General features: G+C 37.8%; 4 protein-coding genes across 6 annotated transcripts; all 4 read left to right on the plus strand.

Moving 5' to 3' along the window:
- The first annotated feature begins 7831 nt into the window (after positions 1–7831).
- Positions 7832–37168, plus strand: LOC118798187. 3 transcript variants are annotated; one of them, XM_036557554.1, is made up of 21 exons: positions 7832–8125; positions 10632–10732; positions 12912–12981; positions 15779–15909; positions 18093–18181; positions 19358–19457; positions 19707–19750; positions 20926–21003; positions 21100–21296; positions 21620–21684; positions 23139–23245; positions 25450–25552; positions 26141–26240; positions 26799–26838; positions 26956–27007; positions 28428–28542; positions 29242–29316; positions 30963–31046; positions 32829–32952; positions 35421–35511; positions 36508–37168. In XM_036557554.1, the coding sequence occupies exons 1-21, from the start codon at positions 7918–7920 to the stop codon at positions 36580–36582; spliced, it is 2049 nt and encodes a 682-aa protein (XP_036413447.1). In that variant the 5' UTR covers positions 7832–7917; the 3' UTR covers positions 36583–37168. The 3 variants fall into 3 exon arrangements, with proteins under 3 accessions (XP_036413447.1, XP_036413448.1, XP_036413449.1); XM_036557556.1 differs by lacking the exon at positions 7832–8125 and adding an exon at positions 15194–15275 and having other exon boundaries at positions 10697–10732; XM_036557555.1 differs by lacking the exon at positions 29242–29316.
- A 163-nt stretch (positions 37169–37331) lies between these two features.
- Positions 37332–43471, plus strand: LOC118798188 (lecithin retinol acyltransferase-like). Its single transcript, XM_036557557.1, has 2 exons — positions 37332–41104; positions 42990–43471. The coding sequence occupies exons 1-2, from the start codon at positions 40547–40549 to the stop codon at positions 43140–43142; spliced, it is 711 nt and encodes a 236-aa protein (XP_036413450.1). The 5' UTR covers positions 37332–40546; the 3' UTR covers positions 43143–43471.
- A 542-nt stretch (positions 43472–44013) lies between these two features.
- Positions 44014–46509, plus strand: lratb.2 (lecithin retinol acyltransferase b, tandem duplicate 2). Its single transcript, XM_036557622.1, has 2 exons — positions 44014–44538; positions 46142–46509. The coding sequence occupies exons 1-2, from the start codon at positions 44029–44031 to the stop codon at positions 46295–46297; spliced, it is 666 nt and encodes a 221-aa protein (XP_036413515.1). The 5' UTR covers positions 44014–44028; the 3' UTR covers positions 46298–46509.
- A 4664-nt stretch (positions 46510–51173) lies between these two features.
- rbm46 (RNA binding motif protein 46) lies at positions 51174–54440 on the plus strand. The gene is made up of 5 exons (XM_036557654.1): positions 51174–51276; positions 51650–51987; positions 52660–52789; positions 53032–53838; positions 54253–54440. The coding sequence occupies exons 1-5, from the start codon at positions 51174–51176 to the stop codon at positions 54438–54440; spliced, it is 1566 nt and encodes a 521-aa protein (XP_036413547.1).
- The last annotated feature ends 17649 nt before the right edge of the window (positions 54441–72089 follow it).

Consider the following 72089-nt stretch of genomic DNA (forward strand, 5'->3'; position numbering starts at 1 on the left):
TCAGTGACTGGATGGGAGACCATGCTGCCTTGCCAGTAGTTCAATGCTTTTCAGCCAAACCTTTATTTTGAAACTAAACTATGCATACAGTGAAAAGAAGTTCATACTGTGGGCCTAAGCAGAACACCTAAGACAGCCAGTAGGAAATCTGCATGTACTTGATTATATATTCTACCAAATTACTTCAGAAGTCATGTATAGGCTTCCAGCTTCAGCCAGTGTATACAAATCTATGAGAACCCTTGGTCTGGTCTCATGTCAGAAACTTAGCAGTGTGGGGCTTGGTCAGGGCTTGTATTAAAAACTAACTGACATTAGAAGTTACAATCAGGTTATGAACCTAACCTTTACTTTGAAATGAAAATAACTTTCAATTTAAATGAAGAATTTAAAAAAAAGTCAGCCTCTATTCAGTACTAATAGAGTGGTGGGATACTTTAAATGGCCAATACTGGAAGTTAGCCTCAACCTGTGGCTCTATGGGGCTGGGAACCCTTGGGCTTGACTGAGCTTTTAAGCTAAGCAGGGCTGGTCCAGGTCAGTGACTGGATGGGAGACCATGCTCCCTTGCCAGTAGTTCAATGCTTTTCAGCCAAACCTTTATTTTGAAACTAAACTATGGATACAGTGAAAAGAAGTTCATACTGTGGGCCTAAGTAGAAGGCCTAAGACAGCCAATAGGAAGTCTGCATGTACTTGATTATATATTCTACCAAATTACTTCAGAATGATGTATAGGCTTCCAGCTTCAGCCAGTGTGTACAAATCTATGAGAACCCTTGGTCTGGGATCCTGTCAGAAACTTAGCAGTGTGGGGCTTGGTCAGGGCTTGTATTAAAAACTAACTGACATTAGAAGTTACAATCAGGTTATGAACCTAACCTTTACTTTGAAATGAAAATAACTTTCAATTTAAATGAAGAATAAAAAAAAATGTCAGCCTCTATTCAGTCCTAATAGAGTGGTGGGATACTTTAAGTGGCCAATACTGGAAGCCAGCCTCAACGTGTAGCTCTATGGGGCTGGGAACCTTCGGGCTTGACTCATCTGTAAAGCTAACCAAGGCTGGTCCTGGTCAGTGACTGGATGGGAGACCATGCTGCCTTGCCAGTAGTTCAATGCTTTTCAGCCAAACCTTTATTTTGAAACTAAACTATGCATACAGTGAAAAGAAGTTCATACTGTGGGCCTAAGCAGAACACCTAAGACAGCCAATAGGAAGTCTGCATGTACTTGATTATATATTCTACCAAATTACTTCAGAAGTCATGTATAGGCTTCCAGCTTCAGCCAGTGTGGACAAATCTATGAGAACCCTTGGTCTGGTCTCATGTCAGAAACTTAGCAGTGTGGGGCTTGGTCAGGGCTTGTATTAAAAACTAACTGACATTAGAAGTTACAATCAGGTTATGAACCTAACCTTTACTTTGAAATGAAAATAACTTTCAATTTAAATGAAGAATTTAAAAAAAAGTCAGCCTCTATTCAGTACTAATAGAGTGGTGGGATACTTTAAATGGCCAATACTGGAAGTTAGCCTCAACCTGTGGCTCTATGGGGCTGGGAACCCTTGGGCTTAACTGAGCTTTTAAGCTAAGCAGGGCTGGTCCAGGTCAGTGACTGGATGGGAGACCATGCTCCCTTGCCAGTAGTTCAATGCTTTTCAGCCAAACCTTTATTTTGAAACTAAACTATGGATACAGTGAAAAGAAGTTCATACTGTGGGCCTAAGCAGAAGGCCTAAGACAGCCAATAGGAAGTCTGCATGTACTTGATTATATATTCTACCAAATTACTTCAGAATGATGTATAGGCTTCCAGCTTCAGCCAGTGTGTACAAATCTATGAGAACCCTTGGTCTGGGATCCTGTCAGAAACTTAGCAGTGTGGGGCTTGGTCAGGGCTTGTATTAAAAACTAACTGACATTAGAAGTTACAATCAGGTTATGAACCTAACCTTTACTTTGAAATGAAAATAACTTTCAATTTAAATGAAGAATAAAAAAAAATGTCAGCCTCTATTCAGTCCTAATAGAGTGGTGGGATACTTTAAGTGGCCAATACTGGAAGCCAGCTTCAACGTGTAGCTCTATGGGGCTGGGAACCCTCGGGCTTGACTCATCTGTAAAGCTAACCAAGGCTGGTCCTGGTCAGTGACTGGATGGGAGACCATGCTGCCTTGCCAGTAGTTCAATGCTTTTCAGCCAAACCTTTATTTTGAAACTAAACTATGCATACAGTGAAAAGAAGTTCATACTGTGGGCCTAAGCAGAACACCTAAGACAGCCAATAGGAAGTCTGCATGTACTTGATTATATATTCTACCAAATTACTTCAGAAGTCATGTATAGGCTTCCAGCTTCAGCCAGTGTGGACAAATCTATGAGAACCCTTGGTCTGGTCTCATGTCAGAAACTTAGCAGTGTGGGGCTTGGTCAGGGCTTGTATTAAAAACTAACTGACATTAGAAGTTACAATCAGGTTATGAACCTAACCTTTACTTTGAAATGAAAATAACTTTCAATTTAAATGAAGAATTTAAAAAAAAGTCAGCCTCTATTCAGTCCTAATAGAGTGGTGGGATACTTTAAATGGCCAATACTGGAAGCCATCCTCTGCCTGTGGCTCTATGGGGCTGGGAACCCTTGGGCTTGCCTGAGCTGTTAAGCTAAGCAGGGCTGGTCCCGGTCAGTGACTGGATGGGAGACCATGCTCCCTTGCCAGTAGTTCAATGCTTTTCAGCCAAACCTTTATTTTGAAACTAAACTATGGATACAGTGAAAAGAAGTTCATACTGTGGGCCTAAGCAGAACACCTAAGACAGCCAATAGGAAGTCTGCATGTACTTGATTATATATTCTACCAAATTACTTCAGAAGTCATGTATAGGCTTCCAGCTTCAGCCAGTGTATACAAATCTATGAGAACCCTTGGTGGGGAGTCATGCCAGAAACTTAGCAGTGTGGGGCTTGGTCAGGGCTTGTATTAAAAACTAACTGACATTAGAAGTTACAATCAGGTTATGAACCTAACCTTTACTTTGAAATGAAAATAACTTTCAATTTAAATGAAGAATTTTAAAATAAGCCAGGCTCTATTAAATCCTAGTAGAGTGGTGGGATACTTTAAATGGCCAATACTGGAAGCCAGCCTCAACCTGTGGCTCTATGGGGCAGGGAACCTTAGGGCTTGATTGATCTATTAAGCTAAGCAGGGCTGGTCCAGGTCAGTGACTAGATGGGAGACCATGCTCCCTTGCCAGTAGTTCAATGCTTTTCAGCCAAACCTTTATTTTGAAACTAAACTATGCATACAGTGAAAAGAAGTTCATACTGTGGGCCTAAGCAGAACACCTAAGACAGCCAATAGGAAGTCTGCATGTACTTGATTATATTTTCTACCAAATTACTTCAGAATCATGTATAGGCTTCCAGCTTCAGCCAGTGTATACAAATCTATGAGAACCCTTGGTCTGGGATCCTGTCAGAAACTAAGCAATGTGGGGCTTGGTCAGGGCTTGTATTGAAAACTAACTGACATGAGAAGATGCAATCAGGTTATGAACCTAACCTTTACTTTGAAATGAAAATAACTTTCAATTTAAATGAAGAATTAAAAAAAAAGTCAGCCTCTATTCAGTCCTAATAGAGTGGTGGGATACTTTAAATGGCCAATACTGAAACACAGCCTCAACCTGTGGCTCTATGGGGCTGGGAACCCCTGAGCTTGCTTGAGCTGTAAAGCTAACCAAGGCTGGTCCAGGTCAGTGACTGGATGGGAGACCATGTTGCCTTGCCAGTAGTTCAATGCTTTTCAGCCAAACCTTTATTTTGAAACTAAACTATGGATACAGTTAAAAGAAGTTCATACTATGGGCCTAAGCAGAAGGCCTAAAACAGGCAATAAGAAGTCTGCATGTACTTGATTATATATTCTACCAAATTACTTCAGAAGACCTGTATAGGCTTCCACTTCAGCCAGTGTGGACAAATCTATGAGAACCCTTGGTCTGGTCTCATGTCAGAAACTTAGCAGTGTGGGGCTTGGTCAGGGCTTGTATTGAAAACTAACTGACATTAGAAGTTACAATCAGGTTATGAACCTAACCTTTACTTTGAAATGAAAATAACTTTCAATTTAAATGAAGAATTTTAAAAAAACGTCAGCCTCTATTCAGTCCGAATAGAGTGGTGGGATACTTTAAATGGCCAATACTGGAAGCTAACCTTGACCTGTAGCTCTATCGGCCTGGGGCCCTTGGGCTTGACTGCATTGTTAAGCTAAGCAAGGCTGGTCCAGGTCAGTGACTGGATGGGAGACCATGCTCCCTTGCCAGTAGTTCAATGCTTTTCAGCCAAACCTTTATTTTGAAACTAAACTATGGATACAGTGAAAAGAAGTTCATACTGTGGGCCTAAGCAGAAGGCCTAAAACAGCCAATAGGAAGTCTGCATGTACTTGATTATATATTCTACCAAATTACTTCAGAAGTCATGTATAGGCTTCCAGCTTCAGCCAGTGTGGACAAATCTATGAGAACCCTTGGTCTGGTCTCATGTCAGAAACTAAGCAATGTGGGGCTTGGTCAGGGCTTGTATTGAAAACTAACTGACATGAGAAGATGCAATCAGGTTATGAACCTAACCTTTACTTTGAAATGAAAATAACTTTCAATTTAAATGAAGAATTAAAAAAAACGTCAGCCTCTATTCAGTCCTAATAGAGTGGTGGGATACTTTAAATGGCCAATACTGGAAACCAGCCTCAACCTGAGGCTCTATGGGGCAGGGAACCCTTGGGCTTGATTGATCTATTAAGCTAAGCAGGGCTGGTCCAGGTCAGTGACTGGATGGGAGACCATGCTCCCTTGCCAGTAGTTCAATGCTTTTCAGCCAAACCTTTATTTTGAAACTAAACTATGGATACAGTGAAAAGAAGTTCATACTACAGAAGGCCTAGGACAGCCAATAGGAAGTCTGCATGTACTTGATTATATATTCTATGGGGCGGGGACCATTTGGGATTGACTGATCTGTGAAGCTGAGAAAGGCTGGTCTAGGTCAGTGACTGGATGGGAGACCATGCTGCCTTTTTTAAATGGCCACCACTGGAAGCCACCCACAACCAATGGCTTTGTGGGTCTCGGAATCCTTAGACTTGACTGATCTATTAAGCTAACGGAGGTTGGTCCTGTTCACTGACCAGATGGTAGACCATTCTGCGTTGAAAGCTGTTTAAATAAAACTTTTATTTTGAAACTAAACTTTGGATACAGTGAAAAAGAGATTTATATAGTTGGACTGAGCAGAAGACTTAAGACAGAACATAGGAAGTCTGCATGCATTATGCATTATATATTCTACTGAATTTCTTTAGAAGGCCTGTATTGGCTACCAGCTTCACCCAGTGTAGCCAAACCTATGATAACCCTTGGTCTAGTATCCCAGCTCTCTATTATGGCTCACTAAATAAAGTTTTACTTAATCACTATTTGACCGTTTAATTTACATGTTATTAATTTTTCCCAGTATTGGAGATTTTAGAGGATGCATCTCTTTAATTCATCCACTTACACTTCCTGAAATAACCAAATCAATGCTGCAGATACTGAATGTCTAATCCAGTGCCTCTAAAACTGTAAACCCATTAGAAGTGCAGGAGAGGACTGGAGCTGAATGGATTTAGAACAAGATTTGGATATGATGTAGTATTGATAATAATGACTGTATTAATTCCATTAAGTGTATTATTTAAATAATGTAATATCCTCTCTACAGTTGATTCTGACCAGTGCTCAATGTCAATGCCCTGGAAACCCACTGCACCATTTTCTCAAAATTTCTTTGAGATTTTAACAAAGTCATCCAGAGTGGTTTGGTGTGAAATGCTCTGAACTAGACATATGAAGGATTTATTGCCTGTAAGAGCTCTAACCCAAAATGATATTACAAGAAACAGTTATTTATATGCTGCTGATGTCTGAGATATTGTTTTAGAATAGTTTTCCAGCAATCTTTTGGCTTAAAACATTTTTTAAAATACACTTATGGTGGAGAGACACATGCAGGGCGTTGTAAGGCAAAATAGTCCCCAATTAAACTTATGTTTTTTTCAGATTTACCTCCATTTTACCTTCTTTATTGTTACATTTAAATACTCAGAAGACTCTTGTAGGTTCACTGGTGGTTTTCGATAATAAATTAAATCATTATGCTTGCATTGTGGGCAGCACGGTGGCGCAGTGGTTAGCGCTGTCGCCTCACAGCAAGAATGGCCTGGGTTCGATTCCCGGCTGGGTGGCCAGGGTCGTTTCTGTGTGGAGTTTGCATGTTCTCCCCGTGTCTGCGTGGGTTTCCTCCCACAGTCCAAAAACATGCAGTCAGGTCAATTGGACGTGCTAAATTGCCCCTAGGTGTGAGTGTGTGTGTGGATGTATATGTCTGTTTGTCTGCCCTGCGATGGACTGGCGACCTGTCCAGGGTGTATCCTGCCTTTCGCCCGATGACAGCTGGGATAGGCTCCAGCACCCCACCGTGACCCAGAAGGATAAGCGGTTTAGATGATGGATGTTTGCATTGTAGACACTGCAATAGTGGTGGTGATAGGAACCAGGGGTTGTGATGTCTACAACTCAAATATAGCTGTTTCATTTACTATCCAAAACCACCAGTGTATGGCAGCGTATTCCAGTCTTGCAAACATAATTGCAAAATTGCATTTTCATTTTGGCAGAGTAAATGCAATAGCAAATGGATGATTGTTTTTCCTTTTTTATTATGTCAGTGTTAGACCATTAAGACAATGAAAATGAAAAGTCAAAAGCACTTTGCTTTTCCATATTAACTTTAACAGCCATTATGCACAGACATGACAAATGCAAATACACATTTTGCATTGTATTTGAATAAAGTCTGGAATATGCTGCCAGTGAACCTAAACAAGTCCTTTGAGTTTTTATATGTAATATTTATGGTGTTAAAATAGTGGTCAATCCAAAAAAAAAAAAACAGTTTTCTTTGGGGGCTAGTTTGCTTTACAACACCCTTCTTTTATCACTCCATCATGAATTGAATACAATAAATTGATTAAAATATATTTTAGACCCCAAACTTCATCACAAAACGTCTGTGAAACAACGTCTCAGACTTCAGGCAATGTATCCATAACCATTTCATGTAACAACTCTCCATAAGGGAGCTTTTAGAGACATTGAACTCTTTAGCCGTCTGGTTCCTATCATCACCACCGTGAAAAATTCTGACTCTGTAAGTTTCTTTAGAACGAAGCATTTCACACCAAAGCACTCTGAATGACTCTGTTGACACATTAACTATTTATTTACGCAGAAATTTTGAAAAATCGGTGGAATTCTCATTTAAGTGGTTTCCCTATTTCAACCTACTGATCTAACGCGCCAGCTTTTTTTGAGTATACATTGGTCTACTACGCCATCTAGTGTTGATTAATATTATCAAACGATATATTTGAAAATAGCCTACTGTAGTTAGAATAGGAACAACCAACAAACAGTGGAATACAATGGGTTATTGATAACTGCCGGAAAATCTATTCAACCACTGAGATGTAAACATATTCTTAGCCATTTCATGCAAACGCTTTTCAAGAAGTTTCTCAAGAACTGAATATTTTAAATCAAACCATTCTGAATGGGTGTATTTACATACATGTTTGCATGTTAATTGTGCGTATTTTTTTTTGCTGGAATTTTTATTTAACAAACGGTTCATGTCTTCTTTTTCTGCTTTCATACAGGACGGTTAGGAACTCTAGTACTGTGGCTCGTTCTACTCGGGCTGCATTGTGTGCAACACAAATGACGTTCCTTTAACCCGAGTGTTCAGCTGACTTACATTTACGAAACCGTTACTAAATAAAGAATAATAACTTTTCAAAAATATGTATTTATTCAGCGTGAAAAATTTAACCCGCAGTGCCAAAGCGTGTGCTTTGCAGCGGTGGACAAAGTGGGCTTACTCGAATATCAGACTTGTTTATAAGCACAGCTTTAGCCATTCAGTGAAGTTCAGACATTGCTACTCCACTCAGCACAAACCTGTCCGTATCGGCTGCGCTTCAGGGTTTTGGGGTGACACTGCAACAGCAGGTAAACACAAGCAGCCTGACATCACACTTTCCCCACCTGCTTTCTGTTCATCCTTTGTCTTTCCCTTTCTTTCTTCTCTCCGTTTTCTTGATGTTATTCATTCATTCATGTACACAGAAGACCAAAAGTATCCAAACACCCTCTCAAGGGAATTTTTACATTTCTTCATAATAAGTTCAAAGTTATTCAGTGGTTTGGTGAGCATTGTAGAGAAACTTAAAGACTCAGATTTCTTTATAATGGTAAAAGTTATGGAGAGGAATTTGTGCCAAATTGAAAAGCAGTGGACAAACGCGAAATGCAATGTACACATGACATTACTCTTCCGTAGTGACATGCAGAGTACATGCTAAAATGAAAAGTAAAGCTTCTGTTATGTTGTTTTTTACGTCACTTGACCCCTTCACTAAAAAATGATACACAAGGATTTGCATTTTTAAAAAATGAAATGCAGATTCTGTGTCCGAATTGAATGCACACCACTTTGTAATGTAATGGAGACTTTCCACTGTGCAGGACTTTGCCTCATTGACCTCAACGAACTGCAGTCATAACAGTGAAATACAATGTACACATGACGTTACTTTTCCATACTATTATAAAAAGAAAAACTTGTACTTGTTTTCATGCTCTCTTTTTTGTTTTTCAAATGTCTCATTCAATTGCAACCAAAATAGAAAAATGCAATACACATGAGAGATTGCTTTAAAACAGCTACATGCACAAAATGTAAAAAAAATCTGCTACATTAATTTCACATTGTTTGAAGTACTGCACAGTGGAAAGCAATAGCTGTGCCTTTAGTACATTTCAAGGCGGGCTGTATTCAATACGGACACAAATTAGCATTTCTTGTTTTAAATGCAAATCTGCATGTATTGTATCATTTTCCCTTGCAACAGCCTTCATGCCCTTCATCTCCGCCATGGATGTATATTAAAAATTTGTTTAGGCCAAAACCGTATCTCAGAAGTATCGTATAACAATGTCTCGGTCACTAGTGTATTCATAACCATTTCATGCGGTAACATTCTGTGAGGTAGCTTTTAGAGGCCATAAACATTTGGACATCAGCAATAGTTAATTGGAAGTTTGCATGACAAAAATGCATATTTTAAATTCTCTCTCTGGTCTCTTTTACAGTAAGACAGATTCTGATGGACACACCCATTTACAGTCATATGCAAAAGTATGAACATGAATTACATATAACATGTTGATTTTCTAAATGAAAATAAGGTAACATGTCCTGTACAGGAAACACAATAAAATATGTACGCATATTTTAGAGTGCAATTTTTATTTATTTGCCTAGTGTAACATATTTGAAAAAAATTAAAACATGAACTTTAAAAGGTGACATAACTTTGGCACAGGGCATTTTTTATGTTTTATTTTTTCAATATGTTAGATTCAGCAAATAAACATTAATTGTGCATTAAAGTTTGCAGAATTGTTTTCTATGTGGAGGATGAGTACTTAATTTTACTCAGAAAGTCAATGAAACATTTGCAAACTTTCACATACCACTGTATTTCTTTTTTAATGTGATCTGGTTAAAGCCTCCTAGTCAATTTCTTCTATTAAATACTTTGGAATTGTTGAAAGTCTATGCATGGTTTGGTACTGTTAAGTCCCTTTTTGCTTTTTGGCCTTTTTAGGAACAGCCCTATTTTTTTGTTTACCTAAGCTAATCAAAATGCCCATAGTATACTGTACACTAACAAAATAAACTCACTTTTAATTGACGGTAATGTCATTAGGAGACGTAGATTTTTTAAAAGGCAGGTCTACTCTGAGTTTGAGGCCAGTGAAAGAAAACACCACCAGGGGGTGGCAAAAGATATTTATTTTTTACTTGCTTGCCCTCAGACTTTCACAGAACTATATTGTGGCTGGTAGACTCTACATTTCAAGGAGGCCTATTGTGAGTGCTGGCTTAGTGGTGCTACTTCTGTTAAGCTTGGCCAAGTGGTAGACTAGCTGATAGAGAAATATGATAATGCACAGACATGATTGCTGATGCAGGCTGTATGAAATGTGCAAGGTTTATTTAGTACAGATGTTTGCAGTTTGCTGGCTAAAAATGGCATCTCTAAAATGGCACTAGTGAAATCAGTGGCATGTTATAAGACTGAAAAAAAAACTTTCCCCATTAAGGTCTATTAAAAAAATAGTGATATATTCTGGATAGATTTGAGTTTTTAAAGAAATCGCTCTCTACTTTTTATTTATGTATATTAGAGAATTTTTAACCTGATTGTTTGAAATAACTTATTTCTTGGTCCAATATTTAACATGTGACAGTGGAAGATGCCACATTGCCTCACTACCTCCAGTCATTATTGCCAAGGTGTCAGTATCTAGTGTTTCTCTGATAAATAGAATAATCCATAGCACATTTTAACCATATTGATATTAAGGAAGCAATAGACTCACTTGTTATTGCTCATCTCTTTCTTTCTTTTTGTTGTCTAATATTGTTTTCTGTAATTCTCTTCTACAGTCCCCCAGCTCCTACAAGGTGGTAAACTGGACTTCCTTGTATTTGACTATCTGTCGGAAATCACCATGTCCCTACTCACAGCAGCCAAAACTAAGATGCCTGTAAGTGTTCTCAATTAAATGCTTTTGAGTTATATGATTTGATAAATGTCATTCTGTTTGTATATGTTATTTGTTGGTGGCCGTCACTGAAATATGTTATTATTGTCTGCTTAAAGCGGCATACACCTGTAGGTATTTCTAACAGTGGGTGTTCCTCTGCACTTTGTTTCCTCATGTTGGGAAATGGTGGCCACCAATGCTTTCTTGCTGGGTTTGGTGTTACCTCCGTAGCTAGCTTATGTTGGATATGAGAATGACCCATCAGACTTTCTGTGTTTTCATTCCATGACTCAGAAACACAGTGTGTCCTTGCTATTTATTATTCTTTTAAATTGCCAGGGGTGTTATTTTTTTATCTCATGGCTTAGCACCTGTTGAAGTGGGCATTAGCCAAACTGGTTTAAGGATGATGTATTTTCCCCAGTGTTCACTACCAACTTGGGGAACAAGGTTTCCTTTGAGGGTCACTGCTGTCTAGACTAGGTAATGCTGAGCCAGTACATCAGTAGAATTGCTAGCAAGTTCAGCTCTTTAAGAGGCCTGCCAAACTGAGCTTTGCCCTTCTGAACTTTTTATTCATAGCAGCTGCCTGTAGTTGTCTAGGAGAGTGGTCCTGCTTTCTCAAGTGAAAAACAATGTGTGGACATGGACCCTTCATAAACTATTCTGAGTTACTTCTACATGTGCTCAGGGTTCCAACATATTGAAAAAAAATTGACAGAATGACGCTTTGTGTTGCCTTGTCCTTTCTGCAGGTGCTGGTTAGAGCTTTAAGTAGGCCTGCAATTTTTATTCAAACCTGAATATAGCCTTGGAATATTCTGCCTGACCCGAGTCTGACCGACCCAGAATACTCTGATAAAACCTGACCGCTACTAATCAAAGATCAAATAAATTAGGGTACTTGTTAAGTTCATATGATCATTAATGAATCTAATTTTTAAAATTTTTAATTTTTTTTCTAATTATGAAAAGTAGCTTTAAAATCCACCTGAATTCATTTATTCATTAGTCAGTGCCTTTGACCAACAGAGTCATTTGAATAAACATTACGTAATGAATCTTGCTACCAACAACACAAATGACTTCAATTTGAGAGAAAAACTAAAGCAGAGGTAAATGCAGGCCAAATTCTTGTATAGAAACAATCATATAATTATGAACAGTCAGGTCCTGTCAGGTTCCAGCTGATATTTCAAGTTCTATCACTGCTTAATGATGGCACATCTGCATGCTTAAAGACATCAAAGACTTCCTGTTGGAAATTATAAATGGGTAAGCAGCTTCTCTTAAAGTAAAAATCTTCTACAAACACCTACCATGCATGCCCAGCAACTCTGATTTAGACTTGATGCTGTTGTTGCATTAATTTTTAGCTTCTTTAGAGTTCTGTCTGCTAGCCTATTGTGATTGTACTGGAAGTCAGGAATGGAGCAAAACTTTAGTCAGTCTGTTACTGGGTGATTTTCTAGAATAGGTGAGCTGAGGGGCACTCCGAAGCTGTCTTAAGGTTTTTGCTTGCTATAAGAGATCAGTCAGTGTTATAGCCCCTTTTCAAATGAAGGCTCTATCATTGAATTGCCTACTTGTTATCAGATTTTCTTATGGGCCTGTCAAAACCACTCAAGATCATTCAGTTTCAAAATGCTGGACCTCCAACTAGTGTTGTACAATGCATAGAAGGTTCAGTGCTTCTTTTTATACTACAACAATTGAATAATCTAACTTTGAATACTTTGCGTTCTTTGTGTAAATAGTGTAACACTATGAAACATTCATTAGACTAATTTGATGAGCATCATGATGCTACACTTGGTATCAAAGTCAAACTTCTAGTATCATGACTGCCTAGTACCAGCCCTGTTAAAGCGTAGAATAAGAAGATACAGCACAAAGTTATGTCAAGTATTTCAGTGCATTTACAGTACCCAAGGATCTTGACAGCAGTTTCTTAGCTTTTTCTAAATAATGTTGTGGTGTTTTAAGTGCCGCAATTGGCACATCCTCTTAAATTGATGTTTGTCATAGGATTTGATTTGTGGAAGCACTTAGGCTAGTCCTTGAAAAAATGTGACACAACCACAACAACATTTTAAATGTTAATTAACATGCATGTTGAAAGAACACATTTATTCAGTTGCTGTACATCTGTCTTTGTTCTTGATTTAATCTCTTCCAGAATATGGGCTATGCTCCTGACTTTGTTCTTGCTGCCATTTCTCCATTTATCAAGGACATAAGCCAAAAAGGTAAGACGGACAAGAGGAATGAGATTTGAAGTTGTTAAAAAGTTGAAAAAAAAATAGCATAGGTGAACATCAGTAAACATGTTCATAATTAGATACTGTGCATCTTCTCCTTAGCCTGAGATTTTGGGAAACTACCACATGTAGATGAATAATGTCAGAAAGAGACAACACAGTTCTGCATGACAGTTTCATATGTTCAAATTCTACATGACTCTATATATTCAGATGTGATATTGTGACCTGGAAATTAATATACTGACCATACTTGGCTTTGATTTCACATAAGGAAGAATGAGATTCTTTCATGATTAGCAGTTTAAGGGCAATTCAGTGATTTTTGAAAAAGTCTCTATAATTCAGTCATTAAAGTATGAACAAAATCATTTAGAGAGTTTTTAGTGTCTAATGTCACACTGTACGGAAGCTTACAAACTCAGCTTTCTTTACAGAGGTGGTGATAGGAACCAGGGGTCACAATGTCTGCAACACAAATGTAGCCATATTTGTGAAGGATTTTTTGTGAGGTGGCTTTTAGAGGTGTTAAACTCATTAGATAGTTTGGTTCCTATCACCACCACTGTGAAAAATTCTCTGTAAGTTCCTCTATAGCAGAGCATTTCAGACCACTCTGAATGACTTTGTTTACATTTTAAACACTTAATCATGCAGACATTGTAAATAAAATTGGTGTATTCTTTAATAGATGTCTTCTGACTTTGCTTCTCTAATTAAGAAAGTTTTCAGTCCATTATCACATGTTAGTATTGTTCAAGGCTGGAAGAAGTTAGAGCAAAGTAATGTTTTAATTTTATGTTTTAACTTTAAATTATATGTCAAGCTTTTTTTATTATATTTTCACTTTGAGCTCAAGCTAATGCACAAAAAGACATCTATAACAAAAGTGCCAATAATTCAAGTAGCACTGTAGTTGAAAAAGTTTACAGCGTCTCTGACAGCCTGTTCTTAAACTGTTACACTGTTGTTGTTTATTGGCCAGCTTTCTATATTCATAACCCAAATAGAGGAAAAAGTGCTAGGTTTTATCAAAAAAATTATGTAAATGTCAGAATCTATTTTTTTTTTCTAAACTGCTTATCCTTCTGAGTCGCGGGGGGGCTGGAGCCTAGCCCAGCAGTCATTGGGCGGAAGGCAGGAAAAGAATCTAAAATGATTTCTTCAAATTAAAAAAGAAGTTATTGTGACTGCAACCTCAAAAAATATTTGAAGTCTAAATAAGTGCTTGGAATTAACTACCCCACAGCTCTTCTTCTTCTACTTATTTACTTTACAGGTTTAGTTTGAGTGCATGGAACTGACAGTAAATGCTTTGGAACTTCAGCTTGTTTCAGTGCAACCCGTTACAGCAAAACAACCAACCTTAAGTGAGTTTTAGCCTAGAGCAGCTAGCTCTAGCACTGGAAGTTTTAGAAGTAGAGAAAGTGCCTCTGATCCCCATCTACGGCTGAGAAACAGGATCTAAAAATGTATTAAATAATGTGTACGTCATGTTTTATTTACTTTTACTGTTAAAACATTGGCTTATTATAGGGCCTTTAAAAGCTGTTAGGCTACAGTACAACAAATTGCCCACCGTCTCTGCCGTGGTTTCCCCGAGTGTCATTTACTGTCTAAGAAAAAATTGCGGTATTTTCCACTCAGCTTAAGTGTCCTAGAGTTAAAATATGAAAATTGTAAAAAAAAAAAAATATATATAAAACTGCATAGTTTTCCAGCGGCACCTATAGCTGAATTCCAGAGTGACTCTGCTATAACGACAGAAAATACCTTCTTTTTTATAGTGTGAATAGCACCTGGGCATGGCTTTGAAAATCACTTGCAGTCTGAAGTTCTCCAGCAGGGAGCACCCAAGTCACCATAAACCTACATCAGAAGGAGATCATGAACACATGTCACAGTAACAATGATTAAAATGACAGATGATGTTCATAAGAACAAAAAATAGAGTAAAAAAGTAGGTCAAATGTTTGACAATATAGAATCATATGCTAACAAAGAATATTGTGCTAATTATTTTTAGACATTGCCCAGGCCTAGTTGGAATGTATCAAGTTTGTGTCTTATGGATTTACTTTTTTAGGCTATCCAATTTTTTTTACCTAAATGGCAACTTTCACTTTACAAGCATCATTGCTCAATTCTGATTTTTTGCTCAGATTCAGCTGTTTTAACATGATGGTTCACATTTGTGTAGGTATGTGCCTCAAATTTGCCATTAATGGGAAGGAACCTGTGTCCTGAAACAACCCGCTTGTGCACATCCGAATCAATGTCAGGTAAATGAATGGTTCTAAATTGGGTACATATCCGATTCGTGGCCATGTGACTTTATTGAGAATGGTCAGATCAGAATTCCTGTGGGTTTTCAGTGTTAATGTGGCAGCTGCACTGAACATGAAGTAAGTCCTAGTAAATGCTTAAGAAGCAATGCATCTTTTCCTGCCTTCGTCTTGCTGTAATAATGAATAACTGAGAGCTGTTCAGAGCAAATTATCTTTGCAAGGAAGACTTGTTTTTGCTTCTTTGTAAGTTTGTTGTTTATGACGCACACGGTTCATTCATGTGACGTTATTGAGTTGGATGTGTGCATGTGGGTAATCTGGTCACATTAATGGTGTGCGAGACAAATGTGAGCCATCAAGGCAGAAAGAGTAAAAAAATTGGAATTGAGCAAGGAGGTTTGTAATGTGAATGTAGCTTTAGATTTTTATACAGTTATACAGTAAATATGTACAGGGCAGTGATAAGATTCTGTTGTGTTCTGTTGTGTTTCCTGCAGGTATTCGTGTGGTTAGCAATGCTGGTGGCGTGAATCCTCTCGCCTGTGCCTCTGCTATACAAGAAGTGGTGCAGAAAGCAGGTCTAGACCTGAAAGTTGCGGTGGTAACTGGTGATGACCTAATGCCACAGGTGAGAAGAGTGCAGGCATCTTCTAACCACATAAAAAAATATCTGCTTATGATTTTTGCTTGTAATTGTGCTGAATATTACCTGTCTGAATCTATACAAATGGGAACAAAACAAACTAATAATAGTAGTTGATGGAGTAGTTGACCTGCTTGTTGCACTTTAAGTAGGTATTCTGAAACTTTTCCTCTCTCTCATTGGACATATTGTCTTGCTGCGTGGCTTGCTGTTTCTGAGCTCTTACTCATATCCCATATGTCTGTTTATAATTTATACTTCTTGCAGTATTGGCAAATTGGACAGATCCTCAAGCAAGTCACCCCTAAATCGAATTACTTGTGCCTTTAGAAGATTTACATAGCTTGGCAGATCTCTAAATATCAGGATCAAGTCAGCCGTTTTCTTTAAATAATAAATAAAATAATAAACAATTTACAAACAGTTAACCTTAATTATCCTTAAGACCTTTTCACACCTGAAAATTGTGTTATTAATTATTTAGGGCTTTCAAATGTAACGTGTTTTTTTTTAACAAACCTAATTTCTGTTGCATTGAAGGTCTTTCCCTAGTTTGACCCTTCAAACCATATGTAGTAGTCCTGGCTGAACCCCAGCTGCTCGTGCCCTTTATGTTGCTATAATAGAATCTGTGATTGTACCCTTGTTTAGGTTCATGTGCACACCACATTCTCATGATGAAAATACTGTTATTGAGATGTTGAAAGTAATAAATACATTGTGATGAAGCTTGATTTGTCCACTCATATAGCTGTAACAAAATAGACTGCTTTTAAATTGAAACACTCTTTGTTTAGGGTAAAATTTGAGCAAATAAAATGATTAACTTCACGAAATAATGAAGTAATAATATTTATTAATTGTGATTTTTAATTCTGATTACAGATGCAGTCCACAAAACAGAACAAATTCAGCATGGAAGATGTGTAATATGTCAGAAATCAGAGAATCAGAATGACTTATAGTACAGACTAGTTAAGGCATGCTTTTAGTACATCCACAGAAATTATAGTACAAATATATTTCCTTGGAAAATTTCTAGTAATCTCAAGTAATGTGTATGAGTGGAATTGTATGCGAATTTAAGATACAGCACTTTGAACTGCATCAAAATAGAATCCCAGCAGCAACATGACATTAAAGTAAATTAAAAGAGCTTCTTACTGTCATATGCAAAACACCCCCGGACAAATTAAGTTTTGTGGATTTTCTAACAGAAAATAAGTTAACATCCATCAAGGAACTTAAATGTGGCATTTTTCTGCACATTTCAGTCCACAGTTTCTACAAACTCAATTCCAAAACTGTTGCGACAACATGTAAAATGCAAATGAAACATAAAGCAGTGATTTATGAATCTATTTTGACATGTCTTTGAACAAAAACAGTACAAAGACAAGATATACAATGTTTCATCTTATCAACTTCATTGTTTGTTTGTAAATATAAGTTCATTCTAAAATTGATGCCAGCAAAAAAGTCAGGACAGGGCACTTTTAGACTAGGAACACTGTGAAGTGTTTAAAAAACATTTTAAGTAGGGGGTACAATTATGCTTGGGTATAAAAGGAGCATCCAGGAAAAGCTTAGTCCTTTTTGAGTGAGGATGGTCAGGGCTCACCACTTTGGCAAAAATGCATTGGCAAAAAAATCCAGCAATTTAAAAATAATGTTTCCCAGCAAGTGATTGCAAGGATTTTAGGTATTTCACCCTTTACAGTGCGTATTATCATCAACAGATTCAGGGAATCCAAAGAAATCTCTGTGCGTAAAAGAAAAGGCCAAAAACTACAAATTAAGGCCATGACCTTAAGCTCTGCCAGACAGCATCCAGACAAAACATCAAATTTTGTGTTTTTAATCCATTTCCAATTTAATCCAGGTCAAGCAGAACTTACTGTTTTTATTAGCATTACACATATTGTCTAAACTTTTTTGGAATTGGGTTTGTATTTATTTGCTGAGTTTAAGATATGAAACATAAAATATAAAATGACTTTTGCACCGGCCACATTTTATATGTATAATCAGTTATTGTGCATTACTTTGTGCAAAAGTGTGTTCACTTAGAATTGTGTTTCAATTAGAAAACATATTCAACACAGTTCTTTCCATAAGCTACTGCTAACGTAAGAAAAAAAGAATCTTAATTGTTTCTCTCTCTTTAGAAAGACTCTCTGAGTATGCTGAGGATGGCTGATGTAGAAGAAAAGAAACCACTTCCCAAAACTGTACACAGTATGAATGCGTATCTGGGGTAAGAGGAAAGTGTCAATGTGATTGACATTGACTTGCAGTCAATAGCATTTTCCATTGTGGTTCCTATTGTTCCCTAATCAGATACACATAAAAATCACATCACTTCAATATCATGTTAATACAGACCAAAAACGTTGTTTTACTGTAGATTATCTATGAGAAATGGTTTTAAGCATTTAAACAGACATTCACAGTGCAGTTCTGCTTGTATATACACTCACTCTTCTCCATCCCCCAAAAGTTGTGCTACACTCATGTTTTAAGTAGCTGCTCTGGAATGCCCTTCCCCCACCATTTCTCTGCTTTGTTTTAAGTCCACATTCAAAGCTGTCCTTTAAACCAAGCCTTCCTTGAACACCTCCCTCTCAGTGCTCCAGATTTTTTCTTTCTCTGTTTCCTCTTCTCTTACTTATGATTCAGTGGTGTTATTGGGGTGTTTTTGTAAGGTGTCACATGACGATGTTGGTGTTCTTGTAACGGTTGTTTTTCCTTCTTCTTATTCTGCTTCTTCTTGGTCTACTTTTTGTCTTCTTAAAGGAAGCCTTAAAGGAAAGTATCAAATCCATTGCACATTGAAATCAATGGATTTTTCTATTGATTGATTGATTCTGTCTTTATTGTGTCTTGATTAGTTGGCTGACCAAACCATAAAGATACCCATTCTGGAAAATGCAAATACACTGTCTAGCATGAAGGAGTTCTTGAGTATTTCACAATGCAGTATGCAGTACTGTGCTAAAGTCAGAAACCGCCCTTTATTTATTTAAGCTCCAGTCAAAACAGCCAAGTACAAATGATTCATTTTCAAGAACTATTTCTAAAGAGATTAGATGTAAGATAATCCACTTGCACAAGTTATAAAATAAGTGGAGAAAACAGGAGCTTCCAACATGGGAATTTCATAATTAAATGATTAAAAAGTAAATTATTAAAATATTTTTATTTGTAGAGACTTTAGAGTAACTTTCTGTTAAACATATTTTTTCTGCTTTTTTTCTTGATGCTGAAAAATGGCTAACTGTACTGGCTGTGTTGACTAAAAATCATACACATTTAAAGTGGTCTCTGACTTTTGCACAGTACTGTAATCACTGACAAAAATGTCACAGTCTCCAGCCTGAATAGTAAATGTAATGTTGTGTGAGATTCTGGTGTTGTTCTCTGCTTCCTGCAGTGCTGTCCCTATAAAGCGATGCTTGGACCTTGGGGCTAATATTGTTGTGACCGGACGCTGTGTCGACAGTGCAGTAGTGCTTGGACCGCTGATGCATTCGGTACGTTTTGTCGTTATGACTGATTTCCAAAATCAGCTTGTGATCACGGGAAATTAAACATAATTGTATACACTATAGAATTTGAGCCAGAATTTACATGTGTATTCAGTTGTTTTTCTTCATGTTAAAATATTTCTTCTCACTGTACAAAATTAGACATGTCTTATTTTGTAAGCAGCAAGTGCAGGTCAACTTGGCATTAAAATTTAGTGCATTATCTTTGTTCAATAGTGTTGTATATTTTGACAGTTTGGTTGGGAGCAGAGTGACTTTGACCTCCTGGCTGCTGGAAGGTACTGTAACTGTAAAGTACAATGTAATATATTTGTTAAGTGGCATATGTGAAAGCCACTTAGCAAAAGATCAAGTAGAACTACACATCTAGGTACACGTTGTAAGGCTAAATGAGCAGTTTGTTGTTTCTTACATAAACTGCAGTAATGGTTTGGATGATTGTGTCTGTATTGAGCAGGCTAATAACGTTTCTAAGGCTACAAGAAAAGTAAACAGAGTCAGCTGTAGCCAAATTGCCAAATATGTCCTGTGGCACACAATAAATGGGAAACATAATGAATAAGATTACATGCAAGAAACTCATGCACAATAGTATCACAATATCAGTATTGGTATATGCAGTTGTATACAAAAGTCTAGACATCCCTAGTCAAATGACATGGTTTTGTTGATTTTCTGTGAAAATTTGCAAAAGAATGCCATATATAAGTTTGGTCCCTGTAGAGGATGTGTTAGAAAATCATGTCATTTCACCTAGGGTGATCCACCTTTTGCATATGATTATAATTTATTTTAAAAAAGTGCCACCAGAAAGATGCTTATATTCTGACCAATATTTAAAACTGAAACTGTATTTATTGCACTCCAGAAGAGCAGAATATTTAGGTGATGCTGTTCTACAGTCCCAAAATGTCTGTATTTTATTCTTATATTATACAAGTTATAAATGTGTATGTATCAGCATCGGCATAGGCATTCGTAGATATATACATGAAAAATAATGGCATGCGCCCACAATTCCCACATTGGTGTATCCCTACAAATAACATATGTATTGGCTAGACTTTATGAGCTAGCAATCTTGGAATGAAATTCAAAAGTTAAAACCTTAGTTAAACTATAAAGAGTTTCATTTATTTTGTTTTTAGCCTTCTTTTATATTTTTATCTATACAGTGCCCATCGTTGTAGGCCTTATAAGATCATACCTCCTATACTAAATAGATTCCATCCTTTTCAAATAGTTTAAATAGGATACAGACATTTTGACTTGCTTTCTGTGTAGCCTTTTGGATGCTTAGCAGCTTGCTGATTACAGACCTAGCTTTCAGAATAAGTCTTTCTGGTAAATCTTAAAGATTTAGTGAATAAGTAAATACTGTTCATTTATCACATTTAAAATACGTCAGCCGAATGCATTATTAACAAGTAACACACTTCTCCCTCACCTTTAGCCTCGCAGGACACCTGATAGAATGTGGTGCTCAAGTCACTGGTGGGATTTTTACAGATTGGCATAAAGTTCCAGACTGGTAATTGTGTTGACCCCCTTCTTGAGTGTTTTAGAAAAGTTGATACTGTTGCTTCATTTTTAAACTTTGTTCCCAAATGTTTTCTTTCCACTGTAGGGATAACATGGGCTTTCCAGTGGTTGAATGTTTGGCAGATGGCTCATTTACACTGTCCAAACCTCCCAAAACTGGCGGGCTGGTCTCATTTGGTACAGTGGCAGAGCAGCTAGTTTATGAAATTGCAGACCCACAGCGTTACCTCCTACCTGATGTCTCTTGTGACTTCTCACAGGTCACCATCACTGAAATACCAGGTGGGGCAAGTGACTAACATCCTACATGAAATGATACTACTAAACACAAAGATAATGGTAATTCTTTCATACCTTAATGATTTAAAAGCTTGTTGACTCAGTCAAGTAATTATTTCATTGAAGCCTCAATCAAAAATGGAGATCATACAATCAAGACACATATTTAGCTTGGTTTTGGTTTAAAAGGAATGCTAAGTGTTCTTTAGGAATGCTCAGGTAATCTTCTTTAACTGTGTGGTTTACATGCTGATATAAGGTGGAAGCTATGCTTGTATGTGCAGCCTGTTGTAGTACATAAGCTAAATTTATGTCTCAAATTTAAGGTGTGAATGGAGGAGCTGTCAGAGTACGTGGAGCAAAAGGATCACCTCCGTCAAGTGACTACAAGGTAACTCTTTGAAACAAAACATTTACTGAAACACAATGACATCAAGGTCCCATTTGAAAATTTAAACTGCAGCAGACTCTCCAGGCCCCTTCACTTCTGCTGTATAGGGCAGCCTAAATGTTGTTTGTACTTTACGCTGTCAGAAAAAGGTACTGTATAGGTAAATTTTTGTTCATCAAAAATACCAATGTATATGTACACTCAAAAGTACAACAGTGATCTTTAGGGTTCATTTGAGTACCTTAAATGAGTTTTAATGGTAAACTACGTTCACTTTGGTATTCAGTCAGGTATCGAAGGGGTAAGAGTGACGATCCTACTCAGTGACAACATGACCAGTTATACTGTTGTGGAAGGCAAGTGACAGTGCTGGGATATGATCTGGGGACGTAGTGATAGAGCCAAACTCTATAATTGTTGAAACAGTAAATATAACTGGTTATCTTAGCTCAGAGATGTCCAAAGTCTGGCCCCAGGGCCAAATGCGACTCGCAGATTGCTATAAATCAGCCCTCCAGCCTGTATGTTGCAATATTTCCTTTCACTTGACGGTGGCAGCAGTGCTGTATATGCACAGTTAGTTTACAATTAACCTACAAATGAATTTATTGAATGACATTTAGTCATGACTACACAAACAGTGCAGCTGACAGTGACAACCAGCAGTTTTAAGAGTAATGAAGCACTTACTTATTGAGAGCCATAACAAATGTGTGCCTTATTATTAATATTACAATACATTATGAAAGCTACTACAGACATTGCAATAAATATTCAGGGGACAAGGAGGCACCTAAAGCAGTTTTTTCACTCACAGAGTCAGATATGTGACTGTAGCATAATACTTGACACAGTTCTTATTTGATTTGACTTGGTCAATTCAGGAAGCACCTGTTGGACTGGATTGCAAAAGACCAGTTACAAACAATCGGCAGTTTAGGGTCATTCACATTCCAAGCCATTAGCAGTAAATGACACCCAGGCACCCTTATGGATTTTCATGTGACGTCACACATAGTGGCAGAAAAGGGCTCATGTAGATTAGCGATGTGCATTGTAAACAACACCATGTTACCTTGTGGTTATGTAGTGAATTTTATGGAAGGTTTTATGGAGGGGTTTTCTGATTGTTAAAACCACCATGGAATGTTTACCATTCTCTGTGAACATAAACTCAAGAGTTATTAGCGGCTCTAACTTGGCAATTCCTGACTGTGGCTTTGACTAGTCATTTCTCAATAAAAGACCATAATCCTCATCTCTGACAAACCCTTTTCACATGAATGTTTGGTGAGTGAGTCAGCAGTGGTCAGCAGTGAAACACGTCAATAATCTCATAAATGAAAGCCCACTTAATGATGCTTTTGTTGGATTTTTGTGGTTAAGCTTCCTACAGCAATCTGTAGCTCAGGATCAAAGGAATGTCTCTACATTAAACCATTATTTTTCCCAAGGTCTGTGCCACATACATGGATGGCTTCAGGACTACAGCAGTTTGTCCAGTGGGTGGTCCTAGAGCTGCAGAAAAAGCCAGAAGGACAGCAGAGAGCATTATCAAAAGGTTAATTGATTGCCTTCACATATTATTGAATTTGTCTTTGATATAGTATTTATTAAAAAAAAAAAAACAGAACTCTGAACTTGTCAAGCTGACATACAGAGCTTTTACAGTGAGAGGAATTAAGTATTCTGACATTTTTGTTTTGTTACTTAATATACTTCCATATATCCAACTTTAGACAAAATGTCATAATTTTTTACTTTAAATGTGAACAAAAGAGTAAATGTATTCATAAACATAAAAAAGATATGTGAAATCAACAGAGAAAAAGTATTCAGACACTCTTATGGATGCACAATGATATGGGAATCATCTCAGTACTGGCAGATATTTGCTTAAAAAATGTCAGCATCAAACAGATGTCTAGATTTGACTTTAAACTGATATTTGATGTATTTATTGTACTCTGAAAGAGCAGAATGTTTAGGCCCACTAGGCTACTGTGCTGAAATGACTGCATTCTTTTTTGTTTTTTTCATTTTACTGCATTTGTAACTCTCAACAAATAAGGATTGTATTTCTCTTTAAGGCTATTTCAGTTTGATGTAGTCTCAATTTCTACATTTTATAAATGTTTTTGCATCTCCATGGGCATATATACACATGAAAATATTGGGTATCGGCATCGCCCACAAAATTCCATATCACTGCATCCCTAGACACTATATTAAAAACATATACACCAATGAACCAAAACATTTCAACCTGCCTAATATGCTGTTGGTCCTCCACGTGCCACCAAACCAACTCCAACCTGCCAAGGTATCTGGCACCAAGACATTAGCAGCAGATTTGGAAGGTCCTGAAAGTTGCGAGGTGGGGCTACCCATGGATTGGACTTGTTCCAGGACATCCCACAGATGATTGATCAGATTGAGATCTGGGGAATTTTGGAGGCGAGGGCAACACCTTGATGTCTTGGTCATGTTCCTTAAACCATTCCTGAAAAATGCATGCAGTGTGGCAGGGAGCATTGTCCGGCTGAAAGAGGCCCCTGCCATTGTGGAATACCATTGCCATCATGGCATATACCTGGTCTGCAACAATGTTTAGATTTATGGCACATGTTAAATTAACGCCCACACGAATGCCCGGACCAAGAAGAACATTGCCCAGAGCTTTACAGTCCATCCTCCAGCTTGTCTTGTTCCCACACTGCATCCCAGTGCCATCACTTCCTCAGAATGGATAGCCTTGATAGCCCCTAAGCCTCAGGTGCCCTACACACCGTTGCCGGTTTATGGTTTGTTCCTTCTCGGACCACTGTCAATAGGTCACACCACCACTGACCAAGAGGAACCCACAAGCCTTGCCATTTCAGAGATACCCCGACCCAGCTGTTTGGCCATAGCGATTTGGCCCTTGTCAAAGTAGCTCAGGTCTGCAACTCTGCCCAACCATCTGTGAGTGGTAATATTGCTTTGCCTCATCAGTATGCAAAAGTTACAAAAAACAGTTTCTGATTATTAAGGCTGCAAGGAAAAGTGTTCTTTATGTAAATTGCCCCTGGTGTCATTATAAAAGCCATTGCCATTGGTTGGGAAAATTCACTCAGCAACTAGCAGTTGTGGTGAAGGAGATTTGTCTGGCATGATACTGTTAAACAACACTCATTGGCAGAAGCTATAAAGGTATAGCAAAGACTTTAAATATCTCTGTCAGTACAACTGGTTTCATAGTGTGCAAGTGGAAAATTCAAGGTATGCAATGCAAGACTTGATAACACAGCCTCAGACTAGTGATAAGGAAGGTAAGAAAGAAGCCAGTACACAGGGGACAGTAAGCAATAAACTGCACCCGTTCCTACACCCCTTGCAAAATTCCTCTGCTAAAAAAATAGAATAAAGCTGCGCATTAAAAAGTTTCACACAAGCGTTTAGACAAGTCCTTATTCTGTTTTGGAGCAGTGTACTCTGGTCTGACAAAACAAAAGTAAAACTCCTGGGCAATAATTCAGCTTGTCATATTTGGAGAAAGAAGGTTTCCGTATATGATCTAAAGAAGTATGAAGGTGGGAGCATCATGACATATGGTTGCTTCTCTGCAAATGGATTTGGTTGTCTACATTTTTCTGTCAATTTCATTTTTAAATGTATCTTTGTTTATGCTTATGAATACGTACTTTTTGTTTACATTTATAATTGTTTATACAATTCCTGAGCTGCATGAAATTAAACTTCAGAATTGTCTTATATTCTCTTTAGGACCAGGCGCATCTTCAGACAGCTGGGTCTGGAGGATTACAGTGGCGTCAACATCCAGGTTCTGGGTGCTGAGGATACATATGGACCACATGCAAGCAACAGTGTAAGCAATATATTAATATGTAATATGAAAGTAACATAAATTCAGTATCCAGATCAGAACACATTGAATTTCTTTATCTATAACCACTAACCCTAAGTCATGCAAAGGTCAGAACAGGGTTTTTTTGTATTTGTTTAAGAAAACCACTTTGGCCCACATAGATTTTACTTTTCACAGCCTGAGCCTGTCACATACAATGTTATAACTGTCTACAAGGTAAAGTTCATTGCCAAAATACAAACCTCCTTTCCAAAAAAGTAGGTGCAGTGTGACTTATATCAGAAGAATGCCAAAAAATCTGCTTTCAAACCTGGATCAGTTGGTCTTATGTACCCAATTGATTTTGAAGTGTTGCCCCATATTTTTGGATCATGGTGCAGACAATTTACCAAAAACACTTTTTTTACCATTTCCAATTTAATACAGGTCAACCAAAACCCTTTTATTAGCATTTTTCATACTGTCACAACTTTTTTGAAATTTGGATTTGTATTAATGAAAACTGATGTCACTCACTCTGTCAGTGTTGAACCAGGTGATTGATCTGAAGAATGTTACTCATAAATGTTATATTGATCCATTGTGTAGGGCCATCGGGAAGCAGTTCTTTGGATGGCTGTCCGTCACAAGCAGAAGAAAGCCCTGGAGTTTTTCTCCAGAGAAGTGGCTCCAGCAGGAACTGGAATGGGTAAGTGACATTATGGTGCAGTTGTACAGTTTAAACTGTACAGTTTCACAGCTTAAAACAAAACTGTTTAAAACTGCTGTGACTACTACTACTGTAAGTCTGAGGCATATCTATCATTTAGAAATGTAAAAATTAGAGATACATGCAGTATTGGCAGATAGTTAAGTAATAGATAGCAAAAAATGTAGCAGTACAGGACAGATGTTTACATTTGACAGATATTTTAAACCGAAATTTGATTTTGCATTAATTGTGTCCTGGACGAGCAGAATATATAGGTGACGTATGCTAACCCTTACATTACATTTATCTACCATGCTAAGCCAGGTTGATTAAGTTCCATTTTCTACATTGTATTAATGTATATGTCTGTATTAGCTTTTTTTTTTAGCTTTTTACACTGACAGATATGTGAAAAACATTGGATATTGGCATTGTCCTAGAATTCCCATGTCACTGCACCCATAAAAAACATCATGTAACATAAAATACAGCATATTTTACAGAAATGTACTGGTCAGTTCATAGATTTAATTTTTCTTATTCTTAAATCCACAGCTCCTGGACTTACAGGCATTGTGGGAGGCCGACCTAGAGTGTGAGTATTTTACATGAGGCATTTTCCTTTGGGAGTAAACATACAAGTGAAGGCCATTTTAGTGATAGTATTGCTTTTAATGTTTTGAAGTATTGTTTTGTGTTTCTCTGTGTCCAGATCTCCAGTACTGAAGCCTTTTTTCTTCCTATATCCTAAAACAGAACTTAAGGTACAGCACTTATTCATATGTGTCACATTAATTGAATAATTAAAAAATACTGAAGTTACTAAAGTGCTAAAACTACATACACATTATTGTTCAAGTAAATTTGGTGCTTATTAGAATAAATGTGTTGAGCATTACAACAGCTATGCCCCAACCAGATTATGGACTTTGCAGCAGAGTTTTGTTTCAGCCTTGATATGCTACACATGTAGCTAATCAACATTACCAGCACTCTCTGAGTATTACAGTTGGAGCTAGCGGGGCAACAGATCTTCACAGAAGCAGTAATAAATGATTGGATGGATTATTTACAAACCTAAATTCTAAAAAGGTTGTAACAGTATGTGAAATGATAATAAAAACAGAAAGCAGTGATTAGTGGTTTGACCCTGTATTAAATTACAATATTAACATTACAAAAGCACAGTATTTCAAATTTGATGCCTGCAACAAGTTCCAAAGAAGTTGCAAACATGGTTACCACTATGTTACATCATCTTGCCTTTTAACAGCACTTAATAACCATTTGAGGACTGAAGACAACAACTGATCCAGTTTTTAAAAGTGGAATTTTGGCCATTCTTCCATTTTATATCAATCTTTAGCTGTGCATTTGTTGTTGTATTTTGTGCTTAACAATGCACCACTCATTTTCAACGGTAGGCAGGTCTAGACCGCAGGCAGAATGTGGCTTTGTGTTGTCATGCTGAAATAAGCATGGACGTCCTTGAAAAAGACATCATCAAGAAGGCAGTATATGTTCCTTCAAAACATGCAGTTATCTTTATGTTAATGGTGTAAATAAAATAAAAAATTAAATAAAAATAAAAAATTTGAACAGTTGACTTGTCATACCACAATATATGTCTGCACTGTGCGTCTGTCTATTTCAGATGAGCTCAAGCCCAGAGAAGTTTGTGGTGTTTTTGGACGTTGTTGACTTATGTTGGCTTCCGCAGTGCAAAGTACAGTCTTAACTTGCGTTTGTGGGCGCAGCAACGAATTGATTATTGAAAATGGATTGTCAAAGTATTCACAAGCACATGTGGTGATATCCATCACAGAAGCATGCCAGGTTTTAATGTAGGTTCATCTGAGGGATCGAAGGTTTGTTGGCATTCAGTTGTGGTTGTCAGCCTTGTCCTTTTTTCACAGAGATCTCACTGATTTCCCTGAATCTTTTGATGATAATATGCACCATTGACGATGAAATACTTAATCCTTGCAATTGATTGTTGAGAAACATTGTTCTTAAACTGATTATTCCTTGACGCATTTTTTGGCAAAGTGGTGAGCTGCGACCCATCTTTTGTCATGAAAGACTGGGCTATACCCCACTTTAATTTCACATACTTTCCTAACTTTTTTGAAACTTTGTAATTGTCTCCAGAAACATACAGTATGTATGAATACCTGATTTTAGGTCAACATCTATCTCAATGGAGAATTGGTGGAGACGTTCAGAGAGGCTGACTCTTCTTTAGCTGAATGGCGCGCCCCCTCCCGCCTTCCCGAAGAAAATGTTTACAAGCCCACAGGTTTGTTTAGTAGTCACTTACTTTTAGAGTTGGTTTAAAATTTTTAGTTAATGAAAATCATGTGTTTATTTTTTTATTATCTAAAGAATATTAACTTTAAAACTGATTAGGTTAGGTTCTGATTAGCTAGGGTTCATCTTTCCTAAAAGTCTTCATTTATGACATCTTTTTGTGATTATACAGGGGTGTTCTTCCCCCCACCACATTAGAAACGTGGATGCCAGGCCCATTTATGCTGTATGCTCTGCTTCTCATTCACAATGGCTTTTCGAAAATAGCAGCATCTTTGCAGTACAGGTGTCTTTTGCAGTAAATATTCTAGTTCATTCCCAGTTTATGTGGAATATTCATGTCTACAGTAATGCTAAAGTCACTGTACTCATTTTTTCACATTTTCAAATTTCTAAAATTTTCAAAGCAAGACATATTAGCCTATAACATAGCTCTTTTATCATCAGCACTGAGTCACTGATCTTGAATAAGGGTGGAATGTTTTAAGCAGGCAGACTAAACAAAAAGTAGGCTTAAATCAGGCCTTCCATCACACATAGTATTAGGAGTCTGACCCAAGGGATCAGCTACATAAAGAGGGTTATATAAGAACGCTGGTCCTGTTGTTTCGTATTGCTTGTTCTACAGTGCTTGTGTTCCCAGGGGGCTTTGTGAGTAGGCCACTGAAAAGCGCAAAACTCTTTTCAGTGTTTTGGCAGGACCAGCCTTGGCTTAACAAGCAGCAAGACCTTCCAAGTAATCAGGACCATCCTTTCATTAGAGGTTAGCATTACAACACGTGCAAGTATGCAACACACTTTTCTTGCACACACGCATTCTTAAATCACCTTTGTCATGGGAAAAGAGACATTGACCATATTACAATATATCATTGTATTTACTTATTCATTTTCTTGCAGAAACTAACTCTCCTAGGCATATCTCATAGCATTGAGAGAAAAGAAAGCAGTTCTAAACACTAGTTTCATTCTATTGTTTCTTTTTTTTGTAGAATTGCTAGTTTGGTTGTCAAGACAGCAATGAAATTCATTCACCCCCTATTCCAGACACTTTTACACAAGCTTGTGGAGCCCTGGGGGAAGTATTGTAGCATGACATTTCCTTTCCAAGTTTATATTGAATTATTGTGTTTTTTTTTTAAGCCTTTTTTAAAGTTTTTTTGCCTGGTCCAAAGTCTCCTGGTTGAATACAATTACATTTCTCCACATTATTGTACTTTAAATTAAGACACGTCTTAAAAATTTGAGCTATTGAGATTAACTTGATGAAGGAACGATAGAATGATTACAACATCACCCCAGACAGGACAGCTTCTCAATAGTAAGAGTAGTGAACAGGTACTGTCAAGCTTGAAGGGAATAATGTTTATAAAAATGCTATCTGGTTGAAAATTTTCATGCTAACTAATAGCAACTCCCCAACTCTTCAGTTCAGTAGTGCTGCTTATTTTAACAAGCACATTAAAAATGTGATGTAGCACTTACTATTGAATGTTTAGGAACATTTCATCAGTTATGGATGTTTGACCAGTCACAATCAATGCTAATTGCAACAGCAATGCTCATAAACTGTCAGTGCATACCAAATTTAATACTTTTAAGATTTTGATCCTTTTGTCTGTGATCACTGAGACTACTCGTTTTCAGTTTTTTCAGTATTTGCAGTTTTAAATGTTTCACTTTGCTCCGAAACATGAACAGAGAAATGACTGGGTGCACAACCTCAGGGTACCCCCTAGGGGGCCACAAGCCTCCACATGAACATTGTCCTTACTGAAAGTTTAATTCAAGTGATTATTTCCATATATAAGCACATTGGATGATTTGGTCAGCAAGTGTGGGTCTTGTTGAAAACAATAATAAGTTATTAAATGATAAATAATACATCATTTACTTTAATTCTCAATTTGCATTAATTTATTAAGTTATTGGCCTCAAGAATCCTCATAAGGCATTGTGGATACTAACTCTGTTAAAACTTAATTCTTTGTGTTCCATTATTTTATTATTATTATTATTATTATTATTATTATTATGGAACCAACAGCTCTGTTCATCATCATGGATGCATTTAATATATCTTAATTTTTATACAGCTTTTTACCAATTATTTTAAATCAATTAAGTTGTAGAGTGTTAGCATCATATTAGAATATTTTAATCATGTATCTGGAAATAAATTGGTTTTATATTATTGAAAACAGTGATTCCATACTTTTCAATAGTAGTGTATGCCAAATCTTTCCGGATTCCATATTATTCTGCATACTGAATAATAATCAATAATTCAAGCAGTGTTCCCATTTGCTTCTAATGTATGTCATTAATACATGTTAACATGTTAATGCATTTACTGCATGCACCTAATTTAAATTTCATTTTTTAAGTTTTTTTTATTTTGTTTTTCAGACCTGCCCACTGGCCCGCACAGTTGCAGACTTGAGGATTTGGCTTATACACGAAGTGGAGACAAAGGAGACTCTGCAAATATTGGTGAGTCGTGCCTTTTTGGCTGTATATTACGAACTTTATTACTCATAAACTCCTCTGTAACTTTCTGCAGTCATAAACTTATCAGCCTTATTTATGGGAGATTTATGGGAGCCCTGTCCATTCAGGGGTTGTATAAGTGGGCTGAGTTCTGTGTTTGGACATGCTTTGTTTACATGTCTCTTGTTGAAAAAGTCTTATATGAAACCCAAACATGCAAGTTCCTGTATGCCTAAACATATACAGTAAGTGATACTATATGAAAATGTATACATTAGGGCTGGAAAATATGACAGTATATATCATTATCATGATAAATTATGTCACAATACAATATGCTTTTCTGAACATATGCATATCATCAGTATTTGTAGAACGCTGACCCATGTACATATCACGTTCTTACATATGTGCTTAAATGTTGTTTAGGTTTGTGGTACTGCTTAAAAATTACTCTCAGGTACAACTGTTTTTCAGAAAAAAGAGTATTAAAAGTTTACGTTTTTAGTAATCTAAAGTTATGCCAACAATATGGCAGCATATTCCAATTTGAAATTGCTAATTAAATTGTTTTTACAACTGTATTTCGTGTGTGAGTGTACATCATTTAAGACATAACTCAATTTCAAACATTCAAATGCAAAACATGTACCTGCATTTGCATTTCTGTGTATAATAACTGGAAAGTTAAATAAGAAAAGCAAAATCCTTTTGACATTTTATTATCTGATCTATTGAAAACGGAATAACAATGGCCCATTTGCAACTGCATTTTTCATCATTGCTGCGTTCCAGCTCTGCCAAAATGTGTTTGCAACCCTCTTTGCAGCTGCATTCTCACTGTCTACAAGGCACTCTTGTCAGTCAAACGCTGTGAATGGGACGTTAGGAGGGACTTGCGTGGGTGTGTTTTAAAAAAAAGTCTGAAAGTTACGAAAAAAGTCTAAACTTTGGTGGTACTGGCAAATAGCTAGACACCTTTTTTACAATATGGAGATAGCAACAGCAAGCTTAGCTGACATTTAAATACTTGCCAACCAGGCCAAGTGATCACTGTTGAAAGTGATTGAGATCTTGTTGTCTTGTGCGATTCTTGACCAACTAGAAGAGCTTGTGGCTGGCACAAGCTCCAATGTTGGTGACATTGTGACTGGCTTTGGGCAGAGGCTCGCAGGACTGTTGGAGGAAACCTGCATTAACAATGCCCTTCACTTTTTAGTGCTTTCTCTGCTTTAACACACCCATTACAAATATTCAGAGGTTGGTTTGGCACAAACTGGGCCCAGTTTTTTTTGTCTTATTGTTAAGATTACTATAACGCTTGCTCCATCACTTCCTCTTAAAACATGTCACACTCACTTCCTCTTAAAACATGTCACACCCACAGCGTTAGATTGACAAGAGTGTGTCATTGACAGTGAAAATGCAATTGCTAATAATGATGCAAATACATTTTCATTTTGGCAGAGCTGGACTGTGACAATAAGGAAATGCAGTTGCAAATGGTTGATTGTTATTTTAGTATTATAGTTTTAAAAGGACTTTGCTTTTCTGTATTACATTTTACAGCCAAATTACCAGAAATGCTAATGCAAATACACATTTGCACAAAGATTCACCCTCACATGGGAAATGCAATTGTAAATAGACTATTTAATTAGCATTTTCCATTTTGCATTTGAATTTGAAGAAAGTCTGAATATGCTTCCATACAAAAGATGTATGCTTTCGCTTGTGCGAAATATTGTATATAAATATTGTATTTAATATTGCAATTCATTTCAGGGGTCATTGCAAGACATCCACTTTATTTTCCCTACCTGAAGAGATTTTTGACTGCTGATGTCGTGGAGAAATACTTTCAGCATCTGATTAAAAAGGATGAAACGGGGTTGCCCTCTGTGACACGGTAAGCGTTGTGGAAAGCTGCATTTAGCTTACTGACAGCCATTGTATATGGATACAAGAGCACCACTGCTGTGCTTATGTGAATATTTGAGCTTTCCTTAGACATGTGTACAATTTCTTTATCAGATTAAGAAGCAGAAAATTTTTTAAATGACCATATTAGAAATCTTTTTTTTTTTAAATAATGGTGTGTATATATACAATATTTACTACAGTTGAAATGCATTGTTTGATATTGTGTGTCTATACATGTACACACATGTACACATACACCAATGAGCCAAAACATAATGACCCAATATGCAGTTGGTCCTCCGTGTGCCACCAAAGGCCCACCAAGACAAGACCTCTGAAGGTGCCCTGTGGTATCTGGCACCTTAGCAGCAGATCCTGTAAGTTGCAAAGTGGAGCTGTCACAGATTGGACTTGTTTCTCCAGTACATCCCGCAGACGCTCAACTGGATTGAGATTTGGAGAATTTGGAGTCCAGGGCAACACCATGCACTCTTTGTCATGTTTCTCAAACCATTCCCAAACAAGATCTGCAGTGTGTCAGGGCATATTCTTATCTAGCTGAAAGAGGCCATTGCCATCAGGGAATACCACTGGCATGAAAGAGTGTACCTGGTCTGCAACAGTGTCTAGGTAGGTGGCATGTGTCAAACTGACGTCCACATGAATGCCTGGACCGAGGGTTTCACAGCAGAACACTGACCAGAGCTTCACAATCCCTCAACAAGCTTGTCGTCTTTTCACAGTGCATCCTCGTGCTGTCACTTCTTCAGGTAAACCGTGCACATGTACTCAGCCAGTCCATGTGATGTAAACAACAATGGGATGCATTGGACCAGGTGACCTTTTTCCATTGCTCCAAGGTCCAGTTTACGATGCTCGCATGCCCATTTTAGGAGCTTTTGACAGTCGACAGGGGTCAACATGGGCACGTTGACTGCTCAGTGGCTACGCAGCCCCATGCACAGGGCATGATGCACTGTGCATTGTGACACATTATTGACCGGAAGCACACCACAAACACCTTGTCATTTTGGAGATGCTTTGACCTAGTCATTTGACCATAACAGTTTGGCCCTTGTCAGAGTCGCTCAGGTCTTCACGCCTGCCCATTTCTTCTGCATTCAACACATAGACTACGAGAACAGACTGTCTGAAATATACCAGAACTTGACATGTTACAAGGTAACAGTCATTCACTTCATCTGTGAGTGGTCAAAATGTTTTGGCACATGGGTGTGTGTGTATATATATATATATATATATATATATATATATATACACCAATCAGGCATAACATTATGACCACCTTATCAGCTCCACTTACTATATAGGTGCACTTTGTAGTTCTACAGTTACAGACTGTAGTCCATCTGTTTCTCTGCATACTTTGTTAGCCCCCTTTTACCCTGCTCTTCAGTGGTCAGGACCCCCATGGACCCTCACAGAGCAGGTACTATTTGGGTGGTGGATCATTCTCAGCACTGCAGTAACACTGACGTGGTGGTGATGTGTTAGTGTGTGTTGCGCTGGTCTGAGTGGATCAGACACAGCAGTGCTGCTGGAGTTTTTAAACACCTCAGTGTCGTTGCTGGACTGAGAATAGTCCAGCAATCAAGGACTAGAGGATGACTAACACAAACTGTGCAGCAGCAGATGAGCTATCGTCTCTGACTTTACATCTACAAGGTGGACTGACAAGGTAGGAGTGTCTAATAGAGTGGACAGTGAGTGGACAGTGTTTAAAAACTCCAGCAGCACTGCTGTGTCTGATCCACTCGTACCAGCACAACACACACTAACACACCACCACCACGTCAGTGTTACTGCAGTGCTGAGAATGATCCACCACCCAAATAGTACCTGCTCTGTGAGGGTCCATGGGGGTCCTAACCACTGAAGAACAGGGTAAAAGGGGGCTAACAAAGTATGCAGAGAAACAGATGGACTACAGTCTGTAATTGTAGAACTACAAAGTGCACCTATGAGTGTAGAAACAAGTAACAGTGTGTGTGTATATATATATATATATATATATATATATGTGTGTGTGTGTGTATTTTTATATATGTATATATACACATATATACATATATACACACATACAATGTTGCCTAATTGCCTAAATACAATACAATATACAATGTTAATAACAATAGTGAAAACTGCAAAAAAAGCAGTCTTTTTGTGCATGAATGTACATCTGAAAGAATGTCTGTGTCTGCATGTTTTATGGGCAGTGAAGGTGGTGCTGGAACTGTGATTAAATGCTTTGTAAGGGCTGCCTCATGCTGGGTTTTTACACATCTGCTCTCCACAAACTGCGTGTGTGTGCATGCACGCACCTTTGTGTGCATGTTTGCATTTCTCCATGCAAGTGAGTGGACAAGCAAGAGAGAGACTGGTGACTGTAATACTGTAAAGTACCTTTCTGAAGTATGTGTGATTTGCTCATAGGTATGAGCTGCCTGGTATTTGTGGTTTGAACTTCGTGCTACACAACTCTCTTGGAGGGGGAGGGGTGGCTTCTCTAAGGAGTGACCCTCAGGTACTGCACACACAAACACAGCCATTAGCAGACATACTCACAGGTCTGTTAAAGAACAGCTAAAAAAAGAACACATTTATTCCAACTGTGGAAAAAGACAAACACTATAAAACCAACAATTTCAGGCATGTAAGAAATGGGTTTTTGGTACAGTTGATAGAATGGGTAATTTAATCAATCAATTTGATATATAGACACATTTTAGCATATATTTTGGGTAATGTAACTGTCCTTGCAACATTTTAATGCAAAAACATGCAAAATAAATATAAAAACACAAACATTCAAACAGCTTTTAAAGGGCCCATTTTTATGACACAGAAAGCAGATAGCTGGCCAGACTCTAGTCTCGCTGGGCCAGACATGATCTCGTAATGAGAATACACATCTGGGGACAGCTTGTTAAACATTTGGTGAAATCTAATGCTAACAAGCATATGCCCCTCTAAACCCCACCTCGAAATTCCTCCAGTCCTCTAGTCTTTTCAAGTCCTGAGTACAATTGATAACACGAGCAAAACAAGCTAGCTAGCGAGACGCTGTCATTAGCTAACATAACTTTTTTTTTCCTTGCATGTTCATGGGATACTGACAGGCTTTTGTTGTCTGTTGTTTGGACAGTGTCCCTTAGCTTGAACTCTGGCTTCATGATGTTTGGTCCTTGTCAAAGTCTATGTCCCACACCTCACATTTAGCCAAAAATTTCTCATAGTTTCTGGATTTTTTGTTGCGAGATTATGTATGGCCTGTCAAGACTAGCCACACTCTAATTTAAAATGAATAATTACTTCAGATTTGGTTCTATAGTTATTTCTTGCTTCATCATGAAAATGAAGTTGTTTTGGAGCACTGTGTATCTAAAATGATACAGGGACACATTTCATGTAACTCTAAAATGAAAACAGCATACACATGGAGGACTGTGGGTAATTAACGTGACTTCAGAGTGCACTGCTTATTTCTTTTGAAACAATGTTATATTTCTCTTCCTGTCAGGGAAAAGCTTATGGACAGATGTTGCTGGACTACAGATTGACTGGCCTGCCTGATCTCACGTCATTGGTAGACTGAGGAAAGAGGGTGCTGTGAGGAAATGTAATAAATACAATAAACATTCAGACAAAAAGGACAGGCATTCTGTGAGTGACTCACTCTTCGTGCAAGGCATTGTCTGACTGTTTAGTGAACTTGAGTCGATAAGCTAATCAGTATCTTGAGCTAATGTGCATGTATTAAGAGTATACAGTGAACATGATAAATACTGACTCAAGCACTAATTGTGGCTATATGTAATTAATATAATTCAAGAGATTTACAGCATGTAGTTTAGACAAGCAATCAGCAGTCTAGATTTTGGAACAAGCATGCTTATCTGCACTTATTGGCTACTTTTGTATTGAAATTTTGTATTAAATGGCATTTTTTGCATTGCATTTATTGATACTTGGTAGTATTGGAGCATTCCAGTCAGTACCATAAAAGTATTTTGAGACCCAGCCTTATGCCCCATTAATTGTAGAAGTTAAAACAATTATAATAATTCAACATGCTTTAAGTTTGTGCCTTGATGAGCTATTATACAGGTATTTTCCTTTTTAAAGAAAATTGTGAACTAATTAAAATGTACATTGAAAAATAAAATGTTTTATTATTATAATTACTGTGAATATATGGATATTGATATACTGAGGTTATAAGAACTTGTGTCAAAATCATTTTCAGCTCCAGTTCTAGAGACCTGCTATTTCACACACAGTTTGATCTTTTTCAAACACCTGATTCTCTCTTTATGAATCAGGTTAAATCAGGTATGTTAAAGCAAGAAATGGTTAAGGGCATGGTTCACCAGGACTGGAGCTGAACACCCCTGCACTGTGTTTATTTTCAGACATATTCACCCACTACTGAGTTGTAAGGAAATGACTTGTACTTACAGCTAGTGAAATTGGACCACTGTGATGGTCATGGCTAAAGGTTGTTTTAAATCAGAAGCTTAAACCGCCAATATGATGAAGCAAATGCTGTATTTAGGATGGTTTGTTTGATTGGCTGTTTCATGTTTTGAGAGGTGTTGTCACCGCTTTGGCAGTGGTTGTTAACAGGCTTTTGAGAATAGTAGAAAGCCTATTGACAGAATTGCTTTTGCAGCTCTGCTGAGTTCTCTTAAGTTGTCCACATGCTCCAGAGGTGACACTGGAGCCATAAACCTTTGAAGACTGGAGTCGCTACCTACTCTTGTTACTTACGGCTCCTGTTGACACAGGAAGTGAAGGAGCAGGAGGGTGGGGGTGTGTCTGTGTGTGTGTGTGTGGCTGTGTGCGCTGAAGTCAACCTAATTGTTGTATTGGTTTCATGAAAGAAATGTGAATAACTCATTTATCAATTGCCCACAGACAGACTCAGCATTTTGTCATTATGTGGAGAGCGCCTTGGCCTCATTTCAATGCATCGCGAGTAAGCACACCACATACACACTGATGCAGAGTGGATTCACCCTTCAAAATTCACACATTTATCACACAGCCTTGTTCAGCTGACCCATGCAAACACTGGGATCCTGACAGACGAAAAGCAGCGAAGACAAATATCTTGTCATTTATCACCCACTGTCTTTTTAGAACCCTGCATGGTGCTCAACCCCAAGGGTCCAGAGTAATCCCCACTAAATATTCAGCATTTACTCCTCAATGGGAGCCCTTTGTTGCTACCAAGACGAACTGATTTCTCATCTTGTCAATCTTCACTCTTCCACCAGTCCAAAGAGGCACGGGGGTGGGGAGAGTGCCCATGCACACGCGTGCGTGAGAAAAGCATTGGAGAGAAGTCTGCGTTTTTCTTAACATTTCTAATTTACAACTTAGAAGAAATATTCTTATTTTACACTTTATTTTATTTAGATTTTGGCAGAATATAAACAAAAGGAGAACTTAACAACTGACAACAAGCTTAACAACAAGCTTCAGGCTTCTACTGCAATAGGCAGTTACTTACTTACTTAAATGCCCTCCGTATGTTTATGTTGCAAGATTACATTTTTAGTTGCAGTTTAGTTCTGACCACATTTTTCTATGTTCTTTCATACTTGTTCTTTAGAAGCCGTCTTTCCACTGGAAGGGATGGAGGATAATTAGAACCATATGGAGAACTAACTCTCTTACAATGGAAGCAAAGTACGGCAAACTAGCTCAGGCGGACCAGAGATGAGTAGAATATCCTCAAGTAAATGCCTTGTTACTGCAGTTAAAATGCTGCCTTAAATTCGTAAACTATCAGGTAAAAAAAATACTCCAGTGGACCTTACATCCTGGATCTCAATGTGAATGACTAAAACAGAACTGAATACAAAGTAGATTCCTTTATTCACACAGTCGCAAAAGAAATAATTTCAAAAATCACATTCATAAAATTTTACTTAGTCTGACACAGATTTACTTTGTTTTTTGTACACATCACTAGAGGACACCCAGAGTTTCAGGTGAAACTTAAAGATGTCTAAGTGCTCTTATTCCAGCCCATTTACTGAAGCCAACCTGTAGGCAAGTTTAATGCTGAATTTATGATACAATTCTCATTCTTTGTTTCCAAGCTGACTTGTCTACAGACACTTTTACAATATAGTATGGAGGCAGTAATGTAAGTCAGATTTCCACGTTTAGTAAATCAACCTGACTTTTAAATGATGTTTAAATACTGTTATGATGTAGAATTTGCTTTTGACTTCGGATATGACTTTGAATTAATTAACAAATTATGACTTTGGTGTATATTGTAGGTTGACTGAGTGTATTGTGTAGGAACCAAACTTTAACGTAATGTTTAGCTACTTTTTTGAGGTAGGGTTTGGTATGAAGGCTTCATTGTAGTTTGGTTACTGTATGGTAAATCAGCCAGACTTCCCCTGATGTTTAGCTACTTTTCTGATTTTGCTTCTTAGCTGACTTTAAACTGAAATTATGGGTTTGGATTAGAGGCAGTATTGTAGTTTTGAGGTAACATATGTTAAACCTGACTTGCACATGATGTTTAGCTACTTATCTGATGTAGGCTGTTTCTTTGGTGACATCTTCAGAGAAGAGACTTAAAATTCTTCCTCACAAAATCTGTTTGGGCTTTCTGTCTGACATCTTCAGACACATGACTTTAAACTAAAATACTTCTTCAAAATACTTTGGTTTCTGTGTCAACCAGACTTCCACATGGTGTGTTGAGCTACTTTTTTGAGGTACACTGTTTCTGAGCTGATTTGTCTTAAAACATAAGATTTTTGACTTTAAATGTTATTTGCTTTGGAGGCAGTATTGTAGTTTTGAGGAAATGTATTATATGTTAACCAGACTTCCACATGATGTTTGGCTTCTTATCTGGTGTAGGCTGTTTCTCTGCTGACTTGTCTTCAAAGACAAGACTTGAAACTAAAATACTGCTTCTAAATCTTCAGTCTTTGGAGGCAGTATTGTATTTTGGAGGTAGTGTATGGTATGTCAGCCAGACTTCCACATGGTGTCTGAGCTGATGTCTTCAAACATGAGACTTATGACTTTAAATGTACTTCGGTTTGGAGGCAGTATTGTAGTTTGTACAGAGTATCCTAAATCAGCCAGATTTCCGTTGTTGTTGGCCTACTTTTCTGTTGTAGTCTTAAAACAGACTTTTAGCTGGGCTTTGGTGGCTGCATTGTAATTTGGAGAAGGTATTGTAAATTAGCCAGCTCATTATTTTGTTAGACTTTATTTTGTGTTTAGACTTTAACTTAAATTGCCTCAAATTGAGTCACAAAGTTTGGACAGTGTTGTAAGTCATCCAGACTTCCACAGCAACTTTTCTGAGGGTACTTTCATGAGGTAGATCACATCTCTGTTTTTTCCCCACTTAGCAAGACTTTCCAAAACATCATCAGTGGTCATGGCTGGCTGTCTTGTCTCTTTTTTCATCGTGTGTGAGTATGTGTGTGTTCTGACGTCACGCGGCGAGCAGAAGTGCAGGCACTGGCTGGCTAACGCGAAAACTCGCCGACCCTCCGTCCCCCTTCGGCACGATGCTGGACTCGCTGGCGCTGTTGCTGGAGAAAGCCTTCCTCCTCGCCCATTTCGACATTTTCAGCGTGCTGCTCTCCAGCGAGGAGAAGGACAGGAAGGTGGAGAATGCGGCGGAGGTGGAGAGGGAAAGGCGCCTTCAGCAGCAGCGGCTCCGGCGCGGCGACCTCCTGGAGGTGCCTCGCACCCTCTTCATCCACTTCGGCATCTATCTGGGCGACGGCAAGGTGGCCCACCTGATTCCCGACATCCTGCCGGCGCTGACGAGCGATGAGCACCGCATCGGGAGGGTGGTGAGCAACAACCGGCTGCTGCTCGGCGTGCTCTACAAGTGCGCAACCATCCGCGTGGACACGCTGGAGGACTTCGCGTACGGCTCGCCGGTGCTCCTCAACACCATGGACGACGCACTCAGGACGCGACCGCTGGCCAACGAGGAGGTGGCGCTCCGGGCCGAGAAGCTCATAGGCAGGATCCCGTACAGTCTGCTGTGGAACAACTGCGAGCACTTCGTCACCTACTGCCGCTACGGCACCGGGGTCAGCCTGCAGACCGACAAGGTAGTTCAGTCTGCTTTTTGTCCACAGTGTAAATTTAAATGAATCATGCAGACTTACTGCCTCGAAACAGTTAAGTGACTTAACAGGTTTGAGCTGAAATAACTATGTTTTAGTTATAGGTACTTATTATTCTGAATGATCCACACTTTTTCAGCATGTAAGATTAAGTTAGACAGCCCAGCCATTCAAGAGTTTCAGTTGAGCTGGCGGTACTCCACATTTTCTAGTTGTTTACTCTGGATTTCGCAAAGCTTAGTTAGGTTATCCTCTCACTGCATATACTCATCGGTGTGTAATGCAATGGTATCAACTCCATCATTTTAAATGGACTAGTTCATACAGTAACTACCAAATGGCTGTATGTTCAACAGATGCATGTTGTCTTATCCATTTCTTCATATAGTAATGAAGTAATGGAGAAAGCAAGAGTGATCGATTTCTGAGGACTCAAATGGTTTCAAGCATCTTCACCATTCTGTTCAGAAAGTGCTCGAACACTGGTATTCACCAACTGAAACCAGTTTACAGGCTGATCTGGTAAACCTGAATACAAAACACCAGAATGGTGAGAATAACAAAAGCATGCACCCAAACTTAACATTTTACCATGAGAATATGCTACTACACAAAAATGGCATTATGCAGAGAGTGCTAATGAAAAAAAAATGTTAATTAACTGAAACCAACAAAACTGCTAAGAGTGCTGGGAAGCTTTTTGGGCAAAAGACTCTTTGGTCTGTAGGACTTATCCAAATTAATTGATAATAACTAGATTTACCTAAATAAATATGATATATAATACAAGAATTAATAAGTGTTACTATATTTACATTAGTAAATTTAACAGATGATTAAAGTAATCCAAAAGAAATTAAGTTAGTGCAAGTGTTATGTTTTACAGTGAAGTGAGAGTGTTGAGTCATGTAGACCTCTTTAACCCTTACTGGATGCTTCCGTTTGAAGCGTGAACTAGTTAATTCTCCTTGGTACTCACCAAAGAGACTTAAGCACCCTTCTTCAGGGGTTCATGGTAAAGACGATGTGTCTAGAACCATGAACACTCAAAGAACGATCTAAATCCATAAACAGTTGTTGGCAGAGTTTCCATGATGGAAAACCTGTTGTATAGGGTTATTTAACCTTTTAAAAAGGGATCTATTGAGCAAGAAAAAAGGTTCTTCTGCTGTCAAAAGAACTTTTTGGTACTATAAAGAACACTTTGCCAAGGGTGTAACCATGACAGGAAATCCACAATAGTCATTTCCAATCCCTTTAGACTAGCCTGATGGGTTAGTAATGAGGCTCTTGAAGGTCAAAGGTTTCAAGAAAGATTAGGCTACTAAAACAAGACTAAACATAATTACACATCACCAAAATGTACTTTGGGAGGAAATGTGCTCTGAATTTACCTGATTCAAATGGGCACATAAACTTAAAATGGAAATAGTGCCTTTAATTTATTTGATGAGCTGCTTGAAATGTGTACATCAGTTCTATATAAAAAATCAACATGTTTCAGTTGGCTTGGGCTACTTGTAGCAATAATTCTAATTGTGAGTATAATTGATATAATCGCAATAATAATTGTGATCTGTTTCACGATGTGGAACCAGTGTACTCATTTTAGTCAAAGCACTTTTTTGTGTGTGTATTTCGCGCATTAGTTTACGCACAAAAGCCATTTCCAACGAAAAATCCTATTTTCAAGTCAGCGGCAATATGTTCCTCAGGAAATCTGGGTCATTTTGGAGTGCAGGGCTGAACAACAGCTTCTTTGAGTGTAGAGGGGCAGGTTTAGGTCCAGCACACCATTGCCGCCAAGTCTCATGGATTCAGGAAATAAGTGCAACATGACTAACTTTGTTCCCCTGTTTCCCCTCAACAGTTCTGCGAGTGCCTGAAATCCATCATCCGGGATCAGAGGAGCGTGCTTGTGGCAACAGTCCTCGGAGTGTGTTGCATGCTTTTCATGGGATTATCACCCTCCACAGCACTTCCAACCCTCCTCATCCTCTTCATCTTGTGGATGGCTGGATAAGAGACTTTTCTTGCTGTGCTCATACCCGGCTAAACCGGATCTGAGTGCTGTTTAATATTCAACTGTCTGCTTTCACGAAGACATTGAAATATCATTGTGTCAGTTTGATAGTTGGATATGTTTAGCACAGTTTAACAGTATTATGTTAAAGCTAACCCCTTATTTTTTGTACCTTATTCAGTCAACATTAATAAATGTTGAAACAAGCAGTACAAAAATTGTTTCTCCATATAACTGCTTTTCTCATGACCTGCTACAGCACTCTACAAACAAACCGGGAGAAAAATGACTAGATCTTAAAAATGCCTTTGTTGCTGAGTTCTTATAATCCTCTCCTTCAGTATCTGTGTTTAAATTACTGTATTATCCAGCGTATTAACAAAAATTACTGGCTTGCACAGGAAAGAAATTAATACACATGGTACATGGAAAATTGTAGTTTCCTGTAATTAATGAATTTCTTCATTGCCCTTACAGAACACTTTCAACGGTGTGTGTGGTTGGGTAAAAAGTGAATTGCATAATGAAGAAAGAATTTGAGAGAATTATGTTCTCACAGTTGCACCACCTATTTTTTACTTTATATAATGCACTTCATCTGGTTATGAATGACCTTTCCTCAGGGGCAAAGTGGGCTGAAATTAGAAGCTGATTACTGCTACTAGATGATTTCTTCACCCCTGCACAATAGAAGAGTGGGGCCACACTGGCATTGAGTAACCAATTATGTACTGTTGCACTGAGCATGTGATGTTCTTATTGATAAGTGTGTAAAAAAAATGGCCACAGCACCATAATCCCCTTGCCCCTCCCCAGCCTGTCTCAAGAGGGATAAAACTGTTAAGTGCCAAGCCTTCTAGAAAACTACTACATCCACCCTTGGAGGATGTTTCCTCTGCAGTTCCTCAGCTGCTTTTTCATTGCCCTGACCACAGACAAAAATGAAGAAAAAAAGAAACCAAAACAGGGCAAGTATGACATCTCTGTGTTTAAAAGGGGGGATCTCCTGGAGGTGCCTCGAACCCTCTTCACCCATTTTGGGATCTATCTGGGGAACAACCGTGTAGCGCACCTCATTCCTGACATCTTGCCGGTTATCTCGGCCGACAAGAGTGCCATCGCCAAGATGGTGACCAACAACCGGCTGCTTCTCGGAGTGATAACAAAGCAGGCCAGCGTCCGTGTGGACTGTGTGGATGACTTTGCGTACGGAGCGGAGATTCTAGTGAACCACATGGACAAGGTGTGTAGTCGGCCGCCGCTGGATGGAGAAGAGGTGGCCAGGAGAGCAGAGAAGTTGCTGGGCTCGGTGGAGTATAGTCTGCTGTGGTACAACTGTGAACATTATGTCATGTACTGCAGATATGGCACTAGCATGAGCTTTCAAACCTATCAGGTAAGATGCCACGTGAAACCTGCTGCAGTCTCTGTAGACTTGCATTTTGACACCATAGACACTCTTTTTTTGGGATGTTTTTCCTCTTCAAATTCTTATTTTCAGGGGGTCCTTTTGGATTTCTCCTAATAACTAGACACTTCAAAATAACCTTCTAAGTCTGCTAATCAGTAGTTAACTTGTGCATAATGGCTCTGAAATACCACCGAAAATCATAATTTACACCTTGTATTAAGCCATGTAGATTCCTATCACTGTAATATTGTATAAGAAATCTAAGATAGTGTCGTAAAAAAAAATGAAGTGATTGTAGGAGAAACTAATGAAACTTCACTTCTCTGTTGACTCCTCTCTCATCTTGCTGGGGAGCAGCCCTATTACAGTTTGGTTGTAGAAACATATGAGACTTTCCCAGCACACTCCTCCCCATTCAAAGTGATCTTAGACATACCATCTCTTCTTTGGCTTTTCAGAGCTGTGGGTCCCGACCCTAATCCTAGTGTCCTCCTTCTCTACACATTTTAGTGTTTTCTCTGCTCCAAATACATCTGATTGAACTCATGAGCTCATTAACACACCCTTCCTGAGTTGAAGTGGGTGTGCTAAAACAAAGAAAACATTAACACTTTCATGTGCATGGGTACTCCAAGACCAGGATCGGAAAACTGTTGCGGATCAATATCAGGCCAAAAATGCTAACATATTTGGAAATCTATCAACCAAAAAATGTAAATCACAGAAATGAAACACTCATGCAACTTTGGTTATTGCGAAAAATCTTGCACAAAGAATACAAATACTTGGGCAAGGACCATGGAATAAAAGACAAAATAGAAACAGGACAGGAGAAGGTGTTTAACTTGGTAGTAATAATTAAAGAAAATAGAGTAAGTATAGGATTATTGTCTGTATTTTAAGAATTAGAGCTTAAGAATTAGCATGAAAATATAACTGGGCCATGTTTGCCTTGTAAAACTGAGGTAAGCTCACTAAGGACTGGACAAAGCCCCTTTGTGAGTATGCCTATTTTAAATGAATTACACGTATAGAAGAGTGGAGCCACTAATTGCATAGAAAAAAAGCCAATTTCTGATTAGATTAACTAGGAAAAAAACAATTGTACTGAATGCTTTTATATTCATCTGTGAAGATATGGGTGTTGTGATGTGAATGCTGTCAAATCGAGTCTTCCGTTATAGCATGTAGCCTAATAACATTTAGTTGTCCATATGTTGTCAGAAATATAGCAAAAATCTAAAAGTAAAATACATAACCAGCTTTCTGGAAATGAATACATGAACACATTACATTCACTCCAAGCAGTGCTGGGATTTCACATAGTTCTTCTATCTTAGTTTGATTCTTAGTTGATTTACACTTTTAATGAAACTTTAATCTCCAGTTTTCCCTCCAACCACTATCAATCAGTGAATTACATAATAAATATCATTGCACTTTGCACAAGATAATTGTCTGTTGTCTGTTCAAAAAAGTCTACCATCACGAAAGCACACTATCACCACCTGGTGTTTAATCTGTGTAAAAACAAAACCACTCACCTGAACTTGCACATTCTTTCTTTCTCCTTTTTTTTTTTTTATAGTTTTGCAAAATCGTCCGGAAGATTGTGTTCAGCAAGACAAGCTCGTTCCTGACCCTTCTGCTGTGCCTGTTCACTATAGTTTACCTGGGCTGTGTGTCTGTCTACAGCATCTTACTTACAGCGGTCATCCCCTTCGCCATATGGATGGCATCGTGATCCCCTCCTACAGGTCAAGAGAGGGCAAGATTTAGTGATATTAAAGTAATTTATTGCATAACATTATTAACTGCATATTACAATGAGGTACAGACTATGATTCATAACTATGATAATGACACTATTGCTGGTGCAATTTAATTGTAAAGGGTATAAAATGTAAAGATTGTTAAGGATGATGGAAAGTTCTTGATTGAACTTTGTTACCATTATGTGACTATTCATGCATTATGTGAAATAATTTATTTTCATATTGTAAAATAATTAAACATCAAGTGGTCAATGCTAAATAAATAATTTTTTGTTAGCGTTTGTTTTGATGACTCTGTCTCTCTCACTCAACATAAATGTACACTCTCTTTCTCTGCACTGTTTATGAACTGCTTATATTTCAAATTTGGATAATATTGAGAGACCCATACCAGTGTGTGAATAAATACACACTGGAAGGCCAACGTTTGAACAAATAAAAATCCATCTCTGTAGAACGGTGATTTCTAAGCGCCTCTCAAAATGGGTGTATCTGTGTGCATGGTGAAATGAGGTGGAGTTTAACATATAACTGCTGAATCTTTATTATAATTATTTAATATAGTGCCAGAATTATTGGCACCATTTAAAGAGACAAGAAAAATTCAATGGAAAAAATGATTGTACACCAAAATAATCACTAAAAATATATATAAGAAATCTAACCCTTCAGTGAGGATAACAGCTCTGCATCTTCTCTCATAATATTAGACGAGCGACTGGAGAACATACAGAAAAGCATTTAAGCTGATTCCTCTGTGCAAAATCTCTCTAGATGCTTCAGTCTTTATTCCTCACTAATAGACTCTCCTCTCTTGAACAAGAGTTTGGTCAGTGGACTGGGATGTCCAGAACAAAAGATAATTCGGTGGTCAATTAATCATTTTTGTGTTTATCTGATTAGTCAGATAGAAGAAGGCTGCCAATAATTCAGGCATGGTACAGGTAATGTACTGTAAAAGAGAAAAAAAAAGAGTGAGTGCAAAAGTGCAAAGTGAGTCCTACAAACATCAGAGGAAAATATCATCACACAGCACAAAACATGAAAGCTATATAATGAAATCATCTCAGCAAGCTAAGACAACAAAATAAGAAAATTATAATCTAATAATATTTATACAAAGTAACATACACATTCAGAGCCACACACACATATGCAAGACAAAAAGCCCCCTTTTCCAATTTATTTCCTCAATAAAGGACATACAGTAGAATTCACCCCTATGAGAAATTCTGTTTCTTCCTTGAAGAAAATATTGAATATGCTTATTATCACATTTTTTATCAAGCATATTTATGGAATCCAAAAACTGTTCCACTGTTTTATGACTTTTAATAAGGTGAGTGAGGCCATCAGCAATCGATCTACTCTAATCAAAGAATTTTATTCTTTAAAGCGGACAGGGAAGCCATGTGTAGCCATAAATTGCTCAAAAGAAAGCACATTTTCAGTTGTCTCAGATCTCGAAAGAATATTGTTAATATTTCTTTGAAACCATTTGGAAAGGAACAAAGATTTATTCCTAATAGGTATTTTAGAGACTTTCCATAAAAGTGTTCTATATGGTGAAACACTGTGGACAAAGAACAGTTTCCAGCCAGGGAGAGCTCGCTGATGTAACTTGATAAGAAAAAATGGCAGATTATTTGGCAAATAATAACATTTGATAAGAAAAGATAAGCCTCCAATTTCGCTAAATACATGAAGGGGAATTAGAAGCAATACCGAATGTGGGTTTGTGAGACATCTTCTGATCCAATTAATTCTAAGTGTATTTATAATATTAATACAGTCTAGTAGTTCCAAACCACCTTCTGCTCTGCTGTTAAAAATCAATTTATAAGGTCCAGAAATATTTTATTGATTTCATGAGCAGGTGAATAGATAGAGAAGGACATAGAGAACGAGACGTCCCTTAGCATTGCATAAAATAGCTCATATAGCCAAGGATAAATCTCTCTAAAGCCAGAGGCTGAAACATGCTTAGTGTTTTTTTCAGGCTGCCAGGTAAGTTAGAATGTTGTCTGGCTCTAAGAATTTTTTTTATTTTTTTTTTTTTGGAAAATCCAAGTTACTTAACTGTGTCTTTGGCTGAAATAAGGTTATCAGCACTCATGAAGAGACATCTTCTCACATTTGGCCTTGCTCAGGTTTACACACAAAGTGGTGGCTTACCGTATGAAGAAGATTGGTTGTTGCCGAGTAAATCATCACACACACCACTGGTTCATATGTACTTCACTGGTCGATCTTATCGACAGCAAAAGCCACAAAAGTTGCTACAGCGGCCTCTACTGGGACTCAGTTGGCGGTTTTAACCTCCACCCCGCAGACAGGAAAACTGGTGCTTTCCTACTTTATTTAAACAATAAGTATGTAGTAAAAATCGTTGGGAAGTTGACCAGCGCAACATTTACATAACATTACACGCAACTTAGCAAGCTAACGTTAGCCAAACGAGTAACGTTAATCAAGACTTCATGAGATGAAGGTTTCTTGGTTCAGTTTGTAACAAGACGTCATATGTTTGACACTTTATTAGCAATTTAACTTTAGTTTTAACCGTTTTTAAATTTTTGTTCCTTGACGAGTCAGCTGACCCACGCTGGAGGTAGTTTAATCCACTAGCTACATCACTTATAGCTAGTTAGCTACTCTTGCTAACGGATATTGCCTTAGCTTCGCAAGCGGCAGTGCTTGGCTGCAAAAGCCCGACTGATTATTTTCTCGAGCCAGCGAACCTGCACTGGAGTTAATTTAATGTATATTAATTTCTAGCTAGCTAGAGAATTAAATTAGTTAGTTGGGCAGGCTAGCTAGTTAACGAACTACTCCGTAACGCAAATTCTCCCTAAACGCAAATTACCTCAGTTTAGCATGCAGCGGTGCTAAGCTGCCAATAACGACATTGCATAGCCCAACTGAGATAACGTTATACGCTGACCTCGTACGGAATTGAAAGCCAAGCATCATGTAACGTTAGCTTTATGTGTTTATGTACTAGTAACCTTATTAGCTGATTACTGTGTTATCACAAAGTTTTCAACTGATGTTTAAAGTTAGCTCTAGTTAGCTAGCCCACGTTCCCGCTGGTCTGTTGTTACTTTGCTAGCTGTAACTTTACATGTTGTTCATGATGTGAAGCAGAAGTAGGTTAGCTAGGTAAGGTTAACATATTTAGCTAGTTCCTCTGCATGTAGATTTCACTTCAGGTAGTGGTACTATAATGTAGCACATAAAATAAAAATGTTTGTCATAAGCATAGTTAAAGATAAATCCATAAATATAATATCAGGAATAATGACCTGTCGATGAGGCCACCTTACTACCTGAACGTTTCTGCACGCCTAACAATTAACAATTAGCTAACTTTAGTTCAAGTATTGGGTACTTAATGAGAGTCACCTCATAGTTGTTTTGTAAACACCAGCTTCTGTTCACAGGGCTGGTGTTAGAGGAATGTACTTAATGGATGTAATAAGAAATGCATTTTTGTTAAAATGCATATTGTTTGTATAGTTGAAATCAGCAATGCAGGCATATTCAGCTTTTTATGCAGGAAACTCTTTGCGTCACAGTATAAATACCTACAGGCCACTTCATTAAAACCACTTTCTTGTTTATACACCCATTGTCCATTTCATCAACTCTATTAACCATATAGGTGCCGTTTGTGGTTCTACACTTACATGTGCTCCCGCTGTTTATCTGTATACTATGTTAGCCCCCTTTCACCCTTTCTTTGGTGGTCAGGACCCCATTGGCCCACCACAGATGATTATTTATGTGGTGGATTGTTCTGGGGACTGCTGTGACTTTTAAGTGGTGTCGTGTTTGTGTGTTGTGCTGGTACAAGTGGATCAGTGTCACTCAGGACCTCAGTGTCACTGCTAGACTGAGTATAGTCCACCAACCAAAAATATGCAGCCAATGGTGTCCTGTGACCACAGATGAAGGACTACAGGATGATCAACACAAACTGTACAACAACAGATGGGCTTTCATCTCTGACTTTACATCTACAAGGTGGACCAACAAGGTAGGAATGTCAAATAGAGTGGACAATGAGTGGACACAGTGTTCAAGAACTCCAGCAGCACTGCTGTGTCTGATCCACTTGTACCAGCACAACACACACTAACCACCACCACGTCAGTGTCACTGCAGAATGATCCACCACCCTGAGCTGATAGCAACAAATAAGTAGAAACAAGGAGGTGGTTTTAATAAGTGGCTGGTCGGTGTATGTAGTTTAAAGCTGTTATTTGGTTTATAGAAGCGTTTGCTCTCTAGGATTGTGTTTCTCGCTGGTCCTTAAAACAAGTTGTTTTCTAACAAGTTGTCATAAAACACTGAGAAAAATATTAAACTCCAATCAAGGTAAAATAATTTAAAGAAAAAAAAAAACTTTCAGCAGAAATAACTTATTTCCCTGGATTTTAACTCCAGTCCTGGGGACCCACTGCTCTGCACAGTATCAGGTATTCTCTGCCCTCAGGAAACCTGATACAGCTTGTGAAGAGCTTGATAATTACTTAATGAGCTGGATCAGTTCTGTTGGGCAGCAGATAGTTAACAACTTTGCAGGTCCGTGGGCCTGCAGGACTGGAATTGAAAACCACAGCTTTAAGAAACATAATAAACAATGATAAAAGAATTGTCCACTGTTGAGACTAGCACTACAGGAAATAAACTGTATGGTTTTACAGTGGAAAATCAGATTTGCTGTCACAACATTATACTTCAGCCGTTTCACGTGTTTGAGGATGTGAGATTAGAAGTATTTGTTTTGTGTTTTCTAAGGTGGTAATGGAAGAACACAGTCGGAATTGCCAGGACGGTAAGATGGAAAGCCCAAATGAAGCTGCTCTCTTGGCCCTAATGGAGAAGACAGGATACAGTATGGTTCAGGAAAATGGACAAAGAAAATTTGGTGGCCCACCACCGGGTAAGGGAAAAGTCCTACGGATTGTAGTAACCCAAAAACATAAAAAAAATCTCTCTTTGCATTAAAGAACATGCAGTGCATTGTTGGACTTGCACATGTGGTTACTATAGGCGAAAAGAGATTATAAAGTATGTTTTGTTGTAGTGAGTAACAGCACTTTATCCTACAAAAGTAAAAATATTTTAATTTCTGGTGGTTAATGAGTTAGCAATGTTATATATTTAACGATTTCACTCATTCCAAATGATTTTTGTATGTTATATAAATGAGAAATGGTAAATATGACCAAACTATATCCGAAACACAGTAGGATAAATCTCATCTAAGATCGTAAATGTTTCAGATAAACAAAGATTATACATCTTTGTTCTAGGCTGGGAAGGCCCCCCCCCGCCAAGAGGCTGTGAGGTGTTTGTGGGGAAAATTCCGCGGGACATGTATGAGGATGAGCTGGTGCCTGTGTTTGAACGCGCAGGCCGCATCTATGAGTTCCGTTTGATGATGGAGTTCAGTGGGGAAAATCGTGGCTATGCCTTTGTCATGTATACCACCCGAGAAGCTGCGCAGCGAGCCATCCATCTTCTTGACAACTATGAGATTCGTCCAGGGAAGTTTATAGGAGTATGTGTGAGTCTAGACAACTGTCGGCTCTTTATTGGCTCCATCCCAAAAGACAAGAAGAAAGAGGAGATACAAGAGGAGATGATGAAGGTAAGTGTTTTAATTAAGAGAGAGCATTAACTATATTTATTAAATATATGCAGATACCATCTTGAGGAAATTGAGTGACATGGTTGCTTTTCAGCCAATCTGACTGAATAAAATAGATATTAAGACATGCCATATTTTGGGTTGTTTTATGGTAGAAATTGTATTACTTTTCCTTTGATGAGGTCTTAAAAAAAGGTATTAAAAAGCATTGAATTTGACATAAAAACACTAAGTAGAAAACTAATGGGCTAGCTTGGATGCAAGACAAATTGCTTATAATTGATATAATGGGTTCAGTAAAATGACCTCTGTGAAACAACAGTTTTTGAGAAAAAAAATAGGAAAATAGTTTTTACACCTTAAAATATACATATTTTTAAATTGAGGCGACGTTTAGATTGAAAAGAAACTGTCATCTGTGTATCCTGTTAGTAAATGCTGGGTTTAAAGAACTTGCACCCAAGTGTATTGCAATTAAAACTTAAAGCTGTTATTGAGTGATTTGTGTGTTTTCACAGACTTCACATTCGTATGTAAAAACTGCTAAATGATATTCATCAAACTGAAACTGTTTTGGGGGATTTCTTTTTGACAACTGTTCCTTTTACAGTTTTTTTTCCCAGCTTTTTGTGCCATTTAATTCCTAACTTTTTCCTTCAATGTCAAAATTAGGTGACTGATGGGGTGGTGGATGTTATTGTGTACCCCAGTGCCACAGACAAAAGTAAGAATCGCGGTTTTGCGTTTGTGGAGTATGAATCGCACAAAGCTGCTGCCATGGCCCGCAGAAAACTCATACCAGGTATTTAGAAGTCAGAGGATTAAAAATAGTTATGTTGTGTACTCGGCTTGGTCTTACATTGCAGATATTATTCAGGAAAGACTATCTGATTTCGCTTATTAGGTTAGCCTGTTAATTGCTGAAAGCACTTTTGGCACAGACTATATACGTTGTATTACTGGAAAGACTGAACTGAATATCTGTGACTTGGACTTTTTTAGGTTGGCAACATTAGATTTTGTAATTATTGTTTATTTTATCAGGAACGTTCCAGTTGTGGGGGCACACTATTCAGGTTGACTGGGCTGAACCAGAGAAGGATGTAGACGAGGAGACAATGCAGCGTGTACGGGTTCTGTATGTGCGCAATCTTATGTTGCACACCACAGAGGAGACGCTTCGGTCTGAATTCTCTCGTCTAAAGCCTGGCTCTGTGGAGCGCGTTAAGAAGTTGACAGACTATGCCTTTATCCACTTCCACAACCGTGAAGATGCACTTGCTGCACAACAGTCCATGAATGGCAAACTTATTGATGGCTCGCCCATTGAAGTTACTCTCGCTAAGCCAGTCAGCAAAGACGGGAGTCGAAGATTTGGAACACGGGCCAGCCATAATGGAATGGCGGTAGGAGGGCTGTATGGTGACTCCAACTTTCTTTTACAGAGCAAAGATGACTCTGGGATCAGCTTGGGTACAGGGATTATGAGTGAAGGGTTATACGCTCGTCCCCTTAGCTTACCACCTCGCTGGGGCAATCCTTATGCTGTGGACTTAGAACGCTGTGTGTATCCGTTCCTGCCAGGATCTACTCTGGTACCAGTTAGTCTGCAGACTCTCAAACCCATCCAGCTGAGCTCTGCTGTATCATTGCTGGAATATTACTGCCACAAGAATGGATGGTCACTGCCAGAGTATTACCTTTACTCCACAGCAGGGCACGAAGGAAAAACACTGCTCATCTATAAAGTCGTAATCAGCAGCACCAGAAGCAGCTACATGCCTGATAAAGTTTGTTCCATTTTGGAGGATGCCAAGGAACTTGCTGCTCAGAACGCACTTTGGAACCTTGGTTAGTCTTTTTGTCTGTCTGTCTCTTCAGATTCAGAAATAGGTCTGCCATCATTTTTAGCCACTGTGTGCAGTTATTATATGGCAGTGTAAAAACTCACTAGCAATTATTGAGTTACTGCATGTGAGAAAATCACACGTCAAGTCATGCTACAAGCTTCAGCAATTATAATCATGCAGACTTAAACTTCTCAGCAGCTATAACCATATAATATTGTAATATAATGTGGTCTTTTATGTCAGTATGATTTCTTTTGAATGGAATCTAGAACACAATTTCTGTATGTAGTCAGTTGTAGTTTATAGATTAGAATATTTCATAATGTTGATTGTATTACTTTGCCCTTTGCCATGATTGTGGTAAAAGCATTAATGCGTATTAATGTGTGTGTGTGTGTGGCTCTGTAATCTACAGATTCATCATTCCAGGTTCCCGGTTCCCCTGGGAGTTTTACTCCCCCTGCGTCACCTGGTTTGCTGTCATTTCCGTGTCGATCTCTGCCATATCCAGGATACTCCATGGCGCCCATCTCACCTCCCCTACCCATTCCTGGTGCCGGTGGACAGAGGCTCTACATTCCTAGCCAGTCATCCTTCTTCTGATAAAGCCATATTTTGGAAGCAAAGCAGGTTTGGTTATGCTGTTTTCTTTGTTTTTGTTTTTTTCTTAAATTTTTGGGAATTACTTAGCCTAGCTGAGTTTGATAGTAGCTATTTTCAAGTTTAGATTTTTTAGTTACTGTCTTTTGCAGATCGTATTCACATGTTCTCTTTGAGTATTAATGTGCCACAAAATCTACTTTTGTGTTTTTACTCGTAAAGCAAGTTATCTTATGTCAGAAAGACAGTTGAAGTGTGACAGTGTTTAAAGGTCTGACCACAGCAGTTTAGAACTCCACAGAAGGGGTCACCTAAAGTTTTTTGTTTTTTTGTTACTGTCTTCAAGAGACAGTTCTTGGCCCTACTCTTTGTCCAGGTTTGATATTCAACCTCTACAATGAAATGCAAATTCTGCTAAATGCTAAAAAGACACCAACACATTTCCACCATTTATCAGTTCTTAAACAGACCACTTGCATAACCAGTAGTTTTGATTGTGCTGTAGTTTTACTTATGTTTTTTATGTATTTTGCTTAATGGTTATTTGGATGCTCAGTTAACTCCAAGTTCATCCAATAGCCCACCCAAAAAGCTGCCTAAAAATATATATATTTTTGTCCATTTTCAAAGTGATTTTTTTATTTTGTGTTTGTTTTAAATTTGTAGTATATTAATTATCTGTTTTCAATTTAGTGTTAGAATAATAAACACCAGTTTGCATTCTGTTTTTTATTATTTTCCTATTTGTTAAAATACCCATACCCAACAATATATTGTCAAAAGCATTGTAATGTCATGTTTAGAACCTTAAAAGTTGAGTGCATGCACATATATATATATATATATATATATATATATATATATATATATATGTGTATATATATATATATATATTATCTTGTTACACATTAACTTGTAATGGCTACAGTGGTCAAACTAAATCACGTGAATATCCAAAGAAATTAATGTAGAACAGAAAAATTCATGTTTTATTCCTGTTGGCTTTCACCAAAATGACTATTTATTATAAAGAACTTAATTAATTGTCAAAATAATCTGTCTTGAATTGTCCATAATGATTTAGAGAATCAAATAAAGGCCTATTTTATGTGCCCCCACTGAATATTTTATTGAACACAGCATTTAGATGAACTTAAATCTGCCCATCATTACAAAGTTATGTCATTTGAAACGAGGAAGTGCCCAACGCACAATACTACGGAATGGATTTAGAGCCCCTCTGTCCACCCAAAAATGCTGTGTTTTAGTTGAATTTGCTGTTCTAAACAGTTTCTCCATAAACATTTTTGCAGTGTTTTTGGAATGTGTTTTAACATAGATTGTTTGCCAAAATATTACTGTCTTAAACACCTCCTGTTCATGTAGAATTTCTTAACTGTTTGAGATCATGTTAACTTGATGTTGATTAAAAGAGATAAGGCAACACATTTTGAGCTTGACTTCATGTTACAACCCGGGCCTAATTTCTGTCAAAGTTAAAATCTTGAAAACCAAATCATGGTTTTAAAAATGTTTTAAAAATTACAGGATGTTTATAGATATAAGAGAAGTACACAGATAGTTATTTTGTTTGAATGCCTCTGTGACGTTTAATACTGTTGTTGCCAGTGGTTACTTCATTGTTTTAGGATTATAAGACTGATGCATCAATTAGAAAATACAGCCACACATTTTCTTTCAGTTTTAGTTTTGCTGCTTGAATATAAAGCATCAGATGTGTTGTATTTTGAGCTAGGGAATGGAGATACTCTACTAAGCAGGTGTTTTTTCTGGCTCTTCAAGTTTTTGGAAAAGACTTGAGAGTGCTACTCAATATTTCAGTCTACATACAGATTTTTTATGTTCTTTAATGTAGACACCCCTATTCATACAATGGCTTCAACTCTACCATTTATATTTGTTTTATAAACAAATTTCAAGAATGTTACCATAAGCCTCTACATCAAAATGTGTTTAAGATTTGGAAACGCGTACATTCAATCAGGTATGTCCTAATTTTTAAATGGTAACGGGCTGTGCAAAAAAACTATAACAATAATTATCGCGATATAACTTTCCTCGATAGAGCTATAGGAAAAGTTTGATAAATGTTCGATATAATAGAGCAATAGACATGATTTGGGGGGGGGGCACAAGTAAAATGAGTTCCCAAATATATTTTAGCAACGCCTGAAACGTGCAGTTATATGTTCCCCTTTTGAGTGGAGCGATCAGCGATCTGTTCTCCTGTGACCAAGTGTGAGTGACGCAGCGAATGTCAGATATATTGCAGTTCACCCCTCAAACTACTGCAATAGAATAGAGAAATCCGGACGTCTGCTAGCTGGTGTTTGAATACTGTGACTCTGACTCTGACATGGATGTGGTAGGAGTGATGGCAGTAACACGGTGTGATCAATCATTGGCGTACCGAACCAGCTAATGTTTGCTGTTTGTACTAAGCTGACGTTGTTGAGAAGCTAAACAGTTTAAAACTTGTACCCAGATACCTAGCACTCGTCACCAGACAGCTAAAATAATCTGTTTTCTCTCTTAAATTATGAATATTACAAAAATTGCGGCCATGCTTTGCGGCCAGGCTGGTATAAACAGCTCACCAGAAACTTTCTCCCACTATCCCTTGACAGATTTGTGAAATGTTTCACTTTTTGGCAAGTGCTTGTCATGTTCTGACCATAAAGGGTATTTTAAAACAGCAACTGACCACCCAGGAGCAAAAATCAGCCTTCAAACTTGCAGGAAATAATGATTCAACATTCATCGCGATATGTATCGATATCGAACAATATGATTTTTTTTTATCGTGATAAGATTTTTGCCCATATCGCCCAGTATATCACTTTTTGCAACTTACAGTGCTTTGTTTAACAAACGAAGTTATAAGGAAAATATTGATGATCTTATCTAATTTAGTCTATTTCAGTGAATGCCAAATAGCCAGTCAGCCTAGAGTTAGAAATAGATTCTGTTCAGGATATCAGTGCGCAGTTTCAGGATTCTCAGGGCAAAAACTCCTCCAACTCCTCCTTTTGTACAAAACAAAAGCAAATATAGTGAAGAAAGTTACATAGAGGACAGTCACTCGCATAATACAGGTCATCTGACATACATCTAACATCATGCTTTTCTGTAGTAAATAAACATCCATAATGGTAGTCTCACGGGAACTGTCTGGCATATAAGTCTACTGAGTTTGTTTTAATTGTGTACCTCAAGCTGTGCTGCTTTCCTGCCTTAACAAATAAAAAGACAACATCATGAAAGGTTTTGCTGCAGTAATGCAGGGCTAGAGTAATAGATTTCACTCTTCTGTAAAGAAATGTTTTACAAAAGGGTGTTTTTTTTCATCAAAATTCTCAAAATACTAATACAGAGCAGTGAGGGAGATTATTTGCTAATGTGAAACAATATTTAAGTTATTTTTCAAATAATAATTTTTAATTAATGTAAGTTTTAATCATAATTAATCATATTATGCTCCATGGCTCACTCTAGGTGTGTGTATGTGCCTGCGTGCCAAACAGGCCTAATTGTGTCAGTGGCTGGGGCCTAAAGGGGCACACATACACAAAGATTTTTTTGTACTATGTACTATTAAGAATGTCTTTGAGAGGATAAACACATACATAGAGAAACTCAGTGGTAACCACATTAATGGTTGATTTGATTCCATAGTTAATTACACTTTTCTCTGTTGGTTCTTTGTCCCTCTGGGTGTGCAGGCCTCTGTGGGTATGTGGAAGGCGTCTCTATGTGCTTGGGCTTTGTCCTGAAGTGCTACATATGCTTCAACCAAGCCTAGGAAACACTGCTCAGTCCCATCTTGAACATGCATTGTAACTATGATTGGGACACTGGGCCATTGTTTAGGAGCCCTGGCCTACACACACACACACACACACACACACACACACACACACACATAGCTTGGACCATAACTTTACCCATTTTACCCATTTCATGTACCAAACATATATTTTAGCACTTTCTTGTTCAGTCACAATTAGGCATAACCTGTTTAGTCACAATTAAGGGATAATCAATATATTCTAACTCATTTTATACTCTCTTGATCAATGAAAAAGTGGAAAAGAGGGATCTGTTAGTTGATGTGATATGATGTAATCAAGAGCATAGCCAAGTGTGTTTTAACTTGTAGATAATAATAATCAAATGCATTATTTATGCATTATATACATTATTTAATGTAATGGTATATTAATAAAATAAAATGAGCTGAAATGGCTAATGAAGGATGACATGGCCCTTTTAGAAGAAAAACAAAGGTGTTTGTCACAGAAGGCCAAAGCTAACTGAAGAAACAATGTGTATGTAAAAGGTACAAAATTGTTACTATTATAATAGAACTCAGTATAGTCAGAGTTGCATGTGACGGTAAGCCAGAACAGGTCAGATGAGGTAATAGGGGTGGGTACCCCGTCCAGAGCAGTATGAAAAATGTTAGATTTTTCCTGTTTAAATTTATGTATTAGTCTTCTTGATGAAAAAAGTCTGGGGCTTAATTTACAGAAAACAGTCGCACTTAAATCGCAGTTGTGTTGATCAGAAAAGTCACAATCAATATTTTTCCCATTCAGCCCTAACATAACGGTATGTACCACACCTTGCAGGAGTGGACAGAACACCATGCAGTACAGACATTGTATAGAAGTCCCATAACCACTGGGCTCTTAACATCAGGATATTTTGCAGCCACAAGAGTGCCAACATCCTGTTTTTTAAGACACCATTTATATAGCACAACATGTTTATTATTGCGTCTTTCAGTCCGACGCACTATTACAATTCCAACAGAACTATGTACCAGTGCTGTAGCTTTTTTTGGGTGATTTACCTATTAACATACAGTGTTGGAATGTACCAAGATGGAGACATTTTAATTGAGTTCATAGTAGATGTTAAAAGTCAGAAGGAAGACATAGCATTTTACTACTGTATTATCATGTAAAATGGTTATGCTTTGTAAGGAAGAGATTTTTAAGAGAGGGTGGCTCACTGTTGTAATGGTGTACCAGTGGGAAAAATCTCTGTTAGCAATGTATAAAAGGTCCCTCTAGAGGGCAGTGCTCTTCTTTTAGAAAATAGCAGTGTCTCAGACAGTGCACTTGCTCTCTTGATAATCTGAAGAGACAAGTTTAGCAGTCTGATGAATGTAAATGTTATAAGATTATCAGGCATCATTCTGGAAACCAAAGACATCAAAAGATCTATTTAACATACTTAAATAATTGTTTTGAGCCTGTGATGAAGTATGAAGTACAATATGTGAAAGTTCTTATCTGCTGATGTCACTTCGCTCTGTGTAACAACGTTTGTAAACATACCTGTATATTATTGATTGAGAATTTGGAATTAAATCGTATGGGGCTTTAAATTTCAGTTTTATCTTTTTTCAGATGGAAAAAGTTCAATCATTTTAAATCATTTTAAAGAGCTGCTAGCAAGCCTAGCAGACTCGTAAATCTAACACACATAAAGTCAGGAAGCACACAACACTGACATCTGTAATATATGCCAGTAAAACACAAGCGCACACCCAGACACTCTTGATAAAACGTGCAATATATAAAAATTAGTGTTAAAAATAAAATTAATTGGAAAGATGAGATCAGACAGCCATCTGAAGGTTCGGGAAGAATGGGTTCTGGCAACAATGTGCATAAGTCAGGCATGAGATGGGAAAAGTTAAATACAGATACACGAAGGCAGCGCACTGTTCTTTTTTTCCTACACAGAACCCCCTGTTTTGATCTTATTCTCTTTTTAGACCCGCACAATTACACACAGGACTGAAAACAAAAGTAGCCTGATTTCTGTCCTTCTAACTAGACCTGACCACAGACTTAATATCCAAAATAATAGCTCTATATAAAATTATGAACAAAATTCAAAGTCAGTAACGTGCATAGTAGCAGGTTATGTATTGCAATGGTTTAGACTTACACATTTATTCACAGATTTTTTGACTACAATATGTTTGCAGTTCAACATTCAGCATTTAAAATATCCCATTGTCCCTTCCGTATGGGGTGGTGCTGCAGAGTAGCAGAACACACGCTGTGAACAGGGCATCACATCACTGTCAGGCTCTGTTGGCAAACAAAAATATAAAGCAGTTAATTTATAGCTTTCATATTATGTACAAGAAATTGTTATTTGTTATTTGCTATATTTTAGATGAGTAATTAGTGTTTGTTATACTATAGATAGATGCTAGATAGATATATTATAGTAGATAATATATTACAGAACCTTTCTAATGGTGACCACAGCCACATTCAATTATATTTGTCCACACACACACACACATATATATATATATATATATATATATATATATATATATATATATATATATATATATATATATATATATATATGTATATATATATATGTATAGTAAGGAGATGAGTTTATTTCTTTCCCAGTGCAATTTGATATAGTAAAGAGGCTCTACTGACATGATCTAAGCTGACCTTTGACCATTTGGAATTAAAATATTGATCATGTGGCTACCTTTACTCTCATATAATAAATCTATAGGACATTTTGCCACAGTTCAATTATAAGTGTCACATTTGTGGGTCATTCTGACCCTGCATTGATATTTGTCCAACCCCATTAATTTTAAATTAAGCTTTCACAGTATATAGTGTTCTATTCATAAACTGCATTTAAGTTCAGTAATATCAGTAAGCACTGCTATAATTGGACAAACACTCTAACCACTAAACTTTGCATCAGCTAATGACAGCAGTGTTGCCGCTGACCACTGTTTTTGTTTTGGAGCCAAATTAAAAGATTAAACAGTAAACGTTATACCACTAAATCTATTACAAGTGACATGAACTTAGTTACCTTCTACATAATTTGATTATTATGCAATTAACATTATTTTTGATTGCAAAACATGAAGAGCATGTGTAATAGTCACTCTCAATATCTTTGAATAAAAATGCATGACCTTCTTTTGGTAGTAAAGGAGCAATTGACAGGGCTATCTATCAGGTCTCATGTCTGTCAGGACTACTATCAGATTTAATGATCATGTACTGCATGGACTGCAAATCTTTTATCTTGTGTTTGCCAATATTACAGAGCTCTTTTAGTTTAGGGCCACTAGCTGAATGAAATGTGAAAATATTAAATAGCCCTGTTTAAAGCACTGTTAAAAACAAATATACATTTTGTTGTGGACCAAAATCCATAGTCAGTCCAAATGCCACAAAGTGCTTCAGCGCATCATGAGATGTATCTTTTGCATTCAGAGGTGGGAAGCCTTTTTTCAAGTGCTAACCTACCAACCTACCAACTAGTGTCATCAGCTGGTTTAGTGATTTTTTTTTCTTACCGTGTTCAATTTTTTTACCACATCAGTGTACTTTATGTTATGGATTGGCTATTGCGATATGGATAGTTGTATAAGATTTCTATAAATAGTTTATTAAGTTAATACCATTGGGCCTCATTCACCAACCGTTTTTCTTAATTACTTCTTACAACCCACTTACAAAGTTTTCATGGAGTTTCTGACATTCTCCAATGTCTTCTTATTTGGAATTCATTCTAAGGTAAGACCAGAATCTACACACACTTAAGAGCACAAAAGAGCGAACGATTCTGCACTTTAAGAACATATGAATCTGACATAGACCCTTTCTTAGGACCTGTTTCAAGAACAAATTTAAGAAAAAAATTAGAAAGATATTGGTGAATGTGGCCCAATGTCAGGTTTACTTTCTTGAGAATAACTGCATCGAAAATATATCTAATAATAAAAAAAAAAATGTTGACGTGTTGAATACTTATTTCCCCCATAGAAAAATAACATTTTTTGTATTTTTTGAATTTTTTTGACCTTTTTGATTTCTTCTAAAGCACTTCAGATTTACATTTATCATGTGTAATTTTTTTCAGTAAACAAAACTAAAAAAAATTCTCTCCCATCTTCTCATGTCACAACCAAAACACAAGAGTTTAGTCTACAGGTGGAGCATTGTTTTAGCCAAGAGATAATTGCGATGGGTCCAAATTATTTTTCCCGCCCCCAGTTTTAACACATTAGTGCCACTGCTAGTTGAAACTGATCCACCCAGACATGTACAAAGAACTGACCACCGATGAAGGATTTTATGAAAACTAATACAAATTGTGCATGGAAACAGATGGGTCTCCAACTACACACCTACATGCCAGGTGTTTCTGATAAAGGGTCCAGTCCTGTACATTCACTAATGTTTAATTTATCATAACTGAGACATATCATGCATAAAAGTAGCCTGTAAGATCCTTTTATGTAAGTGAAGTCAAATGTGACATATCACTAATGAGGAACGTAAATTGACCTAGAAAAGGATAACGCTTTTTCTGTGTATGTCTTTGAATTTGAAACAGATGTGCAGGTATTTTATGGTGTGCTTTAACACAGGAATGAGATTTAAAAAGCTGTAAAGATTTGCTAACAGCGTATCTTCGCGTATCTCTCTCTTTCTCACTAATGCATACACACACAAAACAACTATAATGAGGAGCTAAGGGCCAGAGCCTAGCACAGTTTGCTGATTCTTCTGCACTGAGACAACAACTAAAAGTGGTAATTAAATGCTGAGTTAGATCAAGCATGTTTGAGCAGGAGGAACACCAAATTGTGCAGGAAAATCACCCTACCCTGATGTACAATGAAAAACAGTACAAAATATCCAAATGCAAGAAAAGGAATTCAACAGCATGTAATTGTGTCTTGATAGTTTTGTAACGATGCCTGCATTCGGTGCAAATTGAGTAAGTCTCAGTATTCACTATATGTCATCACATTTCTGCAATTATTTTATTTTCTGGAAGGAACATTTTAGCAGCTCCACTTACCATGTAGATGCACTTTGTAGTTCTGTGATTACAGACTGTAGTCCATCTGTTGCTCTGCAAACTCCTATCTTGTTGGTCCACCTTACAGATGTGAAGTCAGAGACAGTAGCTCGTCTGTTGCTGCACAGTTTGTTTTGGTCATCTAGTCCTTCATCAGTGCCCACAGGACGCTGTTGGCTGGATATTTTTGGCTGTTGGACTATTCTCAGTCCAATAGTGACACTGAGGTGTTTAAAAACTCCAGCAGCACTGCTGTGTCTGTGTCTTATGGCTGATCGGTATATTTTCAAAACTCATTTGTTGAAAGAACTGACAAACTGCAACAACATGTAGGTGTAACATAACATAGAGTCCATACATTTGTAGAAAATGCTCTACTGTTTTTATGCATTGCTTAAATTTAACCTCTGGAACAATAAAAAAAATGATCCCAAGCTTATCTAACACACTCTTATTTCTAGACAACCCACTCCTGTCCGTGGTAGCATTGTTTTCGAATTGTTCATGACCATTGTATAGTCAAATTCAGAATTTTAATTTACATGTGTATTTTTTTCCCAATCATTTTATTGTTTTTCTATAAATTTTATACAATATATGCATGCTAGCACTGTGGCCTGCTAATGTAAAGAATGTAAATTATAGGCCTGGGCGAAGACTCACAAGTAAGCCAAAGATGACGCCTTGAAGGTGATAATTGCCGTTTGGGGAAAAGACTTAACAGAGAACTACAGATAAGTAATTTAGTTTTAAACAGCTTGATTAATAATATGTGCATTCATTTTTCATTGTCTCGTACTGAAAAGAAAGGATTATACTTGGCATTAAAAAATTGTTAGGCTACAATAGAGTAAATTGCCCACTGTCTCTGCTGAGGGTTTTTCCAGAATACTGCTTATCTTTTTTTAATATGTGAAGCAAGTGAGCGTGGCTTTGGAGCTCACTCATTAACTCAGCACATGTAGCAGTCTGAAGTTTATTAGCCACAAGCCACTTTTGCGTGCATCATTTAAGGAGATGAACGAATGCACAAGCTTGCAGTAACAACTGCACAAGTGCTGAAATGCTCAGTGTTATATATATGTTTTCATTCAATCACATGATGTTAGAAAAGCATGTATGCTGAAGATACATAGGTCTAGTTGTTATGGGTCAGGTGTGTATGTGCGTTTTCCAGGCCTTTGGGGGTTGGGACCGTGGTCAATATGATCGATAATCCCAATGCTATTATTTTTAGATGTTGCCAAGGCCTAATTCACACTGTGAAGAAATACAAACATACACATGTACAGTGCAAAAGAGGGAGGGAAAAAGTGGGAAGAATGTAGTAACGATGAGAATGGTTACCTGGCTATCTTGGTGGCTATATATTTTGTAGTATTTATGTATTTATGTATTTCATCTTAATGTGTTGCCTATGTGTAAGATGTTTATAGTGTTTAAATGAATAAAGAGAACTAGCAGTGGGTTAATTATTAGGGCCTGCTGTATATGCTCAATCACATGATCTCAAAATCTTGGCATGCATATCTATGGAGCTTTGGAAGGATTATTACATTTTTTTTCCTATTTTAAAAGTGAGGAATATCTAAGACCCCATTTTGGGTGTTTTTTTTCTAAATACTCAGTGCCAGGGGAGTGTTGGCTAAATTCCTATTAACTTTCCACTCAGTTTGGAGCAAAATATTAAGTCATGAATTATGTGCGCAATCCTGATTTAATACTCCTGTCAGGAATCACTGCAGTAGGCTGGCCATCTTTTGTCACTGCAGCAGCAGAGAATTCTCTCTGAGTCTGTGCAATGAATTTTGAGTCAGCTGCGCAGCCTGTGAAATTAGAAATCGGACGTTTATTCTGATGTGCGGATGTTCTACTGCGTAATGATATAAAACCCGTTTAAAGTACTGGCCAGGCGAATGAGACAGGAAGTGCTGTATGGATATTGCTAGCACAGCTAATCTTTTCACTTTTTGCTCATTCTCGTTTCCTCTATCAGTGAATACATACTAGCGGTAGAATGATTAATTATGCTGTGAAATGGATTCAATATAAAGGTAGCATGTCATTTATATACCATACATATTATTGGGATAAAGGGCACTTGGAAATAAGATGGCTAGTGTAGCCATCACTGCCATCACTGCCATCACAGAGTAATGGATTCACTCCCATACTTTCTTTTGTCCTGCCAGTATCTCTAGCAAGAGTTTAAGATGTTTGTGTCAGAGGATGACCACACCTGCAGGACTTACACTATAGTAATATCTAACTATACACATTCATCTTTCTCTGTTTTCATGTTGTTTGTTTTCAGCTTCCTGTGTCCTTGTTGTTTTCTGTACATTTTAGGCCTTAAGGGGCTCCTGACCAGCAAGCTGCTTAAAGCTCCAAGCCAAAGTATGTCTCAATTGTAGATGCACTTCTCTAGTGTCAGCTTCAGTGTTTTTTCACCTAATTTTGCAGACATGATCTGCACTTGTGAATGAACAAAAGTAAAGTAAATAAAAAATAAACCAAGTAAGTAACTTTAAGATGAACCCCAAAAATCCTTCTGTATCCAGCCATACTTTACACCTGATTCACTTTTGCTCTGCTTGTGTGACACCGATTTCAAAGACCATTGGTCGAAGCAGGTGCAGTTAATAATGATAGATGGAAGTGAGACAAGGATCTGAAAGATGTCGTTTTTACAAGCACCCTACATCATAAACAGTTCCATGGCATTTGGCGTGTAATCAGGTGGCTTCCAGATTTATTCACTGGCTCTGACATAAACCCTGAGGCTGTTTCACTGGTGTGCCTTTGCTGTTTATCGAGGACGTGTGGCTTGAGTGTTTTGGGCATCATAAGCCCTTGGTCCAGACTTAGAGCCTTGAGTGTTTTGGATTAGAGCTTTCGTTTTCTAGGAGCTGGAGCATTTATAGAAGATATACATGGCAAGTCAAAAGGGCTCTTGGATAAAATAGACTAAATACACACTCAGGTTCAACAGTCAGGGTTTTGATAATAAAATTTGTTTTAACATTTGTTTTACAAAACACATAAGACTTTGTGGTGTAGAGCAACCCTGTGGGCCTTTGCATTCATACATTGTTACCTTTGCAGAATAAAGAAGTTCATAAATTGAAGGAAAGTTTGATGGCAGTCAAAAATTAAGAGTAGACTAGTAGGTTAGTAACTGGACTTGTTAGTAACTTGGGTTGTTTCCACTTCAGTCAGCTAAGCAGGTGAAATTCACTCTTGATTGAATATAAATTACAAGATCAATATGGCTAGTCTGAAACTTTCCACTATTGGCCCCTGCAGCTGAATTCCTTGACAGTGTATTTTGGGTCTTTTGTTGCATAGTGAAGCACTATCTTCAGCCATTTTCTTCAAAATAGGCAGATGAGATATTTCTGTATGGTCCTGAAGTTACTCTCCTGCTCCTGTGTTTAGTTGCACCATCAATATAGATGAGCCCGGCTGTCCCAGAGGCTACCAAGCATAGCTAAACCATGACGCACGAAGTAGTGTGACCTAGATTGACATTTTTTCTTTTGTCCACACTTGAACTTTCCCCATCGTGTTGGATGAGATTTATCTTCATCTCATTAGTCATCTCATTATTTGATCCAGACCACTGCGAGCTCATCTTTATTTTTAGCCCAATGGAATCTGTCCTTGCTGTTTCTAATGGTGGTGAGCTTTTTGTTAAGGATTTTGAATTTGACAACAAAATGGTCAAATCGATATAAACATTACACCAAATAATATAAAAGAGTTGTTTGATTAAGCCTGATAAATTTAAGAGAAGTGGCAATAGCAAGACTTTATTATTTCAGAATGATTTATGGATGGAAAAATGAAAGATAAATAGCAGAATAGCAGTGAAAGCTAATACATATGAATATTTAACTTGTGATAGGTTTGTACATAAAGAAAACACAACATGAAAGTCCATGTAAAGCAGAAATAAATGTGTTTTGAGTCTGTCACACCACAGAAAAATGTGTTATTAACCACCCGATCAAATTTGAATGATTAAAAATATCATCAAGTATATAAAATTAGGCTGCACTGAAACTGGACAATTTGAACAAGAAGCTGGTAAATAGGAAACTGACTTAGCAACTGCTATTACTGACTAGCATAATCTTGCCAAGTAAAGTTGGGCTGGGAGAACCACCGATGCTAATGCGTTGTAGTTTACAGACTGTTACAGTGTTAGGGCTGGGTCATGCTAAGTATGGCTCCAATGCATTATCAAGCTGTGATTTCAGGCCCCCCCAACAAAATTCTGAACACAAAAATGATAAAACAGTTTAACGATCTCAGTCCACAGCTCAGTACGACATAGTTTATATTATTTTTACGTTTTCAGCTATTATTTTCTAACATGTATTAAGTGTGTATAAATAAATCTCTGAATTTACTTTACACAGACTTTAATATCTGTCATGCTACATGTTGAGATATATTTTATACTTTGTCTGTATTTAAGTACAGCAGTCAACATTTATTGTACCCATTTCTGAATTACTTTGATTGTGGAATGTCTGCTTGTTGATTCATTGCACTGAAGGGAACTGTTTGACAGAACATAGGGCATAGTTAGGTGTGAGAAGTTTAAGAAGCCCAGTGGTCTGGCTCGGATCATCAAATTATAGGCCCCTGGGCACTATCCGACTACCTTTATTTTTGGTGGTCGTTAAGAATTTTATGACCTCACAGCAGTTTCCATGGGGCTGTGCAGCATCACAATGAAAGCATACTAACTGCTGTGTTAAGCAGCATCTTTTTTTTTGTAAAATGTTTTTCAAGTTTCTGATAAGCTTATCTAAATTTATACAAAGTTAGTTCCGGCCACGCAAGCTGATTGGTTGAGAAGCGATCTAACCATGCTGTTATTTCACCATAACATCATGTTTTTTTCACAAACACTGTATCACTCCGCTGAGACGCCGTTGCTAAGCAGTGACTTTGACAGCTGTAGGAGACTTCTTACTTTGCGCACAAACAGAAAATGGACACTTTTTAGATTACATTTGACCTACAGCCAATTTGGATTCTGAAGATGAGACTACACTAAATTCCGAAACTGTCATTACCTCTGAGCAAGGTTTTCACCTAAACAACCTAGAATTAGCCAGAAATGAACTGAATACCATTCGCCAAAGAAAATGGGCTGTAAGATTCTTTATAGACTGGCTGGAACAAAACAACATCAATATTGATCTAGCAAAAATTGACAAAACTGAGCTAAAGTTGATATTGCGGCGGTTTTATGGCTCAGTCCGTACTTCGAAAGGCAAGGCTTACAGCGTACTGTGCAGCAAGTGAGCGCAGTTCGTTACTCTGACGTAGCAACAAGCTGCTTGTTAAGGAACTATAATTTGGCGGAAGGAATTGCTAACATTAAAACATTAAATGCATATGAAAGCAATAGAACACTCGCGGTCACGTGTTATCGCAAATAACATCACGGCTGTGATGAACTATGACCAAATCACAGCCGTGATGTTATTTCGCGATAACACACTCCCTCTTGTGTTCTATTGCTTAAGTATCATTAACTCTCTCCATCCTCTTTCTATTGTTCCCTAACACTGCTTGAAGCAGTGCGTGTGTGTCTACTATGCATTATGAATGTAAAATAACTTATCTTGTAATTCAGTTAGGCTGCTTACGTGAACTTGGCTTTACGAACAGATTCAAGGTACATTCAAAGGAAACAATAACACTGACTCTGGCTAAAAAAACAAAATAAAAAAACAAAGCTTGATCAAGGTAATGGCAGATATCGTTACGGTTGCTAACCAGTGATTGTGGGTAAAAATGAAGCAGATGTTCATGAATGAAGCGGAATGCGTTATGATTTTGATTGGCTGTAACAAGGGGTTTTGATTTTTTGGCAATATCACCCAGCCCTACGCTACAGTAGCAAAAACACTCACCGTCTGTACACATTAAAGGACACATAAATACAGAATTACAGAATTATAAAATTGCTCACATGAATGTATGTCATACATTAATATTTAGCAACACATCAAGTTTTGATGTGTTTATCCTGTCTGTTCATTTACAGGTGGAAAACCACCACAGATCATGGATATTCCAACAAGACAATGCAAGATATTACACAGTTCATTATGGTCAGGCATAATTTAAAACCCACTGACATCTTGTGGGGCTACAATTGCAAATGTGTGGAGAGGAAAAATGGAACCACCATGGCTGGTATGTTGATGGCAGTGAAGAATGTGTGGGAAGATAAAAATCCTGCTCCACACTACACAGTCAAAAAATTACTCAAAGTTTTTTTTTTTTTGTAATGATCGCTGACAACAAAAAATGAATGCAAAATAAGAAATACACATGAAGGCCCGATCCCATTTCACCCCTTGCCCCTACCACTTAGCCCTTAGCCCTCTGTTTTGCGTGTTTACATCTAGAGTTAGGGTGTCCCAGTTTTTGTTGAGATAGAGGGGTTGGGCGAAGTGTTAGGGAAACATGGCCCTCCAAATGGAGGTTTTTCAGAGGCACACTCCAAACGGAGTGTTATGAGAAAAAAAGAAAAAACAGGCAAGATGGCTGCGCAAGTGACCAAAGAAACCCACAAAGATAAGCATTTTCTCAGTTAAAAAATTACGATAACCACTGTATTATCTTAGTTTAATGTAATTCCTATGTATTATGGTTGTTTTCTTCGTAACAAGCATAAAAAAATCGCTAATAGCATGCTAATGTCTCGGTAGCTAGCTAGCTAACTTTCCCGTTTCACCTTAAATAGTCCAGCAGTGTTGACGCCTTAAGCGCCAAAATGTAACTGCTGCTCCATTTAAGGTGGAACAGGAAAATTCGAACAAGAAGCTGGCGAATAGCTGACTTAAGCTTCGTATCACCAATGAATTAGCGGTGCGGTGACGGATAATAAATAATTGTCTTATACCCCCTCTTTGAAAGCATATGATGCCCTAAATGTAACTAAAGCCCAACAGCGAGGTCGCTGAACTTTTCCCTTCTCTGCTGTCACTGAAGACGGGCTGGGTCGCCTGCAGAGCACCACTAGTAGCCTGTTAATGAAGTAGGGGTGCGGGAAAAACTCGATTCTTAGATGCATCGCGATGCGGACGTGAACGATTCTGAATCGATTCATAAATGTCAAAAATCGATTTTCTAAATATTTAATTTATAACGTAATGTTGACAGAACGCAAAAAGGCGGAACTTGAAGTGGGTAAGTGCAGCGCCCGGACAGTCTGTGGTGGCACATAACAAAAACACAACTGGATGAGCGAGAAATCCGACCGGCTCCCTCTGCATTAAAGCCAGGTCAGGTCAGGAGTCACAACCCAAATGATAAGAAGAGCCATTTTGTCCTTTCAACAAAATCAAACCACCTCGGGAGCCACAACATTTAATGCCCAGTATGTCTTAGTATGTATTAATGTCCTAGTATGGGCTAAAAATATAAACGAGAGCGCAGATTAACTTCGCTCTGCTTTAAGCTTCAGCTACAGCCACTTTCCTTCCATCTCTGCCAGAAAACTTTTCTTCAAAACTAGAAGAGTTTCTTGTAAAATGTCTCAGCATCCGGCTGTTTTACGAGGCTGAAGTCGCTTCTCATTCGCCAGCTTCTCATTCTAATTTTCCCGTTCCACCTTAAATTCTGCCTTAGGCGCCGAATGTATGTTTAAGGTGGAATGGGAAAATTCGAAAGAGAAGCGAGTTCATTTTCGCAACTTTTTAGAGAAAGACAGTCTCTCATTGTAGATTTAACCAACTGCACTGCTTATAAATGCGAATAGTCCTCCAAATGTTCGTCTTAATCTCTGTTTCTTTGTTCGCTACTGACGAGGCCAGACTTCGGGGCTGTGTGACCTGCTGTCTGCTGTCTGTTCTCAGTCATTGAGAACCAGGGCTTTCGCGCTATGCTGCACACTTTGGAGCCGAGATTCAGTGTCCAGTCGGGAAGGATGGCTGTAACGTGCTGCATGGACACCTATTACCACTGGATCTTATTTCAGGGTAACAGCGCATTTTATCGCAGATGAGTGGCAGCAGCGTCTCTGAATGAGAGCCTTCTAGTTCACTTGCCACATCACTTCCATTTGATTTATTAATAAAAGATATTTTAGATATCTTAATACATCTTTAATACATTTACATTATGGATCATTACAAATACTTTGCTTTAAAACTACCAAGTTTTTAGACAGTAGGAAGATAGAGATCCTGTATAGAGAAAAAAGATGCATCGAGATGCATCGATAATTCTTTTATAATCGCATCGCAGCCCTCTGAATCGTAATCGGATCGAATCGTGAGGTGCCTAAAGATTCCCACCCCTATAATGAAGCAATGTTTTTTTTTTGTTTTTTTTTTTTATTTGAGGGTTGTCCCATTTCATAGGGCAAGATTTCAACCACTACCCCTTGTAACTCAGTTCCAAGGGGTTAGGGTGACACTCGAAAACAAGGGGTAGGGGTAAAAAGAAGAAATGGGATTGGGCCTAACAGTTTAAAGTGTTTTGTAGGTCCTCTAGTCTTGAAGACAACCCCAAACTTTTTTGTCATGCTTTCCTAAAGTTTTGTAAATGATTTAAATGAACTGCTTCCCACACATTCTTCACTGCCTTCCATAGTGGTTCGATTTTTCTTCTCCACACATTTTCCAGCATAGCCTCATAAAATCTCAATGGGTTTAGACTCTTTGCGTATTTGTCATTTGTTGTGGCTTTTCACCTTTAAGTGACAGAATA

The sequence above is a fragment of the Colossoma macropomum genome, unplaced genomic scaffold (genome assembly GCF_904425465.1).
Source record: "Colossoma macropomum unplaced genomic scaffold, Colossoma_macropomum, whole genome shotgun sequence".
In the NCBI taxonomy this organism is placed as follows: Eukaryota; Metazoa; Chordata; class Actinopteri; order Characiformes; family Serrasalmidae; genus Colossoma; species Colossoma macropomum.

Coding starts and splice junctions, on each gene's coding strand:
- LOC118798187 (XM_036557554.1), top strand. CDS start 7,918: ATGTATTTATTCAGCGTGAAAAATTTAACCCGCAGTGCCAAAGCGTGT. Junction 21,685..23,138: donor CTCCGTCAAGTGACTACAAG/GTAACTCTTTGA, acceptor ATTTTTCCCAAG/GTCTGTGCCACATACATGGA. Junction 26,839..26,955: donor GTGGGAGGCCGACCTAGAGT/GTGAGTATTTTA, acceptor CTCTGTGTCCAG/ATCTCCAGTACTGAAGCCTT.
- rbm46 (XM_036557654.1), top strand. CDS start 51,174: ATGGAAAGCCCAAATGAAGCTGCTCTCTTGGCCCTAATGGAGAAGACA. Junction 51,277..51,649: donor ATTTGGTGGCCCACCACCGG/GTAAGGGAAAAG, acceptor TCTTTGTTCTAG/GCTGGGAAGGCCCCCCCCCG. Junction 51,988..52,659: donor TACAAGAGGAGATGATGAAG/GTAAGTGTTTTA, acceptor TGTCAAAATTAG/GTGACTGATGGGGTGGTGGA.
- LOC118798188 (XM_036557557.1), top strand. CDS start 40,547: ATGCTGGACTCGCTGGCGCTGTTGCTGGAGAAAGCCTTCCTCCTCGCC. Junction 41,105..42,989: donor TCAGCCTGCAGACCGACAAG/GTAGTTCAGTCT, acceptor TCCCCTCAACAG/TTCTGCGAGTGCCTGAAATC.
- lratb.2 (XM_036557622.1), top strand. CDS start 44,029: ATGTTTCCTCTGCAGTTCCTCAGCTGCTTTTTCATTGCCCTGACCACA. Junction 44,539..46,141: donor TGAGCTTTCAAACCTATCAG/GTAAGATGCCAC, acceptor TTTTTTTTATAG/TTTTGCAAAATCGTCCGGAA.